This window comes from Acomys russatus, chromosome 18 (assembly GCF_903995435.1).
Source record: "Acomys russatus chromosome 18, mAcoRus1.1, whole genome shotgun sequence".
In the NCBI taxonomy this organism is placed as follows: Eukaryota; Metazoa; Chordata; class Mammalia; order Rodentia; family Muridae; genus Acomys; species Acomys russatus.
In genome coordinates, this window is record NC_067154.1 from 30799345 (window position 1) to 30871433 (window position 72089).

The 72089-nt window shown below is 34.3% G+C and overlaps 1 pseudogene; it reads right to left on the reverse strand.

Moving 5' to 3' along the window:
* Positions 1–19020: 19020 nt before the first annotated feature.
* LOC127202029 (cytochrome c oxidase subunit 6A1, mitochondrial-like) lies at positions 19021–52407 on the reverse strand (annotated as a pseudogene).
* Positions 52408–72089: the final 19682 nt, after the last annotated feature.

Genomic DNA, 72089 nt, shown 5'->3' on the forward strand with positions numbered 1-72089 from the left:
AGGATGTGGACCTAGACTTTCATCTGAGATGTAGTAGATAGGCAGCACAGTCTCCTTGTGGGTCCTACAATAGGGGAGTAGGGACTAGTTCTGACATGGACTCAGACCTCCGAAAGTTGATCACTTTCCCCCTGCAGATTGGCCTTCCCATGCCACAGAGGAAGAGTTTACAGGTAGTAGAGAGGACACTGGATAAGCTGAGGTCAGATGTTAGGGCATTAGTGCTCCCTTTCCTAATGACTAGAGGAGGGAGGGAAAGGGGATAAGGGAGGCTTTAGGATAGAGAGGTGATGAAGGAGGGGTGGGATAAGAAGGTGATGAGGGAGGGCGCTACAATCTAGATGTAAAAAATTCAAACTGCAGAACAAGCAGGTAACTTATATTGCTAATCCTACTACATTGCAATAGCTCTGAGAGTGGCTGAGATATGAATACATAGACAAGGCTTCATGTTGGTCACAGATTGCCTGTGACTTACTATTAGAGGCCATTCTTAGTATGGCATGAAAGAAGATTTGCAGATGTCTTACTTCTACTCATTCAGTGAGCAGAGAACCAGGCCTAATTTTTCTGTGCATCCCGCACACCTCATACAATTATAATTTTAGAACTGTATAATGCGTGTGAGAAATTACATATTTTCAGAAAAAAAGAACCAGACACTAGATTAGACCTGACAGGATTCATTCCTCTCAGCATGCTGGACGTTAACATTCTGCATCCTTCATGTTAGAGCCCCGGCTGCCTCGTTGCTGTTACCCATCAGAACAGGAAAGCTTCCAGGACAGTGTTGTAGAAAGCATCTGATCCCAGTTGGTCCATCATTTCAGACTGTCCCACAAAGGACTCCTATTAAGCCTGGGATTTTTCAACATTCAGAAAATGGACCACAAATCATATCCCTGGATAGCTTAACCATTTTCACCAATTTTATTTGGGCCCCATCAAAGGTATTAATCTCCCTAAATCAGCCTGAATAAACCTTAAGAGAATGACATCCCATTCCCTCTAAGGGGGGCTGGGTAGGATACTGTTTTCTCTCTTGGTCTATAGATGCTTATTTTCATCAGGAGTTGGTTATATTATTACTGGTCTTAGAGAGAGAGAAAACTAGGTTGGACACAGGGATGTCTCTCTTTTCCTTTACCTTTCTTTGTACGTAAGGAAATAGGAGCTTAAAAGGAAGAAAGGAGGATGTATGAAATGCAGAGGGCGGATAGAACAAAAGGCCGATTATTGGATGTTCTCCTGAACTCAAGGCCTTAATTGTTACTCACAAATAAGTTTATTTTTAATTCATTGGTATAGAATTTTGTGTATTGATGCAAAATAAGTGTAATTCTGATACATTGCCATAGAATTCAAATCTAAAATTATTCTTCACATACATGATGAAGCCTTCATTTTTTTTATTCCATTCTCCCGTGGATCACACTGATACTCTTTTCAATCTTCTTGGTCCCCTTCATTGATTTATCCCAGACCTCAACCCAAACAGGAATTCTCGTTGATCACAAAGGCTGCTTGGCTAGCTAAGCAAGGAGGCTAACTGCAGGTCTCTACTGCTTTCTCCACTCCTTGAAATCCAATCTCAGAGTCTCATCATCAGATCTTAGCAGGCCTTTTTGTGTGGCCTCTCTTCACTCTCTGTCCCACTTGGCAGTAAACTAAGCAAATCCTGGAAAGACACTCTGCCATTCTCTATTCTGTGGGCCCCTTACCCATATCCCATTAGTATTTCTAAGAGTCAGTTCCCAATATCTAGAAATACGTTTTATTAGAATCTCCAGTGGCCACATCTATCAGTCCAGAAGTATTTCCAAACAGACAATAAACAGCAACCCCACTCTCCTACCACAGAGGGAACAAGAAACCAAGGGAAAAAACATAAACCCAACAAAGACAGATGAGATATCTTCTGAAACCTAGATGTCTGGACACTAGCATAAAAACACAATGAATAACAGCAAAGAAAGCTCCACAGGAGCCCTGAAGCTCTCTCACAGGAATTATGAATTTAACAAAATTTCTACCAAACATTATTGGATCAGGTTTTTGGTGCAGCATATTTTCTATTCTGACACAATAACATTTTAGCCAGAATTCACACTAGATGACATTTGTTGTTAAACATTTTCACATATGCTCCACAATATTTTTTCTCATCATTCTTTCCCGATGTTCTTCAAACATTATGAGGGTATAACATATAGCAAAGACTCATTAAATATGGTGTTACAATGACTGTCTTAAATGATTAAGTTACAATATCTTTATTAGATATCAGTATTTATGGATTTTATTTGTCAACACATTTCCTTGGTCACATGGTATTAATTTCTTCTAATATGTTACATGAATCAAAGTATCTTCTATATAGTTTTCATGTAAGTAGACCTATAAGATAATATTTCTATTATTTACCATTTCATAAGAACTGACCATAATATACATTTTAGCTGGAAAAAGTGAAATAGTCCTCCCTTTTTTTCTAATGGCCTTTGTATACATATGGAATCTAATTTGTTTGAGAAGTCATGAAGAGTGAAAGAATCCTCTGTCTTATGCATGAAAATCCAGCAGTTAATAGTCATTGTGACAATGTGTGAAAACAATGAACTGTTCATTTTTTTAGCTATGGAAAAGGTAGGGATTGGAAAGAGAAGAGTGAGAACAGTCATTTCCCATAGCTGTTTTCATATAGCCCTGAATCAGGTTGTTATAGTTATACAATTTTATGTGTAGTTTTCCAATACACTTCCCTTATATTAAAATGCATGACAGTCTTGGCAACACTTTAAATATTTATATCCCTATTCCCCTGCATTCACAAAATGCAGGTAAACAGTAAAATTCTATACTACACTGGACAAAATCAGTGAACAGAAATAATTTTCTAAGTGTTTACCACATCAGATACAAAATTTTATACAGTATAGTTCTGCACTTTCTTGTGAAATACATCCAAATATTGCACTGTGAAGACAATATCAAGTCAGTACATAAAACTAGCACACCAGAAAAGTAGATGATTGACAAATGTATATAACAACATCATTCATATGCAGTCCAATCATCTTAGTGACCAAATTCATGTATATTTTGCACTCCTATGTCTCCTTGAGAGACTCAATTTTTTTCTTACAGTATTATTGTTGTTATTTAAAAATGAAATATACAGCCATATATAAAATACAATATAATTCTCTTATTTTTAGCCCTTTTAGCATCAAGATAGAAAACATGTAGGAGAGAAGATAGCTTCCATTGACAGTGAATACAGAATTTGATCTATGAAACCTAATTGCCAGGGGCTGAAATTACTTTATAGTAATAGAACTTCTTAACTGTAATAGTGGAAAATGGCCTTAAAGCAATTCACATGACTCTATTTTTGAAACATTTTATTTACCCAGTTACATTTTTTTTTATTAATTTATTCTTGTTACATCTCAATGTTTATCCCATCCCTGTATCCTCCCATTCCTCCCCCCCCCCATTTTCCCATTATTCCCCTCCCCTATGACTGTTCCTGAGGGGGATTACGTCCCCCTATATATTCTCATAGGGTATCAAGTCTCTTCTTGGCTACTTGCTGTCCTTCCTCTGAGTGCTACCAGGTCTCCCCCTCCAGGGGACATGGTCAAATGTGAGGCACCAGAGTACGTGAGAAAGTCGTATCTCACTCTCCACTCAACTGTGGAGAGTATTCTGACCATTGGCTAGATCTGGGAAGGGGTTTAAAGTTTACCTCCTGTATTGTCCTTGGCTGGTGCCTTAGTTTGAGTGGGACCCCTGGGCCCAAATCTGCCTATCATATTGTTCTACTTGTAGATTTCAAGGACCCTCTGGATCCTTTTATTTTGCTGTTCTCCCATGCGTCTCTCATTTAGAGTCCCAATATACCCAGTTACATTTAAGAAGCCAACTGATATATGTTAATTAGAGGTGGGTCTTCTGAAAGTCCAATAAGATTTGACAAGTTCATTTGGCTTTCATACATTTGTAATCAAATATTACCCCAAATTTTTAGAAGACACACTATGGATCCCTTAGTTGTTTTATTATAATAGTTATTTTTATAGTTGTTTATAAGCATCCTTTAATTAAAATACTCATGTTATTACTAGTAATATGTACAAATATTAGCCATAAAATATTAATGTCCAAAAGATAAGGCTTTTGATAGCATCAATGTATGGACTATTTTTTTATTTCTAAGGTCTTTATATTCTTTATGTTTTCCCGTTCTTCTCCTCTTAAAAAGTCATACATACATAAATTATTTTTGAAAATTTCTGGCAATTTCTAACATCTTCACTGTGTAGGCCTGATATTGTAAAATTTGAAGCAAACAATATAAATTAAAACATAAATTCAGCAACCCTGAATGCCAGAAAAGTTCTTAATATCTACTTAATCCAGTATTTTGGAAATATGTGTTTAATTTTTTATTCTGCTTCAGTTTGAGTTAATTTACCCAATTAATTTTTCAGTTATATGATTTTTTTTTGTCCTCAAAAAGTTTACTTTTTTCTTTTATTAGCTTTTCTTTGTATTCAGTGAGGTGCCCTGTTCAGTGAAGTGATGACATATTTGTTTATTTTTTCTATGAATTTACAGTCCTCTTTAATGCTATAGCATTTTGTGATGCTGTGTTATTCTAAAGAAATCCATTGCCTTTGTAATGGCAAAACTGCATTTTTTCTGATGATATAACCTAGAAGTACTTATTCGAACGGTAGATGTTGTTTTTCTGTTGATCTTTGTGATATTTTCTAAGAATAGAACCATTTTGTGAAGTGTATTGATCGAGTTCAAGTGAGATCACCGAATAAGTCGTGATGCAGCCCTGCACTTCATATTTTGTAATTTTTGCAATGAATGTACTGACCAATTTCAAGGTTTAGAAGAAAAGAACCAGAAACAATGCTGCATTTGTTTAGAGATGTGCAGAATGTGTTAGATAAACCAATCAATACCTAATTACAAGTCTGCAGCGTTCTCTGTTTTAATGCTTGGGCTTTCATGGAGATAAACCACCTGCTGTGTGACCTGATGGATTTGTTCTGACAGCACTTTTAAAGGACTGCTCAAAACCTGGCAATGACTGCATTCTTTCAAGAGAAATAATTTTCCAAGAGACTTATTTCCACACATGTCCGAATAAATGTAAAAAATCCAGTGGAGTGCATCTGAAAACAAATTTGCGCTGCTCCAAATCATTGATTCTATTTAAGAATGAATGAAAAGCAGTATATAAAACAGCATCTTTGCTACTATAATTAAAAGAGAAAACTAAGTATTTGGATTACAATGTGAATTCTATCAGTGACCACATGTGGGATATTTATTGAGTTGAAAAACCAGTACAACCATTAAAACTGCTCAAACATATTGCTGTCTGTACACACAGCATAGAGATCTTTAATACTTCTAATTGGTTCCGTAAAATAATTAATTTTTATTCATCCTATATTAATCTGACATTCTAATATACACCCTGCAAGTCTCCATGTGAAATTCTGCATAGAACTCATGTAATCATAATCTCCAGGCCTTGAAGTATATGAAAGCAACACTGCATGAAGAACAGCCCATTTTCAACACCTTCTGTTGTCTTGAAATTCCAAAACTTAATATTGTAGCTAATAAAGACTTAAGGAATGATAATTTTTCTTTTAGACTGCTTTAAGTATTCTTATTTAGTTGGGTTAAAAGGTATGTGTATTTTAACAATGGTTGTCATGGTTTTTTAACATCACTGTTTAATATTATTGTAAGTTCTTGGTAATATACTATATGTTAACATTAGAGACTTAATTGTGAAGATAACGTTTTTCAAAATCATAATTTCATCGACTTTAGTACTTCTTCATTTTAACCATTTTGGTTCCTGCCTTTTATATGGGTAATATTAGACTCCTTAAGAAGGACTGTAATTACCAGAACGTAAGTTTTTCTAATATTTGTTTTTAAAATAAAATTTAATTGTATTATATTACCATGAATTTCTTCAAAAATTTCAAGTTTATATAAAATGTTTTAAAATTCTTTTTCTTTTTAAAACTGTTTATGTTTGTTTTTAAACATATATATATTATTGCACATAGGCAAAATAAACTACATACAGCAGGAAGAATCACAAAACAACCATGAATTATATAAATGTTACATTCATAATGATTTGACTGTTTGTATTTGGCAAACTTGAACAAACATCTTTCCTATCTTGTTCAGTCTAAATTTCTGAATGGAGATTAGCATCTATCATATCTCATCTCTATTAACTTAAAATATCTATCTTGATCTAAAAACGCCGTAACCCCTAACCTACTAAGCTTAACTGAAAGACTAACTATCTTGTCTTCAAACCCATCAGAGACTTGAGAAGGGATAAAACTTAAGCACTTGAGTGACTCGGAGTACATGTTAGCAGCTTCCAATACGAAAAAAGACTGAGACAGTTTACTTCCTAAGCACTCATTATAACGTCGAACTCATCCAACACACACTGTAACATTAGAGCATCATCTTCAGCCTTCTGGCCCAATATATCTGACAGACATATTTGCGAGGCAGGTACTATTGAGGACGTGTTTACCCTGTTTTGGCAGAGTTGGCCATCGACTCTGTGTGCATCTAAACTTGCCTATTTTTAGATAGAATTCTGTCTGTGAAGGAAACAAAGAAATTTTTCCCAGTGCCTGGTTTGCCACATTTGAAGCCATTCCATAAGAAGGTTCTTTGAGGTTCATCATCTTCTTTGAGGCAGGCGGGGTGTTGCCAAGGAGTTAGCTTGTCTTTTTGTTAAAGAATCTTACACTAATAAAAACATCTTTAAAATTCATATTTCTAGGTTTATGAGGGTTTTGAAGACTTTATTTAACTATTTTTACATCATATATCTATTGAATCATATCTATTAGACCTAGACTATATATCCTTGTAATACAATTAGACTAGTTTTTGACATGAGCCTGATTTGCATCGATATATAAAATTCAGTACCATTGAATTAAAAAATAATCTCATTTCTGAGTAACAATTAGGGCCCTGAGATGAGGAGTAGACTCAATAATTAGTATAGAATACAATGGTTTTATGAAGTCTTTTTATACACGCTTGTTTTTGCAGTTTCCTTATTCAAGCCCTCTCCTTAGTCTTCTCTGTCTTGCCACTTTCTTGTACACCACCTACTTCTTCTGCGTTCAGTTCACATGAACTCCACTATGCTCTCTGCTAATTTCTTCTCCCTTCTACCACCTCTCCTTCATGTCTTTCTAATAAAATACCTATACACATGTATAAAAACCATTTGCTACTAAATTCTTCATATGACAGAGATCGTGCAATATTCATGTTTCTAAGTCTTACATATTTCAGTTACCATACTGTTCTCTGGATCCATTGATTTTTCAATCAACATTCAGTCTTCCATGATGGTTTCTAAGGCTTGCATGCAGGAATTGGGCTGAAGATAGGTCTGGGCCAAACCACTCCACATTTTTTACTGGCTGTAGGTCCCTGAAATGGTCTCTACCTGTTGCAAAGGAAAGTTTTCTTAATGAGGGATGAGGACTTGATTTCTCTGTTGATATAGTCACAAATTTTTAGAGGTTACTCTGATTTAATAAAGTGGCAGTTTCTGGCTCTCCTCAAAGATCTGTGGCTTCTCCAGCCCTGAGTTCTTGGCTAGATTTCCAGTATCAGGCACGGTTTCTCTATTTTTCAGTGGTATCTTAAGTTCAATTATGCTTCTTTCACTTACCATTTTAGACTTTCTGGCCATAAGCTATGAGAAATAAATGTTTATTTTTATAATCTATACAGTTTATTCTGTGTTATTGTAGCAGAAGAAATGGAACAAAACAGAAGTAAAGCAGTTTTAATAAAACTTCAGCTTTAAATCTCAATTTATGAATCAAATATAATGAAAATTAAATATAAAACTAAGAGATGAAATTTCTTCATTTTAAATAAAATCAACCACTTTCTTAGGGCAAAGAGAAGAGTATATCTACCTAAAGGACATGGAAAGTGAAAGGGAGGAGTGGGAGGAGTGGAGGGAGAGGAAAGTGTGGTCAAGATGAAATGTATAAGAAAAGAAAAAAATAAAATAAAAAAATGAAAATCTAGGAATTTTCATTTATTTAAATAAAATGTTATTATTTTTTGTTAAATTTCTCATTATAAGTATATAAAAATTAGGAAAATTAGTAGTTTTTAATTTTTGTCAAAATCTTGTCAAAAATAAAATTACTGAAACAATACTGCTCAAGTTTATCCATATTAGTTCACTGGAATTGTATTAATGTTCTTTGTTCCTGATTGATTTATTCTTGAAAAATTCATTTCCAGACATAAATCGATATTAGCATATAGATAGAAATGAATATTATGTCAATAGTGATTGACAAAGTTGATATATTGTGGCTGCCTCATTTTATATTAGTTTTACCTTTTTGTCTTAGAAGCAGAAAATGTAAAATACTGCTTCAATTTTCCAATCCATTTAAAATAAAAAGAAAGTAATAAGCTAGTGAGAAATAATAAAGGCTTTTCAGTTCGTATGTGATTGACATTTGGCTAAAATGTGTTTCTGCGGTAAAGACAGTCTAGCATCAGTAAAACTGTGTTGAGTCACTTGGTAACTTTAAAGACCTTTTGCCTCTACAAATACTCAAATGTAAAAACTGTGACTACAATATAATAGCTATACTTTGGTGTGTGTATTTCCACTAACATGACATTGTTCTTATCTATAAAATATATTTAGAATGAAATTAGATACTTAAAAATTATAACTTAATTTTCTAAAGCATTTCTCAGGTTGGAAAATTGGTTATAAAGCTTTGGACTTCAATATATGATAAGCAAAGAATGTTTATATATGCACAAGTAAAGTGAAATAATAAATACATAACATACACTGAAATTCTAATGCAATGTTAGGTAATGAAAAATTAATCATAAAAGTTTTTTAAAAGTAAAATAAAAGGAAAAGGGAATTATTACGTGAACCGGAAACAAACAAAAAAAATATTTACAGAAGTATGCCAGGATCAAGTCAACAATATTAGAATTCATAGTCACATACACAGTCACTAACATAGACATACATGCACATGTATGCTTATGAGAAATTTGGGTATGCGCATATGAAAAAAGTACAGAAAATTAAGATTTGGCAAATGTGTTTAAGTTTTTCTTTAATGATAATTTATATAAAATTGAAACAAAGAGTATTAAAAATCATAAACTATCTCAAGATGTTTTGTTAAGAATGCATAAAATTATAATAATTTTATAAATACCAATTATACTGTATGAATTATTGATAATGGAAGTGATGTTTAAAATAAAAGATAAACTAAATCAATATTCATGTTTTTAAGATTAATCACATTTTTTATTGTTGTATCTCTATATTTATATGTGTGTAGATGTATGTCGGTGACACACACGCCAATAGATGCCACCAAAATATCTCGGACTCTAGTCATAAAAGTTTGTAAGTCATCAGAAATAGGTTCAAGAAGCAACGGTTCCCTTAAAAAGCAGAGAATGCTATTAACTGCTGACCAGTCTCCCAGATGCCAGAAGTAACATTCAAATTTAGTGTTTTTGCAATGTTGGATATAATCTTGATTAATTGACTCCAAACTATGGAGATGAATGCTAGTTTCATAATCTAGGATGATGACAAATCTCTCTACTTAGTACCATAGTATGTACCTCACAATGCTCTAAAAACAAATAATGGCTCCTTATTCAAGTCTCCTCTGTGTCTCTTTTTCTCCTTGAACAATTTCAAAGCATCTGTTCTGTGATCTCATTTTTTTCCAGGCTCCAGCTCCATGGGGTTTCTTGTACCTTTGTAAGTCATTGCATAACCCAGCACTCAGGATGTGATCGATGTTAGCAGCCACTGTCCCTGACAGATGCTGTTTCCCACTAGTAATTTGTCATCTATCATAGACATGAAACATTCAACCATTTCTTGATGATTTAGTATCCCAAATCCTGTGTTCTAGAGCTTAGTTTGGAGCAGGAAAACTGTAACATGTTTTTGAATAGATGTAACAATCTCCATTATTTCCTCAATATAAGAATACTCTAAAGGAAATACTGTTTAGGCCATTTTGTATTATATTTTTGCCAACTAAAAACAAATTAGCATTCTGGTTTCTATTTTTACATATTATAGTAGAAAAGAGTATTAAACATAAAATACTTTTAGACTATGCTACACATATCTACGTGAATTTGACAAATAAATTGCAATATGCAAGTTCTAGCATTGTACAAAATATAAATTATACTTACAACTTTAGCCAATTCCATTATATCATTTTTAAGTACATACTAATAATATTTAAAAACCCAATACTCTTAATGTTGACAAATGGCCAAAAGTACGGATTTAATATAGCTTATACTAGAAATTTTAATGGAATGACTGGGTGGATTATAAAACAAGATGAAAGGACAAATTCAAAGTTTTGAGGAAATTCAATGTTATCTCTTGCTAGCAAAGATATTATTTTCCCAGGTTGTTGTATTTAAAATTTGTTTTTACTTTAAGAATTTAACAATCAGCTGTATAAAATTGTTCAGTTAACAGAAATAGGCCAGATATTTTATATATAATGTATATCATCAAAAGTTCAAAAAACAGAATAACAAATGTAAATAAGTTAAGACAAACATTATTACTTTACAAGATACTCTTCAGAAAATATTTTTATCTTTATTTTCAACGTTTAATTTATAGTTTTAAGGATACTCTTCTAGCCTTAGTAAATATAGAAATCACCAGAGTACCTTGTTAAAGAAGGTGACTAGGAATAACACTAAGGGTGTTGATTTAGTAGCTTGAAAAGATTTCCACATAATTAGCATCTCTAGCAAATTCACAAATTACTATGACTATTTCACACTGGTGAACCCATATTCAGAGCTGCTGCTCTAAAATCCACATATTAGAAGTACATGGCTACAAAGGTTTCCTGGAATAGCTCCTTTGGCCGGGGAACTAGGTGTAACATGCTTGTCTCTGATCATGCTATTTTCTGAATAATACTCGTTAGCGGGAGCTAGTATATTAAAAACAAACAGAGCCAATCATTCCATGTTTCTCCCCTTTCCCTTTATCATGGAAGAATTGTTTATATTGATTTCTGGACAACCCTTGAGATCTTTTCTATACATGTTAATTCTTCTAAGCTACACGATTAGTTATAACTTTTAAGACAAGAATATTAAAATTCAAGTCATCTGTAAGCAGTAGAAGCTCTGAGGCCCTTTACAGCTCATGAGTATATGAGGTGAGATGTTTGGAATCCTCTCAGGAATAGATTGTTCTGATGCTTTTTTTTATTTTTTTAAATTTTATTTTATTAATTTATTCATAGTACATCTCAATGGTTATCCCATCCCTTGTATCCTCCCATTCTTCCCTCCCACCCATTTTCCACTTATTCCTTTCACCTATGACTGTGCCTGAGGGGGACCTCCTCCCCCTTTGTATGCTCATAAGGTATCAAGTCTCTTCTTGGTAGACTGCTATCCTTCCTCTGAGTGCCACCAGGTCTCCTCATCCAGCAGACGTGGTCAAATATGAGGCACCAGAGCCATACTCCACTCTCCACTCAACTGTGGAGAATTTCGGTCCATTGGCTAAATCTGGGTAGGAGTTTACAAGTTATGATTTCATGCAATTGCTCGATACTAGGTAGCCAGTGTGGTGCTGACCTCCTGATTTGGTGTAACTCATATATCTCATATTCACAGAAATTTTACAAAATCAATATCTACCTGTAATCTGCATCTTCTTAAATCTCCCTAGATCTAGCCTTTAATAGATCTGTATGTTTTCAATGTGCAATCCTGGTTTTGATATTATAAATAATTTTGATTTTATTTTCATGTTTACTTATGTTTCATGTGAAAAAAAAGAATATTATCTACCCATGGATTCATTATAAATCCTGAAAAATAAATAGAAGCACCACACATCAAAAGAACAAAAATGCAAAACACCAGTTTTTTAAAAGAAAGCACACCTGGCTATCTTGATTGTCCAAGTGGTTCAAAATTGTGTTCATAAAGTTGTGGAATTTGTAAAACACCAGAAAGTATAAAATGTAATTTATTTAATTCTATTTTAACTTCTTAATATTACCTAGTACATACAAATGACTGAAGACACAAATACCAGTTATGGTAGATGTAATTGCTGATTTTGGTACTGATCTCATTTACTAGAGAATTTTATGTAAACTTAAGTTTTAGATTTACTCTAAGATTCTCAGTCTAATAATTGGAAGAAAATATACTAGAAATGCTCATTTAATAGAATGAAAGCACATACATCTTTAACATGTTTAGCCTAGGAATGCTCATGACTTGAAATTAAACTCATTGTATTATTTTATTAAGTTTATTGACTTCTATTTTAACTCACAACTCAACTACTACATCTTGTATGAGATCTTCTCTTTACCTCCAATTAATTTCTTTTTTGTTGTTGTTGTTCTCTTAAGACTATTTAATGCTGTGCTTAAGTGCTTATCTAACTGCATATATATATATATATATATATATATATATAATTATATATGTAATTATTCTTTGACGTTTGTTAGTGAGAAATCTGTAAGACATGCTAAAGGAAGGTCTAGAATTTAGCAGCACAGGCTGTTGTTGTAGAAGACCAGAGTTTAGTTGTCAGCACTCAGATATGGCATCTTACAACTTACTGTAGCTCTAGGTCCAAGAGATGTAAAGCCCTCTTGATTCACTGGTCTCTTCACTCACATGCCACAAAACACATAAGGGCAATATAATTTTTTAAAATATATTTTATTAATTTATTCATATTACATCTCAGTTGTTATCCCATCCCTCATATCCTCCCATTCCTCCCTCCATCCCATTTTCCCTTACTCCTCTCCCCTATGACTGTGACTGAGGGGGACCTCCTACCCCTGTATATGCTCATAGGGTATCAAGTCTCTAGAAATGATCATAATGAGTGAGTTAACCCAGAAGCAGAAAGACTCAAATGGTATATACTCACTTATATCTGGACACTAGTCCAAGGGGCATGTCCCATGAAAGTCTTCACTTACCAGGAAACTGAGACAGAGGGGAGAAAATCCTATTGGGACTCTATATGAGAGAAACATGGGGGAATGGGGAAATAGAAGGATCCAAAGGGTCCTAGAAACCTACAAGAAGAACCTTATGAAGGGCTGATCTTGGCTCAGGGGTCCTGTTCAAACTATGGCACCAGCCAAGGACAATACATGCAGTAAATTTCGAACCCCTACCCAGGTCTACCCAATGGACAGGACATTCTTCCCAGTTGAGTGGAGAGTGGGGTCTGACTTTCAGAGGAAGGATAGAGGGCAATATAATTAAAATAAATATAGATTATTTAAAATATTCTAAAAATTAATAAGATGTTTTACTCATCCTCCCCTAAATCTAAAAAATGATCTCCAGCAAATATAAATAGGAAAAAGGTATACAATGGCTTATTAGTCACTGTATAATGCAATTGTATAAAATAATTTGTAGCAATGCAGTTAACTAGTAAATTAGTAACATTAAGTAAGAATCTCCTTAAATAGGACTTTATTATTCTGATAATGATATGTTTATTTTCTAACAGGAAAACATGTTGCTGTGATAAACTTTGGTTTTTTTCTAACTACTTACTGGCCTACAACCATAGTTCAATTTAGTAAGCAATTTAGAAATTCCATCAATTTTTACAAAAAAAAAATCTTTAAAATATAAGAGATCAGTCGCATTAGCATTTATATTTTTGGGCAAGTAATCTAGATTATTAAGATATAAGTACTGGGTAAAGTTCCAAATAGATAAAAATAAGTGGAAGCAATTATATGTACAGCTGACATCCATCATATGCCACCAGTATGTCATAGGTCAACCAGAAGCTAACAGCTTTTTTTTCAGGAAGTGATCATTAATCACAGGAAGAAGCAGTTATATAAACAGACTACCACCTACCCGGTATCCTACCAACTATTACCGTATGGTAACATGGTCATGGTAGAAAGCTGTTTATGTATCAAAACTGATGGTTGAGGATGGTTTATATTTTAGGCACAGTCATGTCATTGAAAACTCAGAAAAGCTATCATTTATAGTGAATAACATATAAAGAAAAGAAAACTGAAGCAATACACAAAGTTGCAATGCAGAAATAGGAAGAAATACATGGGGAGAAGCATGGTGGCCAGTTAGGTTTTCTCGACAGTTCTGAGTTAGTAAAAGGAAACAGAGGATTATAGGGTGAAAAGAAAAGTAGAAGTAAATAAAGAGGAACCCTTTGGGGCATTAGGAGATCGTGGCACCTAAAATGAAAAAGAATAATTAGTTCAAGGTAGAAGTTACACAATAAATCTTCACAGGAAATACATTTGCTAAAACTTAAATTTAGGAGATTCTTAGAATAATCATAACTGTTCATCATCAAAAAGCATAGACAAAGTATATGACTGCTAACCTGTGTGTTTAGAAAGAATATTTCTGGTGCTAGATAAGGTGTTTAATTGTAAGTCAAGAAAGATAGCATTATTATTTAGAATTTTATTTTGGAGAATCCAAACATCACAATTTGCGCTCTGATTCTTAAGGAGTCTGAATAAAAGATGCAAGGTGTTACAAATATTTTAGACAATGGAATATTTTATGAAAATTGATGTTATAATTGCGAAATGATATGACATATAAGATAAATAAAAATGTGTCATAAAATGATGTGTTACAGTTCTGGATAAAGTCTTCTTTGCATTAAAAACACAGTGCATAAATTTGATAGGGAAAAGTGTTTGTAGGAAGACATATGAGGCAGTGGTATAGGAAGAAAATGATAGATTTAATCTAATCGTATTATGCTACTGATGTGAAATTCTTACACAGTAAATAAAAACTATACTGCTTCATATATAATTTCTATTTCATTTTAGGTTTCAGATTAAAACAAAATTAGTAAAAAGATGTTTAAAAAAATCTGGCAATATAGTATATTCTGCATGCCCTGTTATTTGTTTCTTTTTTTCCCTCAGGGTGTACAGACATGTTCATGTTCAATGAAATTTGCAGATATTTATTTTAATACCATAAATAATATTAATGGACATGGAACACAAACTAATATTGGCACAGCAAGCCAATCTTTTTTCCCATGCTCCTTTACCATCCTGGCCTTACAATTAGCTTTCTTCAACAGTTAGCTTCAACTTTCCACAAAGTCACTTGAAACATTATCCTTCTCATGCTTGCTGTATGAGATATTGCTCAATAATCCAACCTCTCCTGCATTCAGGTAACTGACATTTCAGAAGGAGAGAGTTTTTAGAGTCATCACTAAAGTAGTTGGATGTGCACTTTGCTTCCTCCCGTTCACTCTCGCCATCTTGTTGCTCCAACTTCATTCATGCATTGCAGGCTTTGCTATTCTATGTAGTGCACCTTCTTCTCTGAAAATGAGTCAGTCAGTAAGAAAAGTGCTCAATGTGAGGAGCTACATCCTTTGCAGGTACCCCTGTCACTGCCCAATTAATAGGCAGTCTTCCAAGTCTTTATACTTTAATGGTCATGCCTTCTTCTTTAACTTTGAAATACTGAAACCTCTTCCCTTTGACAAGACCTTCTAGGATGAGGGAGGAAGAGACCATCAAAACTTAGTTATGTTTGATAAATCTTTGATGTGCCCAACTTATGGCCATTTTTAAGTTTAATATGTGACAATTGCATTCACCCAATTGATTTATATAGTTCTTCACTGTTAAATTATATTCTCTCTGCTCATAAACAATGAAGGATTTCCTCAATTTTCCCAAGAAAGGAAAACGATCAGGCTCTTCTATCACTTACAAGTAGTTGATATGCTAACTGAAACATTACTATAATATTTATACAATATATTCTGTGTGTTTCTTATGTGTATATGGCTATGTATATTTAATTCTTATTTAATTAATCTCATATTATTTCTGTTTGTGTTGATCATCTGACGTGAAATATATTTTTTCCACACATGTATTTTTCCTCAACTCTTTCCTTAAAATTTGATTGAGATTTTTAAAATGGTTATTCTACAACTGTTAGTCAATAAAGTATATTGCTTGTAATGTCTCTAATATAACTAACAATGTATTATTTTGAGCTTAATGAATCTGTTTTAAAAGTCTATATCTGTGTCTGATCCTGGTAATATTCATTTTATTTTGAATAATTTGATGAAATGACATTGTGTGACACAATTATAGATGTGTTTTTCCTTACACTTGCTTAAAAAAAAATAACAAGTCAGGTGACAAACAGGGAGCCCAATACTTTTACTATTTTAGAAACTATAGTTGTCCTGGCTGTTTCTTTTTTTCTTTAATATGCTGTTGTAGGTAATTTCTCTAATTCATCATAGTGACATCTGATTCATAATTGGGGAAAATCACTTTTTGAAATTGCTTCCCTGTAACTTTAGTTTTATTCTTTTGAAAACAGAAAGGAAACTTAAAGGTGATGGATCATAGGTTTTATGATTCTTGTTATTTAGATAATTTCAGCTATTTTTATCCCAAAGTCCAGATTTATTAAGTCCTATATGTTGTAATTCTGGTGGAGTTTTACAATGACCCTCAAAATACCAAGTAAATTTAGTTGTTTTTTTTTTTTTTTTTACAAAATAAAGCCAGTACTCTTGATTACTTTATGTTTATTTAGAATGAGAAAGTTTTATATTTTTCATTATCTAACTGATTATTATAGTAGGCATTTTCCTCATAAGATTAATATAAGCTTCATATCAAAGGCAGTAAATAACTCTTTTGTACCTGAAATATACCCCTTATTGAAAGTATAAATTAAATGCAAATATATGTGGTTTATGAGAATATATTATATTATATATGGTTTTAAAATAAGATATAATCCTAAAGACCATCACAAGACATGACGATATTGTAATTTATGAGTTTCTGACATTTCAGGCTTAGCTATAGCTGCATAGAAATTTCATACTTACCCAAATGACAGTTTATTTCTTACGTTTTTATTATTGAGAAGCACATATTCATTCACCTGATTTTAAATAGTCTGTCTCTCTTTTCAGCCTTGTTTATTGCCAATCTTGGTGTACTCCTCATAGGGTATTATGTGTACATGGAAAAGGTAAATGATTTATTATGCATTCAATCTTTTGCAATACTTATTTTTTCTAAAGGGAAAACATAAAGGTTTCTTGTATGTTGGGGACAGTAGGCCATATGGCCAATGTTCAGCCATCTTGTCCAAGTCTGCACTTTTAAGTTTCTGTTTTTCCCAGAGCTTGCCTTTTACCAGAAATCAATTGACCCTGTTATGGTTTAACAGTTAGACTAGACAAAGATAGAGCAAGATATCCTGTGTGGCTGAACGTTATGACCCTGCCTGAAATTCCCCATCTTGAGATAGCCTGCAGCTGGTTTGCCATAGCACTATGATTCTGTCTCCTGCCTTATAAAAACTGCTGCCTGAAAAATAAAAGTTTGAGAGCTTGATCAATATTCAGACTTACTCTCCTTCTTTGTGTCTTGTGTTTTGTCCATCATTCAGGTGATTCTTCTCCCGAGCTTTAGTCAAAGCCCCTCTGGTCAGGGCACTTGTATACCACTCAGAAGATGTTGAGTCAAAGCAATAAAATGGTGTTTTAAAAAATATTCTAACAAAACAAGTAGAATTTTAAAGGAATAATATTAAAATATTATTTATTCAATACAGTGATGGTGAGTAATCTTTTTGTATTTATTCCTCAATTAATTTTGAAAATATCTTATTAAGAACTAGATATAGACAAATATATTATGTATTCACTAATAAGTGGATATTAGCTGTAATGCACAGACCCAGAGAGATTAGATAAAGAGCAGGGCTTTAGGGGTTGGGGAATGCATCGATTTCTCTGGAGTGGGGAAATAAAAAAATTTTTCAGGTGGACCGGAAGAGGGTAGAAGACTAGAAGGGACAATCTTTACTTATCTTTTTTTCCCAGGCTCCAGCAAGCACTCCCCACTGTCAAGGCTGCATTTGCAATGCAGGGCTTTCCCACTGTCCACATACAATCTATGAGTCTGGAAGGCAAAATTTGTTTCCATGTATGCAAGAAAGCAAAATAACAAGCAAGGCTGGAGACAGAGTTTATGCTTGCTTTGCTTCATTGTGTTGTACCAACTACTGAGCTTCTGGAATAAATGGCAATAAAACAAGAGTATTGTGGTTGGGCGCTCACACCTTACAGTCATTGTCTATTTTTTCTTTTTGTTTGGATGCATATTGTAGTATCTTTAAAGCAAAAAAAAAAAAAAAAAAAAAAGAATTATAAGACCTATGATCCATTCCATTTAAATTTTATGTGAATAGACAAGGCACTGAAATAAGTATAGCAGAAGCCTGAGGAATTCTTTTTTTTTTTTTTTTTTCCTTTCTTGTTTTCTTTTTTCTCCCTTTCTTTTTTCCTTTCATTCTTTCTTTCTTCCTTTTTACCAGACACTTAAGTTAGAACAAACAGAGCTGGCAAAAAGATTCTATGAGTCAGAGAGAATGGAGAACACCAGGAGAACATGGCACACTGCACTAACTAAGCAGAGCTCGTAAGGGCTCACAGAGACAGAAGCTACTGTGATTTCATTGAAAATTGTATTATGACTTTGGCATGAGATTTTTCTTTTTCCATGTGTTAATTAGTTCTTTTTGTATTGTTGAAAATATTTTGTATGTTCCTACCATTTAGCTTGATTTTTTTAAAGTTTAAGTTATTTATTTAAGCCATCTCCTCTTTCAAGCAAAGAGATAGAAGATCAATGTAATGGTCACTATTTGATACAATTTGATACAAAGAAAAATGAGCTTAGCATCCAATGAGCTTTCATGGTCCTCATGCAGAATAATGGTCCAAACCGCTGCTGTGGTCTCTTGTTGCCTGAGGGAATGTCGAGGTTTTCTTCATTCATCTTCTTAACTAGTTAGAAGTGGATTCATGTGAGGGTTGTGGAAGAGGGTATGGTTATCAGCTCTCCAATGGGAAGGGCTTGGTCCTGATGTCGAGGTGGGGGATAGGCAACGATCTTGGGACTCTTGTTCTCTGTGTCTCGACTTCAGGAAAATGTTGAACATGCTCACTCCCAACCCGGGCAACGCCACGAATTAGATGAGGACCCTGTATGTGCAAGCTGAACCCTCCCTTCCATGGGTGCCACTAGACATGGGCTGCTCCACATGTGGGATGGCTCAGCTCAGTAGCCCAGACATCTGAGACCCATATATGAGACCCAGACATCTGTCCCCATCTTGGAAATCTTAGCTTGATTTGTTTTCCTGATGTAAACCCAATGGTTCAATTCCTCTCCTTTATCAAAAATCCTGTTAGTGTATCTGCTACATATGATCCATTCTTTTAAGAATATTTTCCACTGTTTTTAATTTTGCATATTAAATATTTTCATTTGCAGAATCATTTCAGCTTTGTTTATCTTTAGTTTTTTTCCTTGTTAAGATCTATTTTTGTATTCTGAATTGATTCACTTTTTTCATTTAGCTGCTTATGCTTTCTTGGAGTTTACTGGGGAAATTATTCATGTCCTCTTTGAATTTGTTTATGAGTCACATTCGGGCCCTTTATTAGATCTTTAAACATACTATGAGAACAAACCAGGAAAATATGTTATGGCAAGGTCGGAAAGCCCATATTCCTCCTGCCTGGATGCCTGGATGCCTGGATACAGTTCTGAGTGGTAAAATTTTGGTCTAGGTACAGAACCCACAGAGTCACTTATCTTCTTAGGCCTGATTCCCAGCAGCTACTAGATGTGTGTCTAGGAGAAAAGAGGCCAAAGGACCACTTAACCTGCCAGGGCCAGGTGCTGGCATGGCAGGGTATATGTGCCTCAGAGGCAGAATGCCATGATCCATTGCCTAAATGTTCTTGGGCTTGACTTGATAGGGAAGTTTATGCTGGAGGCAATGTGTTTGAGAACACTTTATCTATCTGCTTTGGGCATTGGTTGAAAGAGGAGCCCTGTGCCAGAGACAGTGGCCAAAACACCATATCCTTGCCTGTCCACTACGGGAGCTGTATAGAGTAGACAGGCTGTTTGAGGACTCACCTCCTATCTGTGCTAGATGTTGGGTAATTCTTCATTGAATATTACCTATTGCCATCCTTAATCAATCTCAAGATGATGTTGAGTTTAACAATCAATACCAAGTTAGCTTTGGATAAATTTGGAGTTTTAATGAAAGTCTACAATTAAAATGCATCAAAGCAGTTTATTGAGATCAATAAAAGGATACATGTATTGGTAATGTTGCAATATTTTTGTAATTAACCTTAATATAAAGTCAGATTTTTAAAAAGGTAATGAGATATTTGCTAGATTAATTAGGACTAAAGCAGGGAATGACATAGTTCATATAAATTTAGCATATGACAAATGGCACAGCACATGGTCTTTTAATGCACTATTAAATTGCAACTGTCTTGGGTAAAAGAAATATACATAAAGACTGTCAGGAGAACCTAAAGTAATATATCATCCTCTCATAAATAATAGTTACCTGTCACCATGGAACTGCTTTGTGTGCAGTAATTCAAGTTAAAGTGTAGCATTTCTGTTGCTGATCTACTCATACTATTTCAGTATATGTTTTACTGAATACAGTTTGAGAAACACTTAAGCTACTACTTATTCCTGAAATAAAATACAAATATTAAACATGAGCGTCTTATTGGTATGTATTGAAAAACACATATTTCTAATTTAAAGAATTCAACCTGTAACTGAATTTGCTATCTAGAAGGCATGGTATAAATTTAAGTTTAATGAAAATTCTTTTATTTTAGTTAATGTAATCATATTTTGTTAATAGACTGCAATAAACATGTTTAATGGACATTCATTTTTAACCTTTTCAATTATCTTTATATGAAACATACTTTATTGTTTTGTAAGTTAAAACAGGATATGATACTTTCTATATTCCTAATGATTCAATAATATTCATCCTATAAGTTATCAGATGAAATTCTGGTTTATGTCAAGCTCATTTCTATACATTTCTAATACTAAATATATTTGTAACATGGTATATGATTAACTCCTCATATTCTATGTTGGCGCTGTTTCTTAGCAACTAGAATTTCTTATATGATCCAACAATCCTATACAAGACAGAAAAAGGGTTAAAGGGAAACAAGAGTAACCCTTCTGATATCTGTTCCACAGGTGGATACCAAGGTATCTCTGGCCTGCACACTTGTCTGGCCTGTAAGCCGGTCTCTCCCCAAATCCACGTGCAATCCTGCTCCAAAAACTGCAGCCTTCTCCTCTCTCCTCCACCTTCATCTCTCTTGTGTGTGGGTGTGCAATGGCTCCACTGATGTTCGATTAGAAACACAGTAGCCTGGCTGGAGTCCTCTGGTCCACTTCCTGAATCTCAGACCCAGGATGCCTCCATTCAGTCTATCACAATTTATCAGTGGTGTTTCCAAGGGGCAAAGCCCACCAAGACTGCTTTCACCTGGGACAAAGTTTACAATCTTTCCTACAACTCTATGGTGGGAAAATTGGTGACAATTATCAGGGAAACAAAGGGTATGAATTTCTGAATCTAAAGATTTCTGTAATGCATTTATAATATATATTATTGGTTATTTCAACTTGAATTCCATTGAAGAGTGAGTTCAATTTTGTTTTTTTAAAATATTTTTATTTTTTATATATACATTATATTATTATTATATATATTATATATATAATATGTTATATTATATACAATAAACTACCACAGCAAAAAGAAACTTGACATAATCAGGAATCATATAAATGTTACATTCTTAGTGTTTTGGCTATTTGTATTTGGCAACCTTGAAAAATTATCTGATCTCATCATTATCCAATTGAAACATCTTAACTCCTAAACAAATAAGTTTAATTGTAAAACTAAACTATCTAGTCTTCAACCACATCAGAGGCTTGAGATGGAATAAAATTGATTACCTGAGTATACAGGGAGAGCATTTTAGTACCTTTCCAAATGAGAAGATGACAGACAGTTTGCTACATGTATAGTCACACAAAATTTTCTATAAAGTAGGAGCATCATCTTCAGCCTTCTGACCCAATATATCTGACAGACATATTTGTGAAGCAGGAACTACTGAGAATTTGCTTATCCTGTCATCTCAGAGTTTGGCCATTGACTCTGCCTGCATCCAAGCCTGCCCTTTTTTGGACAGAATTCCGGCTGTGGTAGAAATGAGGATATTTTGTCCAGCGGCTTGTTTGCCACATTGGAAGCCATGTCCTTAAGGAGATTCTTTAATGTTCATCATCCTCTTTGAGGTAGGTTGGGTATTGACAGGAATTAACCTTTCTCATTGTCAATGAATCTTAAAATAATCAAAACATTTTTAACTGCCATATTCAGTGTGTCTCTGAGGTTTTTGAAGACCTTATCTATTTTTCTATAGAAACATATCTATTTGTTGTACCTAAGATGTATATTCTTGTGATAAAAATAGACTAGTAATTTATATGACCATTATTTTATCAACTATAAATAACTTGTATAACTTATTTATCCTAAACAGTCTGCAATATCACTTTCAAAGTATTGGAAGTAAATCTTGTTTTATAATTGAATTATAATGGGTAAAATACCTCATATTAGAGTAGAAATTATATATATAGTGTGTGTGTGTGTGTGTGTGTGTGTGTGTGTATGAAGAATAAACTTACACTTGAAGTCTATACCACCATATCAAGAATTAAACTTATTTTTTTTATATTTACAAATTTCTATACCAATGAATTAAAAATAACCTTGTGAGTGATGATTGAGGCATTAAGTTGAGGAGTAGATTCACTAATCTTTTTGTTCTATATTCCCTATATATTTCTATATCCCCCCTTCTTTCTTTGCAATTCCTATCTCCAAACATAAGAATGGAAGATAAAGAAAAACAGAGACATCCTTGAGTTCCACCTTTTCTCTCTAAATAAGACAAATAATAACTTGTAACCAACTCCCATTTAAATAATCTCTCTATAGCCCGAGATCAACCAAAAACCTACCCGCCTCCCTAAAGGAAATGGGGTGTCATTGTCTTAAGATTTCTTCTGGCTGATATATAGGGGCCCAAATAAAATTGGGGAAACAGTTAAACAGGCTAGGAATAGCATTTGTGGCCCAGTTTCTAAATGTTGAGAAATTACAGGATTATTTAGAGTCTTTTATGGGATAGTCTGAAATGCTAGGCCAATTGGGATTGGAGGCTTTCTTTAAAGGTCTCCTAGGAGCTGTCTTGTTCTGAAGAGGAACAGCAACTGAAGCACTTGGTGCTGGAGCATGAAGGATGCAGGATGTAAGTGTCCAATGTGCTGAGAGGAATGAATTCTGTCAGGTGTGATCCAATGTCACTGTTTAGTTCTTTTGTTCTGAAAACATATACTTTATCACAAGCATGATACAGTCCTAAAACTATAAATGTATAAAGTGCGTGTGTGATGCACAGAACAATTAATGCTAGTTTTCTGCTCTTTGATTAGAAAAAAAAAGTCTTCTGTAAATCTTCATTAATGCCATTTGAAGAATGGCATCTAATAATAATTCACAAGGAAACACAAAATCAATATCTACACTGTGGTATATTAATGAAGGTAGAATATTTATCACTGAACAGATACTTTAATTATATATTAATGTGGTCAATGAAGAAAGTGTCTATATCTCTACTTTGAGAGCCATGTCTGGAATATTTGGGGGTGAGAAAGATCCAGATAATTAGAATAATGATAAACACATAGCATTAGAAGACATTATTTAGTTATTATAATAAACATCATAATCAAAGAAGTCCCAAAATAACAGAGAGGTAAGTACAGGATTAAATATGGCATCCAAGGAACTAAGGATAAAAACAGATGAGTTATCATATCATTATTGAATAATGCTGAACTTGAATACTTCCCACATATTTTGTTTACTATCAATTTATGTATTGATATTAAAATAGGCACAAATAAACAAAATGAGCCATAAAAATATATTTGGCTTCTAAGATGTGATAAATCCATATAAGAGTTCCTAGATACAAAATGCCTTGATAAATAATGAAGTATCTTTGAATAATCATTCTGTGTTTTATACAAAACTGTTATTAAAATATATCACAGAATTGCATCATAGAAGAAAATGATATATCAATTCAGCAATGAATAATTCAAAATAAATAATAATACTTTAAGATTTAGAATTTTGCTTGGACAATTTGAATGTAACCAGCTTAATCTTTTCACTAGTATAGTATAATAAACATTTTCTATGATGACTTTCTATTTTTTCAATATTTTACTATGTGCATATAAAGAAATCATTGGCAGAATCAAATGTTATTCATGGTTGATTCCATAGGACAAATAGCAAATGTGATTTAAAAATACAATTCTATAATTGACTGTTGAATAAATTTGTATCACTTAAAAAGAGTATCTAAGAAAAAGAGGAAAGACTGTTTAGCAAAATTAAATAAATCATGTGATTCTGTGTGTGTGTGTGTGTGTGTGTGTGTGTGTGAAATTCAGTGAAATTTGCTATTGTTTAGGAATGTAAACAGAAACCACAGAAGCAACCATCATCAGCCAAATAGAATACATGGAAGAGAAGTTCTCAGACATTGAAAATATGAAAGAAGAAATCGATACATTGGTCAAAGATAATGTTAAATCTAAAAAACTCCTGACCCTCCAAAACAATTACAGGAAAACTGGAATACTGTAAAAATACCAAATCTAAGAATAATAGAAATAAAAGGAAGAGAAGCATCACATCTCAAAGGCCAAAAAATATTTTCACCATATTTACTAACCAAGGGGAAGAAATAACTATACTGGTCCAAGATGTGAACAGAACAACTAATAGACTCACACAAAAAAGAAAACCCCACCACCACATAATAATCAAAGCACTAAACATATGTAACAAAGAAAGAATACTAAACTTTTCAAGGGAAAAAGAACAACTGACCTATAAAAGCAGACCTATTTTAATTGATGTCTCTTAAAAGCCTATTTTTTTTTTTTCTGAAAGGAAACAGAAGAGTGTATCTGGGGTAGAGGGGAGGTTCTGTGAACCTGGGGTTATGGATACAGGGAGCTGGAGCTGGAGGGAGGAAAAATTGTGGGGGGGGGATTATTGTAAGATAAAAGAATCAGTTTTCAATTAAAAAGAAAAGAATCACAACAACAAAGAATTTTACTTGACTTCTTAATGGAGACTCCAAAAACCAAAAGGGTTGAGACACATGTGCTGTAGACTGTAGAGATCACAGATACCTGTTGTATACCTGCAGCTTATATCTCCTGATGAAGAAAAATCCTAAGCCCCAGGGTGTTCTTTACACCATATGAATAAATATGCCAAGAAGGTTTAAAATGTTCAGGACTTAGGCCATAGTTAGGCAGACTCCCAACTATCTCACCTAAGTTAGCCTGTCTACCTTGCCTTGCCCAGACACATGGCCAGCTATTCTCGCAGGTCTGGAAACACATCTATCTTCCTCCATTTTCCAGGTGAAAGGGCTTTTTTTTCCCTTCTCAAAGTTCCCTTCTCCCTACCATGAAGTCCCTCCTTGTGATTCTTGTCCTTCTCCCCAGCTAATTGGCCAATCAGATTTTATTGACAGCTGGTATAGGCACAAAGATATTCCTCTACAATTCCATGGGACTTGCATGAGTCTGCACCAGGTCCATTGCATATGTGTTATTACTGGTAGTTTTGTTTTTGTGAGAGTCCAATAGTGGAAGAGGATATATCTCTGACCCTATTGCCTGCTCTGGGGAATTTTTATGGGGGGGTTGTTTTCTTTAGGCTAAATATGAGGGCTTTTGCCTTGTCTTATTGAATCTTGTTTTTTCATGTTTGATGAGAGTGTAATTTGGAGGCTTGATCTTTTTAGAAAGAAAATGGAGGAGAGGTGGATCTGTGGGAGGCAGAAGGTGTGGCGAGAGCTGGGAGATGTGGAGGGACCAGAAACTCTGATCAGAATGTGTTTTATAAAAGAAGAATCTATTTTCACTTTAAGAAGGGAAAATCACAAAAATTTAGGAATACAATGAATCATGTACATGTAAAATATAATCTTTATTTGGTACACAAATTCCACAACCAAAGTTTTTCATTTATTAGAAAACTCTAATATATAAAATATTTAATGTGTATGTGTAAAGAAAATTTATGAGAAAAATTATACTCTACAAATATTATATATATAATGCTTAAAGGATTTTCCATGCTTATATATTATATTATAAAATATATATATTTAAAATTCTCAAAATATTTTGATAAGGATAATTAATAAAAACATTTCTTAGTATCATGATATTTTTTTGTCTTGAAATCTTCTAGCTATTACATTATAATTAAAATCAAGAGTAATAGTTTTATAAAATTAAAGTTGGAGTACCTTTTTCCAAGGACATTGTTTTGAGTACTGTCAGTTTGCAATCAACATGGACTAAAGGCACCTTGTTACAGGAATAAAATATAACAAAATAATCTAAATGTCACACTATGAAATTTAATAGGATGTTCTTTTGTGTATGTACACACACGTGTATTGTGTGTGTGCAAGGGTGAATATATGGTTGTATTCTTCATAGTATGCTATACAGAATGCTAATGCTAATATGAAATTTTGGCACTATATTCTGGTGAGTTCCTAAGTTTCGACTGGTTTATGGAAATACAGTTTCATAATTTTTAACCACATAGTTTTGTAATTTTTTCCCAAGTCTTCCATACTGGGTTATATTACTCAAACCCATGTAGCTTGATTTATGGAAGAGCCAATGTTTCCAGGCTCACAGGTTTTTAAGAGACTTCTATTGATAACACCAGTGTGCTCATTAGCAGATTCTACTACAGCCTTCATTTGTTTTGTGAAGTGTATCTCATCAGAACATAAATTTCTTGGATAACAATATATCCTTACTCTATTTCTGTTTCTCTCTATATATACATGTGTGTGTTAATAAATATATGTATATATACATACGTATGTAAAGGGATACAAATATGAAATATTTCATATATATTAATATTTCAATATATCCATATAAAGCACATATATTTACAATACCATACTTTGTTTATTTTTGCAGCATATGTATTATATTATTCTTACCTTTAGCTATAACACACTTCAGCTTTATCATTTTAGTCTAAAAATATATAATGGATAATGCTATTTTTAGACAGACAGAGGCAAGGATAGGAATATTAAACAAAAATAGTTCTAGGAAAAAGGGACATAAGATTCCGTCATTCATAATTTTTATAAAAACATAACTAACTAGGCAGACTAGACAACAACACAGTAGATTTTCATTTTCCATTTGTAAGTTTTTGCTAATTGTAGAGAACTCATTATATTTAGTTCTAAAAATATAATTATTTTGCACATTTTGCTGTTTACATATTTCATTGTGGTGCTGTCCACAACGGAATAGCCATTTGAGGTTCATGAAAAGTATTCCCTGCAATAATAAGAAGAGGTTCATTTCATCAACATTGTTATCTCTGGCATAGAATAACACATTTTCTGTTCCTTCAAATATCTGACAGGAGAGTGAATTTTCCGAGGTTTAAAATTAAAAGTATTATGTTCTCATATCTCTTTTGGGTAATCATGGAAGCTGTCACAAGGGACTCATGGCTTCATTCCACAAAAATCTTATCAAGGTTGCACAGCTTTCTGCTTTTTGAGACACCATTGCTGTTAAACAATGAACACATTAAAATCACATTTAATTGTAATAGAATGTCAAAAATGATAGCATACTTTTATGTCTCTGTTTTAAAATTTAGTTTGTCATCTCTGTCATGCCATTTTTGTACTTCTAATATCAATTTACAAAAGCATTCAATGGTCTAGATTATTTTTACATAATAAATCACATCTCTGTATTTGAATAGAAAAGCTTAAAAACAAATGAACACCTCTGAAGAATTAGGACACTAATTATATTGTGGGCCCTCTAATATCTGGTTTTAAATAATAATGTTTTACTATCTTCTTATCATTAAACATGAAAGCTAGACTATTGTAATATTTATAATTACTCCCAGGTCTTCATAAATAGCTTTGGATCCAGGTTTTGGGTTGTGTCACTACTTTTCATATTAGGTGTCACAACTTGCACCTAATGCGATGAGCATTCACACTTAGTTCCCTACTCATTTAATGCAGTCACTTTTTTAAAAACTGAATCAAGTTGTAGAGAAAACATGAAACTCTGTCACATATCTCTCATCTCATTTCTTGTTCCTTTTTTTCTCTTCATTGTAGCTTGTATTTTGTCTAATCTTTCTCTTTTATATAAATGGTTATTCAAAAAACATATTCAAATACTAGTCCTTCTAAACATTTTTAGGACTGAATGTGAAAAATTACTTTTATATTTGAACTTACCCTTCAAACAGGCCACGAGCTAGAAGTGTGGTAAGTGCTAGTTATAAGCCTGCATACGTTGTTGCTTCACCCAGTTTGTCAATGAGGGGTCCCTGAAACAAATGCCATTTGGTGTTTGAATGACCTGTGACACATCTGTATTGAGGTGATATCATCCTTAAATTTTAATTTGTTCTACTTATTCGTATTTGATTGAACATTACTCCAATGCATAAGTAATTCTTTTCCTGAATATTTCAATGACAACCATGTATTCTTGATATTTTTTAAAAAGTTTTTTTTATTATAATTTATGCACACTACATCCTAATTGTTATCCAGCAGTGGTAATCTTCCTGTTTCCATCCTCCCACCCTCTTCTGTCCTTTTCCCTTCCCTTAGACTTCTGATGGGGGGAGCTCCAATTCCACAATCTGGCCATAGACTATCAGGTCTTACTTACTACCATGATAGCCTGCACCCCCTTCCTCTGTGTGCCTTCAAGGCCCTCCTGCTGAGGGGCAGTGATCAAATACTGGGTACCAAAGTATATGTCAGAGGTTCAGAGGCAGTTCCCCTTCCACTCCCATCCCCATCTCTGAAGTGGAGAATTAGCTACATCTGAAATGGGTCTAGGTTATCTGCATGCATTGTCCTTGGAAGGTGCATCAGTTTGTACATACCCACTTGTGTCCAGATCCTCCTGCCTGAAGGTCTCCCTGTGGAACTCCTGACCCCTCTGTGTCCTTCCATTCCCCAATCTTTGATACAACTCTCAGCACTCCTCCTAGATCCTTTTTAGAATCCCAGTATCTCTCCTTATCCCCCCCGGCTGGTTTTCTCAGAGGACATAAATGTTGGCCTAAAAGCGACCTATAAGTGAGTAGGGATGATGCATATCTTTCTGGATATGGGTTACCTCATTCAGCATGGTATTTTCTAGTTCCATCCATTTTCCGGAAGATATCAAGATTTCCTCATTTTTAATAGCTAAATAATATTCCATGGTGTAAATGTACCACAGTTTCTTTATCCATTCTTTGGTTGAGGGACATCTATATTGTTTCCAGATCCTGGCTATTACAAATAAATGTGCTCTGAACATAGTTTAGCAAATGTTATTGTAGTGTGGTGAGCATCCTTCAGGTATTTGGGACTAGATAACATGATTTATTTGGAGAGAAGAAAGATCAGTTCCTTCTCTGTTACACTTAGGGCAGTCTTCAAAAGAGAGATTCTAATGAAGCATCTTGTTGATATATTTCTAACATTCTGAATTCTAATGTAGTTTTATTAAGAATGTCTTCTATACATATAAATTTAACACATACACGCACATACCCATGTGCAAAAATTCACACTAATTTCTAGAGCATTTTTAGTAATTTATTCAAAGATATGTATATTATAATTAAAAATATATAGTTATACATAATTTAAGTTTAGATAGATGTTTTAAGTTGATAAAGATGATAGATATTGATTTACATTCAGAATTTTATACACACCAAGATTTAGAAAATATGTTTTTTTTAAGGTTTCCAAATACAAGTATCCAAAACATTATGAATGTAACATTTATACAATTCCTGATTCTTTTGTGGTTTTTCTAGTTGTAGGCAGTTTATTGTATATATGTGTAATAATGTAAATGTATATGTAAAAATATAAATCAATAAATAAAAAGAAGAGGTTATAAATTTGAGAGGGGTTGAGAATGGACATAGGAGTTGTTGGAAGGTGAAGAAGGATGCTACAAATATTAGCATCTTTTGGAGGAGTTGAGGAACAGAGGGAACTGGAGGAGTCAGGAACTCCACAAGAAGACCAATGGAGCCAATGAATTTGGGTGGAGGGGAGGGCTGCTGCAGAGACTGATGTACAAAGCAAGGACCATTCATGGTGAAGACCTAGACACTCTACTCAGATATAGTAGACAGGCAGCACAGTCTCCTTGTTGGGTCCCATAATATGGGGAGTAGGGACTATTTCTGACATGGACTCTGGTCCCCACATGTTGATCACTTCCCCCTGGCTGGGTGGCCTTCTGAGGCCACAGAAGAAGAGGACACAGGCTGTTCACATGATACTTAATAGGCTGAGGCTGATGTTAGTGGAGGAGGGCTCTCCTTTTCTGAGGAATAGAGGAGGGAGAGGGTATGAAGGAGTGAGGGTAAGATCCAGAGGAGAGGAAGGAAGGGGCTATAATTGGAGTGTAAAGTGAACAAATAAGAAGATAAGAGAAAGAATTCATTACTTATTTGCTGAAATGTAAAATAAGAGTAAATTAACTTGCAATGTATTCAGAAATTGGTAACGTTATATTGGTAGGCTTTAATAACTTTTTAATTGGAAAAAAAATGAAATTTTCTCTTTGTGTACAAGAAATGTATTTTTTTCAATTGGAGACATGTTTAGGAGCTTCACACTATCACGGAAAGTATTATATGCTATGTTTTTTAAAAACCAGGAATGGCCTACATAGCCTCTTAGATTTGAATGCTTAGTCACAACAGAGTGACACTATTAGGAGATGTAGCCTTGTTTGAATAGTTGTTGTCCCATTTGAGGAAATATGTCACTGGGGGTAGGCTTTGAGGTTTCAAATGCATGAGTTACTCCAAGTATCTCTTTCTCTCTTTGTTCTCTGCCAACACAGATGTAAAACTTCTGTTTTCTTTTTCAGCATCATCGCTACCCAGGTGCTGTCATATCCCTCCCATGACGATAATGATCTAAACCTTTAAAGCTGTAGGCCAGCCCTAATGAAATGTTTTCCTTTGGAAAAGTTGTTGTGGTAATGTTGTTGCTTCATATTAACAGTACTCCTAGCTAAGACACATGCTCTTCTGAAGTTTTATCTGTGAAGCACATTAACAACTGACAAAGACAGCAGCGCTAAAGTATTACCTTGTCTGTGTGGCACAATGTGTATAACAACCAAAGTGTAGGAAAGGCATGCCACTATGTAGCATCCCCAAATCATATACTCTTTGTTTATATACATAATATATGTATCTATGTCTTTTGCCAAGAAAATTGAAAAAAAATCTCAGGAGATACTGAAAGTTATGCTTGCCAAATGCATAGAAGCCTAAGGCTAGAATACTTGAAGATTTATATGAATAAATATTACAAGCTGCCTTTGGCATTATTCATTGTGGAACTGTAGGCCGTTTGCTTGCTTGTGAGGTTGCTAGTAGTACACTGAAGAGCTCAAAAAGAAAAGATCCAGGAGAATAACAACAGTTATATTTTACACAATAATTTCAGTGACATATAATTTTATTTCCTTTAAAATTTTTTATTATTTTGTATGTAAGAATGTTTTGTTTCCATTTATGTACACGTAGCATGTACATGCAGTGCCTGCTGAAGGCAGAGGAAGACAACAGAACTCCTTCTTGGGAGTAGAGTAGCAGAGGGATGAGAGAACAGTGTGATGATAGGAATCAAATGTCAGTTCTGTGGAAAAAAGCAGTAGCAGTGAATGCTCTTTATTGCTGAGCCATCTTTTTGGTCCCTATTTTTATTTTCTTAACATAAATATATCATATTAGGTTTGGTGCTATTTCCCCTGGCATTTCTTAATCAATGTGCCAATCACAGGCCACAGGCAAACTTTAAATTTTCTATTTACATTGTTCATATGCTTCAAGCTTCCATCTACTATATATAAATATGTATTTATTTTCTTAACTTTTTAACAGTCATTTTATACACCTAATGACCATTGTGGTTATGATTGCTTTTGTTTTCGTTTATATTTTTTGTTTCATTCAGATGATTTTTAAAAACCCTCTTAACAAGGTTTACAAATTGAGTCATGTTTATGGGGCTGATGAAATGAATCAGTGGTCAAAGAGCAGCTGCTTTTGAAGAGGAATCTGGGTTGATTCTCGGCACCTGCATGGTGGCTCGCAATCATCCATAATTCCAGTTACAAGATTTAAAATCTCTCTTCTGTCCTATGAAGTCACCAGACATCAGATTCACAAGTGTTACTGAAACAGGTGTGCTGGCAAAGTACCCATGAACATAAAATTAATTAAATATAAAAATTGACCCATTAAAGTCTCCACTTACCAGAGGATTGGGATAGATGTGAGGATATCATACTGGGACTCTAGGTAAGAGAAATACAGGAGATGTGGAGATAGAGGGATCCAGAGGGTCTTTGAAACCTACAAGAATAACAGTGTAATGGGTGGAACAGGGCCCAGGGGGGTCTGCTCAAACTATTGCACTAACCAAGGACAGTACAAGTAATAAAAATCAAACCCCTACTCTGATTCGCCAATGGAAAGGACATTCTCCACAGTTATGTGGAGAGTGGGAAATAACTCAGACATGAATGCTGGTGCTCCATATTTGACCACCTACCTTTGGTGGGGAGGCCTGGTGGCACTCAAAGAAAGAATAAGCAGGCTACCAAGATGAGACTTGATAACCTACAATCATAAAGTTGGGGAGGAGGCCCCCCTCAGTCATAGACCCAAGGGAGGGGAATAGGGTGAAAGTGGGAGGGAGGGCGGAATGGGAGGATACAAGTTATAGGGTAACAATTGAGTTGTAATCTGAATAAATTAATTAAATAAAAACATTTAAAAATTGAATTTACCTTGTTTTGGTAATTATTAGAAATATAAGAACCTTATCAAAAATTTACATGCATTTTAGAACAGACTATAGTATATATGACTATATCTGTACATGAAACAGAACTGAAAATTGATACAACAAGCCCAGGACTTGTCTCTAACCCGATAATATTAGCTCTTAATAGAATTTCCAGTGTTTTTTTTATCTTCTAAGGCGCTCATGATCAAAACACTAATCACACACTGGATCGATTGATTAATAGATTAACAAAAATTCCATCATACATTATCCTCAGATCCTTTCACTACCTGTACAGAGATTTGCTTTTCTTGAAAGTCTGAACTAATAATAGAAATTTTTTTGTGCTTTAAACTCAGCATTCAAAGACATAAGTTATAAACTAACTGCATGTACAATTAACCCAAATGGTAAAATTTTATAAATTTCAATTATAATGACTTAAATATTATATCTTGAAATGAGAATATCAATAAATACTATTAAAATAATGTATTGGACTTTAAGTGGTATTTCAAATATTCATTTTGAAATATTGCTCTGGGAAACATAAGAGGTCAAGTCATTTTCCAAAGGTTATTTGAATCTGTGCTTTGGGAACTTTTTGTTAACAAATTGAAACTGTTTAATCTAAAACATGTCTTTCAGGTAATTCATATTTCATAAGCTTTAAAAAATTTAAAGCAAATATTCACAATTATATCCTGGGAAGGAAAAGCTGTTATTGAGATCTTTTATGAAATGTAAAATGTACATATTTAATTAAACATGCGTTATTTTTAACACACTGAGTAATGACCATGAGTAGTAATGAGCTTGATGACAGCCCAGTAAGGCCGGGTGGAGCTCACCTCCCTGCAGACACGTTAGGTTGAGTAGCTTTTCACATATGAAACTACCTTCCTAGAGCAAAGGAGGCACACAGAGATGTAGGGTCTGGCTTTAGCATCATAAAAAAGGACACCAGGATAAAGACGGACAAGAAAATAAGTGCCAGTGTCAGCTTTCTCCAGCTGATGATCTTCAAAACAGAGACTTAAAAAAAAAAAAAAACAAAACAAAAAAAAACAAACGCTCCCTTTGGGAAGGGATAAGAAATTGAGTACAACCATTAAACTAGAAACTCAGTATCAAAAGATTGGTTCTGTAATCAGTTCTAGTCAAGGCCCCGCAGCCTAGGGCCAATGGATTGAGCTATGCTTTATCAATATGGCTAACTGATCTTTCTTAAAACCCCTTCTTGCAACAAAGGCGTGGAAAGGACCTGGACTCTCTTCTTATATATAGAAACTAGATTGCACGCACTAGTTTGCCTTATAATTTAGTGTTAGTTATAACCAATACCAGAAAGAAACAGCTTCACATGTGGAGTCTCCACATAAACCCCATACTGAGGAAGAGATCAGTGTAGAATTCATTTGAGCCTTTCTCTATATCATGGGCAGCCTTTGAAGTGGACCGGAGAGAAATCCTACTTGAGTACACATAAGTCCTTGAATCTCCAAGAATTAAAAATGACTATACTTATTTTTTATATTTTTTATTAATATATTTATATTACATCTCAATGATTATCCCATCCCTTGTATCCTGCCATTCCTCCCTTCCTTCCATTTTCCCCTTACTCCCCTATACTTATTTTCTGCACCTATATTATCACTAATGACAGTATTGTGTTATTTTCAAGTTTGTAGACATTTTCTTAATAGTAGCTGATATAATTGTGCCCCTTTGACCTAGCTTCATACTAGTTGCTTAAAAAAAAGTGACCAAAGCAACCTGAGAAGGAAAGTAGTTTGGTTTACAGATCCACATCACAGACCATCACGGATAAAAAGAATTCAGGAAGTTCTCAAGTAGGAAAAAGCAGATGAGACATGGAGGAAAGCAATGTAGGGTCTTAGGGTCAAGGTTTTCTGTTTGTTTGTTTGTTGTTGGGTTTATTGTTTGTTTTGTTTTGTTTTACCATCAGTATGCAGGGTTTCTGTTGCCCACTGTAAGCTGAGCTATCCCACATCAATCATTAATCAGGACCCACGCACCCTCAAGACTTGCCCATGGAAACTCTGATTGAGGTAATTTTTCAATCAAGATTTCTTCCTCCCAATTCACTCTAGTTTGTGTCAAGTTGTCAAAAACAAATCAACACAGAAGGTAAGCAGTTTAGTATGCTCTATTTGAACTTGACAGTGTGATATTCAGTTCTCTGAATTTTCCTCTTAGTTGATTGCTTTAGTTTCTTGGCTTTCTAAAAGAGTGAGAGTGGCAGTGATTTTGCAGACTTCAGCGTTTGTTATTGCTATTGTGGATGCTGTTAGTACAATTGATGCTCACACAGTTTCCCTATCCAGAATTAGAATTCAATATTTATTTAGTACTTAACATGGCTTACTTATAGATACCTAAAATGATAACTATAAATACTGTTTCATTTATCTTTCACTGTTGACACTTGATTGATTAAAAGTATAAGTTTATATAAGCTTTTTATTTTCAGTTCACACTGGAGTTATGGAACAGGTTATACACCTTTTATCTGCATCCTTTATTTCTTGAGAGTTTTCATTTGTAAATTGCTTTCTATTTTATTATAGTGAAAAAAAACTTCAAAGAAATAGGACCTCTACAGCAGCAATGTTTTTATGAATCTTCTTTTTTTTTTTCTGGTGTAACTTTTTAAAATTTTTATTAATTTATTCTTGTTACATCTCAGTGGTTATTCCATCCCTTGTATCCTCCCATTCTTCCATCCCTCCCATTTTCCCCTTATTCCCCTCCCCTATGACTGTTCCTGAGGGGGATTTCTTCCCCCTGTATATGCTCATAGGGTATCAAGTCTCTTCTTGGTAACCTGCTATCCTTCCTCTGAGTGCCACCAACATTCTCCACAGTTGAGTGGAAAGTGGGATAAGACTTTCTCATGTACTCTGGTACCTCATATTTGACCATGTCTCCTGGACGGGGAGACCTGGTGGCACTTAGAGGAAGGATAGCAGGTTACCAAGAAGAGACTTGATACCCTATGAATCTTCTTAAGTGAAGTTAATTTTTAAATATTTAAACACCAATCCTGGGAATGTTAACTGTCATTTTTTTTGGGGGGAATTTAAAATCTAGGAGTTGGTTTCTAAAATCATAATTCACAAAATAAAAATTTTCCTTTAGGATCTCATGTTTAATATCATATTCACTTATTCACTGCATATTAAAATCTGTCATGCTTTTGCATAATCTGATGTGTGTGTTTATATGCTTATGTGAGTGTTTATGTGTGTGTGTTTGTGTGTGTGTTACTCTCATGGAAGTGGATACATATCATTTATTAGAATTCACATAATACTGAATCACTACTTGTCTATTTTGTGTAACTCTTATCAAAGGGCCAGAGAGAAAAACAAATGTACAAATTTTATGATTATTATCTTTAAAAGTCTTGTCATCAACAGGCTGAATTGTTATGCCAAAAGGGAACTATTTGGCACAGGGCCAGAATGTCTACTTATATTGCATGTTGGTATACTAGGATGTTACATGTTAAAACCAAACAGACCCAAATCTACCAACAGGTAGATTCATTGGCTGAAGTGGTTCTACATTCTTACACTTTACCTGTTCTATGTAGAACAAGGAGTTTATTTTCTGGCTTTAAGAGCAAACTATTTCTATACAAAACCACTCAGGAATCAGGTACTTTAAAATGCAGAAAAAAAGAGGACCTCAGATGAAAAATGTCTAGTTACCATTTTCATAGTAACTCTGATGTCAGCCATTACAAGTCTATTGGCCTTTCTGTTTCTACAAATAACTATCAGTTCTTTCGTCTTTATTGTTTTAACTAGATGTATGGATTCCCATTTGTATGCCATTAAGCTGAGAGTTATTAGAACCTAAGATATATACTCAACCACAGAGTAAAGGATTTAATTCAGGATATAACTCAAAGGGAGAATGTGTATGATAAAGTTATACTTTAAGTTTAAATTACTGTACTATAGAGATCTATAAAATAGAAGTGCCTCTAACTTGTAAGCCCTATTTGTCAAAATACAGACAATTTCCTGAAATGCTGAAGAGTGTTGTTCATGAAAGATAATGAGTTACATGTTTTTTACTTCAATAAACAAGGTTAATTTCCCCAACTGCACAGGATGAGTGTGATCATACATATATGGGAAGTACATAGACAGGAAGTATGTCAGGATATATAAATGCCCCCTAGTTGGACAAAGGTGGCACATGTATAGCCTTGTGGATTTTGCCTTTAAAAACACCCAGTTAACCTACTTCAGTGTGATTCTCTGGGAATCCAGTGAATGGACCTGGACAATATTAACTAAAATTTGATTTAATTAGAAAAAAAGGTTAGTTATGTTAATCTTCACCATCATCATAATAACGTGGGTTCAGAGATAAAGATTTCCATTTTTAAAATTATTGGTGACTTCTGTTGAATCTATATTTTAGTGACTTATAGCAAACTATCACTAACTTTCAGCATTGTATACTTGGAGTTATAATAACTTAATCTTTTTAATGTGCTAAAGTATACAAATAAGGTTTTCACACTGGTGAATATTTATTATTTCAGCTTGAAGACCTGGTCTTTAATTTTTTATTATTGTCACTGTATTTAGAATTTTTTAATTTAATAAATTTCTGAACATGTAAATAACATGCATCTTCAAATAATATACACATAAGCAAAATAGTAATGATAGAGAAATCATAATTATCATAAAATTTTACTCAAAGGTCATAATAAAAAATTTTATTTCTAACTTGAACATGGTGTCTACAACTTTGCAATCAAGTGCTTTATCACTGAAATTTCTCTACACCTTTTATCAATAAATAAAATTTCAAGATGCCAAACAGAATGAATGTGCCAGTGATATAATTAATGGTAATTTAACAGTGCTTATAGTATTGATTGAGTCTATTCAACTGAAATACCAACAAGAAAATTGACATGAAAACACACACAAACACGCATACAATTATGAAATCTATACTGAGAGGAGTAACAATGTCCACAGTGTGGAAGTGAAGAGCAAGAAATAGACATCAGTAGAGGATAAAATCATTACCTAGAACTCTGAAAGAAAAAGCTTAAAACTGATAACATTAATTCAGAAAATAAAAAGAAACAGGTCACTGTCAAAAACTTAACAATGAACAGAAGAAAATTCCCAGAGATTAATAAAATAGTTAATGTATTCTTTATCAATTTTCAGAAGTGACAGTTACTGTTTTCTCTAGAAAAAAATTCAAGGCTGTAGTCAGAAGGTGAGAAATGCGGACCCTCTGGTCAGACACAGGTCTAGGGGAGGCAAATGCAGTAAAAGAGGGAGAGAAGGTGGAAACAGGAAGATAACAGCAAGAGGATTACAAAGGAGATGTAATGTAAATCAATTATAATAAAATATGTTAAAAAATCAATAGTATCGTAAGCATCCAAGCAGAAAACATAAGCTTGGAAGGGGCTCATATAGACCGAACTAGCAACCAAAAAAACATGTACAAACAATTTCTAGGCCCCCTACACATAAGAAACTGATGGGCTGCTTTGTCCTTAAGTGGGTCCCTAACAATTGGAGCAGGTGCTCTCCCTGACTTGGACTCAGTTGTCTTTCTCTAAATCCTGTGTCTCTAACAGCGCTGCTTTGCCTTTCCTCAGGAAAAGAGAAGGCACTTAGTCTTGAGGCAACTGGATGTACCAGGATGGGTTGGTACCTCCGCGGGAGACAGTATGGGGGAACTGCGTGGGGCCATGAGACCTGTGGGAGAGGAGGGATTGCAGTTGTGATTCGAATGTAAAACAAACAAACAAACAAACAAATAAATAAAAGAAAAAAGGTGTGCTGGGCTTGATTTACACCTTTTCTGTTCTTTATAGTAAAAATCAAGCTAAGGAAATAATTGCCCCTTAACAAGGCAGAGACAACGCTCAGTGAAGCATACTGTTAATATGTCTATGAAGTTAGAAAGTATGTACTCTATGAGCTCAAACAAAGGATATTTTTAAGAATAATTATGAAAAATATTAAAAATATTGCTTCAAGAGCTACCACAAATGATCGAAACATTAGGAAAATATAGACAGCCAAGAGACAGTTTAATACATAGTAAAGTATGTATTGTCTTTTAAATAATTTTTAAATTTTATTTTTGTGTGTCTGTCAAGTCTCTCTTTGTGTCTCTGTGTAGGAGAGGGAGAGAGAGAGAGAGAGAGAGAGAGAGAGAGAGAGAGATTGCATATCTGCATGTCTGTGTGTCTGTGTGTCTGTGGCAGGCGGCATAAAGTGACAGATTCTCTGCAAATGTAGATACAAGCAGGTGTGAAATATCTAAAGTAAATGTGGGGAACTGAATTCAGGTTCTCTCAAAGACCAGGAAGCCTCTGAACTTCAGATCTATCTTGGCTGCTTAGATTTATTACATATTTTTTATTTATGTGATGTAAAGACATTGAAATTAGAACAGACTTGAATAAATGCAAGTATACAAAATGAAATGTATGCACATATAATGAGATGGCTATTGAAATAAGTAATATATACATCCATTGTTTTAAGTATAAGTAAAATAGGTAAGAACAAAGAGAGTTTACATTAAGAAATCCACAAGGGTTTGACAAACAATAGAACCATTCACTAGAATAAAGGCATTCATAAAGTTCTAAAGAAGCTCAGGGAATCCCAATGGAATTTTGAAAAGAGAAAAATTAAGTGAGTCATAAATGAGTAAGTTAGATTAGTAATATTAATTTTAGCAAGTATTTCTGTTTATTATATATAGTTTATTATAAACAGAAATTAAATACCAGCTGGACTATTATGGTAAATATAAAAATACAAAGAAAATCATGTAGAATCTGAACATAATATGTATGAATAAATAGGAATGGTAGTTAGATATGCACAAGGAAAAATTAACATTTAATTTATAGATTAGTTCATTTTTTAAACTCATGAAATATAAAAGCAAAGATATTCATAAAGCTATTAAAATAAATAAAATCCAAAGTGCCACTTACATTAGGCTTATGCTTTCTTTTTGAAATGATAAATTATAAACAAAATTTTTAAATTGTTATTTGCTATACTTGGTGTTATACTTGTGAGAATGAATTATGCACAGTTACTGATACATATTAAATGAACTATATTGCTACTTTTTGCTAGAAATAAATTAGGATAAAACCTTATGGGTACGATTATTAGACATGATCAATAGTTCTCATTTTTTAAATTACATTTCTTTTTAAACATATACATTTATATTATTACACATGAATAAAATAAACTATATACATCAGGAAGAACCATGAGACAATCAGGAGTTATATAAATGTTACATTTCTTTTTTAAAATGTGCTCTTTTAGTGATGGAATGATGGGTCACTATCTAGGATTAATTTTTGTTCTTAAAAGGTACCAATTTCTGTTCCCATCATCCAAAGTCAAGCATGTCTCAAGCTCCTACTACTTCAGCTTTATGGGAGATGTTATCCTTTTCTTGCTTCCATGGGTACCTGTACTCATGTGCTCATACCCATGCACAAAGAGACATGCGCATAAATAAAAAGTAAAATTAATCTGAAAATAAACGTAAGAGGAAATGTGTTAGAATAACCAACCTGGTAAAATGACATCTATTGAAAGGCTTCGTGAAACATCTAGCTAAAAAATACCTAGTAAAAGATCATCCTAGAGAGAACAAAGAATAAGTGATGTTTAGTTCAAAAAATGGGACAGAAGGAAAGAAGAGAGGGGGAGCAACGGGGGAGGGAGAGAGGAAGAGAGAGAGAATGAAGGAAAATATTCAGGGCTTTTTTCTTTTCTTATTTCATTAATAATTGTTCACTTTATATCCCGATTGTAGCCCCTTCCCTTGTTGACTCCTGGTCCCACTGTTCCTCTCTCTTCTTGCATCTCCTTTCCCTAATCCTCAGAAAACCCCGAGAACAACAAGAACAACAACCCATCGCAGCACGTCAATTCCCATCAGGACTGAGTGCAACCTCTTCTCCGCTGTGGCTTCCAGGGGGAAGTGATCAAAAGCAAGCAACAGTATTCATGTCAGAGACAGCCCCTGCTCCCTTTAATAGGAGACCTTCATGAAGACAGAGCTGCCCATCAGCTACATCTGTGTACGGGACCTAAGTCCAGTCTATGCATGGTCCTTGGTTTGAGCTTCAGTCTCCAGAAAATCTTCCGGGCCCTGGTTAGTTGGCCCTGTTGGTCTCATTGTGGAGCCCTTCTCACCTTTAAGTCTTTCTATCCTTCTGCCGCTCGTCCACAAGACTCCCTGATTCTCTTCTCATAAAATATATCCTGATTATAATGTGTGCTCCTATCCACCTCCAAATTCCTCCCCACTTCCTCTTCCCTGTAGATCTATAAAGGAATTTCAATCCAGTAGCATTGCTACTCTGGTAATGGATCACATCAAAAACCCAGGAAGTTTCCACTTCACTAGTTTTTTTCCACCACCCTACAAAGGCTCCCAATTCAACCCATCTAGTCTTACAATCTTTACCTCTACACTATATCCCCACAATATGATCCCTACTCCTCCTGTCTTCACTCACCTGTAAACTCGTTTTATTTCCCAGGGAGGTACATGTGTACCCATTTAGGTACCTCGTCTTTACCTAACTTGGTTATCATTTACTTAATGAGTAATATATACTAATAAGTGAATATATACCTATACATAATTCTGGGTTTGACTTGCTTAGCTTAGTATAATTTTTTCTAGTTCTGTCTACTTACCTGCAAATTTCATAATGCATTTTTAACAGCTGAGTAATATTCCACTATGTAAATGTACCACATTTTTATATTCATTCTTCTGTTGAGCGACATCTAGGTTGTTTCTGGTTTTAGGCTATTATGAATAAAGCTGCAATGAACATGGTTATTAAACATTCTTGATGTAGGATGAAGAATCTTTTGAGTATGCTTCCAAGTATTGTATAGTTCCATCTTGAAGTAAACTGACTACCACTTTTCTGAGAAACTACCTATATAATTCCATAGAGTCTATACAGGCTTGTAGTTTCATTAGCAATGGCGGAATATTCCTCTTGCGCCACATCCTTGCCAGTATGAGCTACCACTTGGGTTATACGTCTTAGTCATTCTGAGAGGTGTAAGATGGAACATCAAAGTTGTTTTGATCTGCATTTTGATCTGATGGCTAAGGATGTTGAACATTCCTTCAAGTGTTTTTCAGACATCTGACTTGCTTCTATTGAGGATTCTCTGTTTAGATTTGTACATTTTAATTGGGTTATTTGTGGGCTTAATTTCTACTCTCTTTTGCTCTTTATATGTTTTAGATATTAGTCAGCATTTCACTATTTTTATTATTTGACAATTTCATACTTGCATTTATTGTACCGTAAATACTCTCTTTGTCTCATTTCTCCTCTTGTACCTGTCAACATTTCTCCCATCTCCACCAGTCTTTCACAGATTCATGCCCTTTATTTGAATTTATCATTAACTTATTTTAACCAGGACCATGTATGTTACAGTAAAATTAAAACTATCTTCCAAAGCTTGATCTAGTTAATCAATGGGTACACAGTCAATGGTAATGACTTACATTTTTATTGAAACTATGGACAGCAAAAGCTTTCCTTTGAGAGATCAGCCTCAGGATCAATTGCAAACATCTACATCTACTCTGAGACTATGATTAGGATATCTGTGTTTTGTCCAGATGTGTTTGTTACATTCCCATCATTGTGATTACCTTGACCAAGGAATTTATAAAACAAAGTGCTAATTTTTTAGCTCATAGTTCTAGAATGATACTGTGACACATCATGTTCATTTTAAGGATGGCAACAAGGCACAGTGCTGGAGCACTTGCTGAGTCCTTACATCTTGATGCAGGAGAGAGAGAGAGAGAGAGAGAGAGAGAGAGAGAGAGAGAGAGAGAGAGAGAGAGAGAGAGAGAGAGAGAACGTGCTAATTGGGAATGGTGTGATACATTGAAAACTTAAAGGATCCAGCTACATACCTCCTCAAATAAGGCTAAATTTCCTAACGCCAAATAGTTTTACCAACTGGGAATCAAACCTCTTGAGACCGTTTGCCTTTAAACCACCACATTTCCCTCCTGTTGGTTGAGGCTATAAAGTAAAACACATTTAGTCTGACATTATTTATCCGAATAGTCTCTCACAATTGTAAGCAGTTTAAGAGTCCAAAGTCATTTTTATGACTCACAGCAATCTGTTAACTGTAACTCCCTGTAAAGGCAAATGCAAAATGCATTCTCCCAACATACAATGGCACAGAATAGGTATTAAAATAACAAAAAATAATGGGGGGGGGTATTATAAGAAAATACTAGACAAAATCAAGACTGTTGAAACCCAGGGTAAAGTTCATATCCTATAGTAACAAGTCTGATCTTATGCAAAAATTAACCTTTTGCATTTGCTGACTGTAGCAAACTAGTCTCTTTTGTGCTAATTCTACATTTGGCCTGTGGCTCTCCTTTGGTGGAGGTTAGTCTGATTGCTACCCAAATGAGCAGACCCATTTACCCCAAAATGTTTGTAATCTTCCATGAAACCTTGTTCTTATTTCACCAATTAAAAAATCCAACACAAGGCAAATGGGATAGGCATGGCTAAAGTTTGTGTGTTTTGGGAGAGAAACCAGAAGAGAAGAGAAAGGGGCCAGTGCCATTGGTTAGATGGAAGAAGATGCACATGGCCAGCATAGAGGGAGGATTTGGCCCAAATGGAGAACACTAGCAAGTATTTCGCATTATGCATGGGAAGTAGCACCATAGAAATTATTTGAGGCATATGCCATGGGAATGAGGCAGGGTATGGAATACCTGCCCCAATATGGGAGCTAGTTTAGGGGATTAATATCTCCCTTGCGCAGCTTAACTAAGGCTATTTTAAAATATAACAGGTGTCTGTGTTTCATTGATTGCTAGCAGGTTAGAAAATACTGCCATAATAATAATTATAGGCCTAAAAATAAACATTATTGGTCCATACTTATAAATTAACTACACCAGGTATAAGCCCAGGAGTTATATGGCTGAGTTTTTAGATAGCACTATTCCCAATTTTCTGAAAAAACACCAGATTGAGTTCCAAAGTGGTTGTACAAGTTTGCGCTTCCACCAGCAATGAAGGAGTTTTCCCCTTTCTCCAGATTCTCACCAGCATGTGCTATTACTTGAATCTTTTATCCTATCCATTCTGGTAGGTCTAGGATGGAATCTCAGAGTCATTTTGATTTGCATTTCTCTTCTGACTAAGGATGTTGAGGATTTCTTTAAGTGTCTCTCAGTCATTTGATATTCCTCTGTTCAGAATCCTGCTTAGCCAGGCTACCAAGAAGAGACTTGATACCCTATGAGCGTATACAGGGGGAGGAGGTCCCCTTCAGTCACAGACTTAGGGGAGGAGAGTAAGGGGAAAATGAGAGGGATGGAGCAATGGAAGGATACAATTGAGATGTAATATGAATAAATTAATAAAATACACTAAAAAAGGATCCTGCTTAGCTTTGTACCCCATTTGTAATTGAGTTATTTCTTTTGGTAGCAGGTTACCAAGAAGAGACTTGATACCCTATGAGCATATACAGGGGGAGGAAATCTCCCTCAGGAACAGTCATAGGGGAGAGGAATAAGGAGAAAATGGGAGGGAGGGAAGAATGGGAGGATACAAGGGATGGGATAACCTTTGAGATGTAACAAGAATAAATTAATAAAAAATTAAAAAAATAATAAAAAATAATAAATTAAAATCTGAAAAATAATAAAATAAAATCAGAAAAAAATAATTTCTTGAGTTCTTTATATAGCTTGGATATTAGCCCTCAGTCGCTTGTAAGGTTGGTGATAAAATCTATATTTCAGAACAATGTTACTCTATCTATTCTGGCTAAATGTGATTTCACAACACACATATTTAAATAAAAGAAAAATTATTTTAAACATTCACATATAACTTACTCTTCTTTACAACTCTAAAAGTTAATATTTAACTTATTAAGTTTATATAATTCTATGCAAATTAAATGAAATGCATGTGGTATTTCATGCTCTTCCATTTAAACCATATTAGCTCAGATTATATTATTTATATAATGATAAACAAAATATTATCCTCTTCACAAATGGAAAGTTTGATATTCTTCCTGTTAAAATAAGCATAGTCACACACCCCTTTATCATGTTCACTTCAAAATTCCTGGACATGTGAGAATTTCTACAAATCATTTTAGTATTAACTGAAGGTTTTTTGTTTTTTTTTCAGACAAAGCCAAATTAAGTTAGAGAAAAGTTTCTGTTTTCTCATTGAATTAAATGCAGAGTGCTCATGTATATGCACAAACACTGGCATTCAGCAGAGCCCTCATTACTATGCTGAGAAGTGTTGATTCAAATTAGAGCTACATGTTAGACAAGGGCTTGCATAAGCTAAGGCTTGTTAAAACAATGTTAATGAGACCCCATTGTACTGAACAGCCTCACTTTCCAGATCCTTCATATTTGTTCACATGAGGCCTGGGAAGATGCTGAACTGATTAAGTCAGAAATAGGACACAAAACTCTTTAGAAAGTCACTAGGGTGAAAAGAATTAGAAGAAAAAATAACTTAGACAAAAAGCCACATACAGTATACTTTAGGTTAAAATCCTAGTTGGATAACTTTACCTGTACATCACAAACAATGTCAAGGATACATTTAAAATCTGGGCAAGCAATAGAAGCCTTAGATGGGTAATCTAACTATTTTCCTTAATTGCATTTTATGGTATAATATAGACAGATATTTTAATGTTTTTCTTTACATTTTGCTTCTTCAATAATATCCTTCATCAATAAATTCCACCATAAAATTATTTGAGAATTTTGTACTGGTAAAGAATGAAATGCAATATTATGCTGTCCCACTTCTACCGCACTCTGTGCCCCAAGCAGCCCCGCCTCCAAACTTCATGTCTTTATTATTTTAATAACCCACTAATTTCAAGTAGTGCTGACCACATCTGAACCATTCGCTGGAGCAGGAGTCATATTCTCAAAGAAGGATTATCTTTCCTTTAACAGCAATTAGCTCCCAATACTGAGGAGTGAGCCTGGGTTCATCTTCAACTCACAATACTTTTAGGTAGCTTTGTCTTCTGTGAGTTTTATTGTGAGTCCATAAGTACAATACCTATGTGAAATCCAGAAGACCACTAACTTTAGAAACCCCTTTATGTGATCCCAAATACAATTAGTTACTGGGGAAACAAAGCACTCTTAATAAAAGAAAATTAACAGTCTTTTCTTGGACATTACACTAATTATTATACATATGTGAGATAACCATACCAAAGAATAGATGGAAAAGTGCAGAATCCTCTTAGGAAATGTGCTGTGATTTTGTATATGCATATGACATACATATCAGTGCAATCGTGATGTATTTCATCATGGTACAGTTATTGGAAATTTAACTTTGACCTAAAATTTAATAATATTTCTAAAAAATTGGTAGATATCAGACATTTTAAATTTTGTATATAGTTTTAAATTATTTTTATTTCATATTATTTAGTGTTTGCCTGAATATGTAACATGCACAATGTCAGTGTGTGGCTCATGGAGACCAGCAGTGGGTGTAAAATATCCTGTATTCTGCAAATACAGTTATTGGAAACTGTATGACATATTGGTGATAGAAACTGAACCTTGCACCTCTGCTGAGGAATCATCTGTCCAGCCTGAGAGGCTGTATTCTTAGTCAGCCCATTTGGGGATTTATCCCCATATGTATACTGGTTGTCAGTCACTTGTGAGTGCTTAAGTAATCAGGCTAGTGAAGTGTTGAAAGAAAAACTAACAAAATGAAATAGAAAAGTAACTTTGCAGATAAAAAAGATTATAATAAAAACTATGTTCTCCAGATATCACTTCTTTGCTATTCTTGCAAAAAAAAAAAAAAAAAAAAAAAAAAAAGGTGATACAAATGTATCTTTCAAGTCATTAACAGTTTATATTATGTGACTTTGCAACAATATAATCAGTTTCTGAATTTGAAGAAAAGGGATGGATTAAATAAAACAGTGTAGCATTGAGAAAATAAATTAAATGTCTATTTATTTTGTCCTATTATTTGCTATTAAAGTTTTGAGACCCTATCAGTAATAGATAGCTAGGAAACACAGAATTCTAGTTTCTCAGTGGACAGCCCAACTCTACTTACCGAACATATTTTTCCCAATACTGGACTGTTGGAGTACATACTATTATAGAAAAACTAAATTATTAATAACACAATTTATAGTTTGTGCTACCCAAGATTTCTGAATTGCTAGAGTTCTTAGTTTTAAAACACATCTCTCCTTCTCTCTGACTTAAATCATGCTTCTCCCTGTAGTCTTCTTGGAAGAAGTGGGGTGTGCAACTTTTCCTCCTCATTAGGATTCTCAAGGTTTTCCAGTTAGAAAATAAGTATCACCTCCCATTATTATTTCTCATTACGCCCCAGTTATTTATTTATTTATTTATTTATTTATTTGGTTTTTGAGAGAGGGTTTCTTTGTATAGCCTTGGCCATCCTGGACTCACTTTGTAGACCAGGCTGGCCTCTAACTCACAGCGATCCGCCTGCCCTGCCTCCCGAGTGCTGGGATTAAAGGCGTGCTCACCCACGCCCGGCTCACCCCAGTTAATTTTGTGACAGTTGTAACATTTTAGTGACATCAGCACATCAAAGTTTACCTAGTTCTATTTCAACAGCTGATAGGTATTTTTGCTAAGGTACAATGCATGTCGGCTTTATTCATCACTGTCTATCTAAGACAGTGACAAAACAGGTATTTAGTGACTGCTTTTAGAAAAAGAGATCCAGAACAGAAATAAAATAATTGAATGGCATGATTTTCATAGGTATATTAAGACTTAACTATATAGAAACTCTGTCAAATAACAAAATTCCAAAGCAAGACACTAAATACCTCTCATCTCCAAGTGTAGCACCAAAAGGTCAGCAAATTTGTCAGGAAAGCTTTTTGATGACAGCTGTCATTAGCACTTCAGTACACAGTAAGCTGTAGTTACAAAGGTACTCCTGGGGAATGGAAGGCACTTTTAACCCAAAAGCTTACTGGCAGAAGTATTCTAACATGTCAGGTCCACTTACAAATATAGGAAGAAGACAAATGGAAGATAGGTAGACAATGAAAAAGTTGATTTGATAATAGATTTTGAAATGTATCAATTAAAATTCTGAGTTAACTTTCATAGAAAACTGGATCCTCACTGGGCAATGCATATGATAATCAAAAGCAATCTATGGCTCTAAAGTGTAGTTTTATATGAAGAATGCACAAAGAAACATGCTGAAAACTATTTAAAATCAAATATTGGGAAAATCCTACTTACTTTTCTCTTTATTATCACTGATAATGTACATAATGGCTAGTAAAATCTTGCTTTTAACAAGGTTAGGCACATGTTTTATAGCTTAAAATTTCCTGTAGTCAAGTAATGTTTTGGGTTGCAATAGAATGGAGCAAGCTAATGATTAGTCACTTAGGGGCATTGTTTATAGTGGGTGGGCCTAGCCATTAGACATTAAATGACTAGTCAAAGGTATGCAACTGAAAGGTATTCTATGGTTGAGTAATGCTCAGAAAAGTCTACACAGTAACTGACTTCTTCACAAAACTTACACGGAAGGTTCTAAGGAAAAAAAAATCAAATTTTATTCTCATAAATTTTGCAGAAAATAAAAACTGAATGATAGACTGCAAAAAGCATTTAGAAATTCATTGACTATATTGTTGTTTTAAATTAATATAGGGTTATGTGTGCCAACATGACACACATCATGAATTGACTTGGCATTTTGTTAATTATAACTTATTAAGATTACATCCTAATTGTTATCCACTAGTTTGTATCTTCCCATTCCATTCCCACCCTCGTTCCCTCTTCTATCTTATTCCTTCCCCTAGACCTCAGACAGAAGAGGACCTCTTTCCCCACCATATCACCATAGATTATCAAGTCTCATCTGGGTAGTCTGCATCCCCTTACTCTGAGTGCCAGCAAGTTGCCTCTCCACCACAGGCCAGTGATCAAGTCAGGGGCACCAGAGATCATGTCAGGGACAGTTCTCACTCCCCTCAAAACCTTGGTGAATGAACATTGGGTTGTTGATGGCCACATGTCTCTCAGGTGAGAAGATACCAGTTTTATCACTAGCTGTTGATTATTTCCGAGTTTGTATTCACAAACACTGCTGTAATTCAAGAGTCAGAATTTAGCTATGCAAACTGTTTTCCTAAACTGATATCATGCTTCACTAAAATTATGGCACCTAATGATGTTTATATTGTTTTAATGATTCTTTGACAACAAGACAGGTTAACTATGGTAATACCCAGCCTACCTCAAAGATGATGATGAGCATCAATGAACCTCCTCATGGAGATGACTTCAAATATGGGACACCAGCCACTGAGAAAAATGTCCACATTCCAACCACTGACAGAATTCTCCCTAAAACTTGGATGCAGGCAGAGCTGATGGCCAACGTTTGCCAAAACAGGGCAATCAAGTCCTAAATAGATCCTGCCTCAAAAATATGTCTGTCAGATATACTGGGCCAGAAGTCTGAAGATGATGCTCCAGCGTTTTAGAGAGCTATGGATGACTGTTCAGGCAGCAAACTGTCTCTGTCTTTTTATTATTATTATTAAATTAGGAAGCTGCTAGGCTGTATTTTCTGTTTATTCAGGTAATTCATATTACTCCTTCTCAAGTCTCTGATGGGGTTGAAGACCAAATAGTTAAGTTTCACAATTAAGCCTAGTTGTTAATTGGCTAAGATGTCTTTAAGTCTAGATAGATATTTTAAATTGATGAGATGAGATATGATTGCTATTGAATTACATTCAGAAAATTAGATTCACAGAGATAGGAAAATGTTTTCTTCAAGGCTACCAAACACAAAAAATCAAAACACTGTGAATGTAACATGAATGTAATTCCTGAATGTTCTGTGGTTCTTTTGCTATATGTAGTTTATATTATATAGGTGTAATAATATAAATGTATATGTAAAATTAATTTTAAAAAAGAAAAAATAAGTCCTAGAACAATGTTATATTTTCATTTTTGTGCTGTCATAAAATAGTGCAATTAAAAAGTTCCCAGAGAAGAAAGGGTGGATTTGGTTTAATGTTCCAACCAGAGCAAGGTTATTTATTGTAGGAGTGTGAAGGCAGAATTTCAAGCAACTGTTTACACTACATTGAAAGTCAAGAGAAATAGAAATAGGTGTTTTATGTATAATTTTAAAAATAAAGATAATATGATTCTTTATGGCCTTTTCAATCCCTTTTTATGTTAATTTTACCTACTTTATCCCCAGACCACTGTATTAACCTCTGCCCTTTTTCCTACATCTTCTATTATTTTACCTGTACACTGATATTTTCTTCTCTAGTCTTGCCAACATAGCTCCTTTTTTCTTCAATAAATATATAGAATATTTAGAGTTTTTCAAGTTAATTTTGTTGAATTTACCTTTGGTAAAAATTGAGAACTTCATTGTTTCACAGTTGTATAACAGACAGACAGACAGACAGACACACACACACACACACACACACACACACACACACACACACTCACACACACACCCCACTGCATAGTGGTGAGAAAAAGATCAGAAAGCAAGCAAAATTTACAGTTTATGTAGGTCTTTTTTCTCTTTGTTTAGATTTCTTTTTTTTTCTTTTTTTTTTTTTTTTTTTTTTTTTTTTTTTTTTTTTTTTTTTTTTTTTTTTTTTTTTCAGCAGGTTTTGATTAAGCTACAGAATAATTTGTTAAAATGCTGCCTCCTCCCCCCTATAGCCACCCTCAAAAAATCAAAATCAGGTTTCTCCTCATAATAATAAGGACAGTTTCAGAGGCCCAACATTTTCCACTTTTTAAAAAACAAAATGAAACATAATAAGATAGAACAAAGACCATTGCATCAAAGTTGGATAAGGGAAACTAACACAAGGAAAAAAGCATAAAGAGAAGACACAAGAATATGAGATCTACTGTTTGACATAATTGGGAGTTTCTTAAAAATAGTAAACTCAAACTTCAGCAGACGATGAAATGCCAACCCACATGTGCCCTGTGCATGCTGGTTCAGTGACTCTCACATGATATAAACCTATTCAGTTGATATAGAGGGCTTTGTTTTCCAGATACCCTCTATCCTCTCTGGCTCTTACACTTTTATCACCTCCTCTAAGCTGGGGTCTCCTGAGTTATGAAGGAAGTGATTTGATGGAGAAATCCCAACTCTTTCTTTGAATAATATCTGATTATTGGTTTCAGTATTTGATCTCCTTTGCCGCAGTAGAAATTTTCTCGGATGATGGTTGTAAGGACGGGATCTGTGAGTATAGCAGAATATCATTAGGAGTCATTTTATTGTTATGTTGCTTAAAACCAGTAATATTTGGTCTTCCTCTAGCTCCGTGAGGTTTCTGGCCTCAGCTATGTTCACTCAAGCATTGATGAGTAGACCATCCATATATTTTCTGGTGTGGGGCTTAACTTGAGCCAGACATTGTTTGGTTAATTCTTCAAGCTTTGCGTCACTATTATCCTATCATATTTTGTAGCAGGACAGATTTTAAAGCAAAGGTTTTGTGGCTGAGTTGGTGTTTATATTACTCTTTTTTTTTTTTAATCCTACAAACTACATTCCCATACTAACGACACTAAAAGGTCAGGATGTCAGTTATATATAGGTTTGACTACTCGGTGTTCAAGTTATGTATGTGTTGTCTTCAGCAATGGGGCATTGATGACTATTCAAGGAAGAGCAACCTGTTACATTGGCAAGTGCCTGGGTTGTTTGGGGATTTCACCAACAACTGAATAGGATGTAACCCATTGCCAGTACTGGGAACTTCATTTGGTGACATAAGATGAGCAATTGGGACTCCGTTTCCGAAATTATTTGATTACTTCATTTGGATCATCTTCATATATCTTAGTGAGTTTCCACCACATTAGGTTTGTGTACCACTCCTTAAATGTACCTCTGTTCTAGCTGACTTTTTCCTCATTTCCTCCATCAAGTCCATTTCTTCATGTTCTGTTCCTGCCTGGTCCTCCTGTTTCTGCTTCCTCTGGGTCTCATATCCCCTCATAAAATCTATTCTGTTTTCCTGTCCCAGGGAGATGAGTGTATCCCCCATGTTATGAATGGAGTATTTTTTAAATGATTCCATTTGTGAAAAAATGTTGAAGTTTTCAGAATCTTTTCAAGAATAGGGTCATGCTAATTTCTATAAAGAGATTGATAATGTTATCTAGTGTTGCCCACCTTATATCCATTATATTCCTGTTCTGTGTATTATTGCTTAAGTTAAGGCTTCAGTCACCGTACTGAATAAGATCAGAAAGCAAAGGCACACTTATTTCATTTCTAGTCCTAGAGGAAATATTTCTAGTTTTTACACGTTTATTGGAATGTTGATTGTAGTGTATATACAGGCCACTCACTCTTCTGAGATGTTCTCACTATGCTATTCAGCTCTTCAGGCTTTTTATCTCAAGTGAAGTTCATATTTGCTGCTAAACAAATGACCTGGCTTAGATGCAAGACCCTCACTTTGGAATGAGATAAGCAGTTTCAGAAATTTTTCTTGACTTTCACACACAAGCTTTGGTCCTCTCTGCCCATACACATTTACACACACACACACACACACACACACACACACTCACTCACTCACTCCTAAACAGAAGAATGTTCATGGTAATTTTTCAATTTGTAATAAAATAATTAAAGGGAAATGACTTTTACATTTTTGCTTGAGAACTGGAGAGATGGAGTATACCTACACCTGGAAAATACGTTTACCAAATTAATTATAGGAAAATACATGTTATTAGAAAATATTCAGTAAGGAAACATGGAGGTTACCTTTTCCTAATATGAGAATGATGTAAGCAGATAATTGAAAAAATAATGTTATTTAATCATGAACAAAGTTAATTACAATTTCCATGGTTTCAGTAATTACACCTCTTCTCTCACTCTACTTACCCTTTGGTTCCATACCATTGTGTCTGCTCTTATCACTAGGAATCCTAAATAAGAAGTATCTTCTGGAATAAATAAATATCAACTTTATTAATAACTTGGGAGGCAGATCCTACTATTTACTCAATATTTTAAGTAAGAAAACAGGATTTCAGAAATGTAATGAAACATCCTTGAGAAGAAATAGATATTACATGACAGTAATTGAATATGATTTAAAGTTTTACTCTCTTGAGACTCACAAATCACCCATTAACCAGTATTTTCTATTGCAAGAATTCCTTCAAAGATGTGAGCTGCATTTCACTGTTTATTGCCTTCATCCAAACTTGTTCTGGTAATACAGAGATCATAGTGCACTCCAGAGAAGAGAGTATTCATTTTTCAATGCAACAAGTCAGGCGGAGGTGGCTTCTAAGCTAGAGTTAACACTTTATCTTAATTTTATCGTAGAAGTAAGTACATGTGCTATAATGTTATAGTAACTTATAAACTTGATACTGATATTCATGATAATTTTGTGTACTGAATATTTCGGTATGGAAGATTCAGCAAAAATTTTTAAATGTACTTTTGCTTTGCTTATAGAGATTTGGAGTAAACATGGGGATGAAATTATTTTTCTCACTAGTTTGTATATCTGGAGTCAACAAAAATCATTTGTTCTACTTCTTAATGTTAACAGAACAGGTCAACTTTTTGGATAATAGGAGTTGTTCTTGTTGTAGTATAAATTAGTTTATATCTTTAAAAATGGTACAATGAAAGTTCTTCGATCTTTAAATTTTCTGTTCTATTTAAAATTATTGATTATTTTTCTTGTCTGGAAATTTTTGTTTTATTAAGAGTTCACAGCTTTCTTAATTTCTCAAGAATAACTATAATGCACTTAATATGAAAAAGAATCTACCAGTGAAATACTTCTTTTGAGTGTTATAGTGTAGAACTAAGGTAAAGGGAAATAAAATTTAAATAAAATGTATTCAAGAAGATTTAAGATGAACTTTAAATCACTGTTGCGTACAAGCAATCTTTTTGCTTATTGGTCACTGAATGTTGACACAAATGGTAGTGTGTGTAGTCATACTAGTGGGGAGTACCTCACTTCCTTTTTTCTTTGAAATGAAAAAAAAAGGTAGCTTTTTAATTTACAGAGCTTTAAAGCTAAACTTTATTAACTTAATTAAACACAATTGAAAATTTAAACATAGTTGAAAAATAAAAATAAATGTACATTTAATCCCTACTCAGTCCTGTTTCAAAGGAAAACCAAACAGGTACATGCTGCTAAAATTACCCTTCTGTGTTTCAAATAGAATTGAAATTTTACAATTTTAACTAATTTAAACTAATATACAGGGACTAGGTAAATACTAAGAGACATAATCTTAAATTTACAGTGTGTTACACTGCGGTACAGGGTGGCACACATCTCTATTCCTGGCACCAAAGGCAAAAAAACAAAAGGCCTATGAGTTGAAGATCATCTTGAGATATAAAAGCACTAGTGCTGTATAGATAAGTTACAAAGTGACACTGGAAGATAGATGACGTGTTATCCCATGCCCATAAACATACCGGTTGCATCCTCAGCATCCCCACCCCTCTTGCTAAATACAAATTTTATGAACACATTTTCCATGTGGGTAAAGGAAGTGCTGAGGAAAAAGAATTTTCAAATTGAGATTGGAGGTGCAATGGATAACTACAGTGAAACAGTGTTTGAGGACACAAAATCATGGTAACCCATAAATTCACCGTGGGTGTCAGAGGATGCCCAAGACCTTATCAAGTAAGACAAAATTCTGGATTAGAGAGGGAAGGTGATCACCAACAACCACTTCTAACTGAGGACCTGTTGTCAGTAGCTTCTGCAAGAGTTTTTGTTTGTTTGTTTTTTTGTTTTCGCTTTTTTTTTTTAATAGTCAGGCTGCTGATAGGTTGGCCACATTTCAGTGATTTTCAACAGTTTTGGCTATGTATACATCACTTTTTGAATCTGATGGGTTTAAAACAAGAAGCAAAACAATAAATAAATAAAAAAAATATGAAAATGATAATACGAAGTTGAGTGTGTAATGAGTGAAATATTTATGAGCAAAATACATTGTATGATATTAAAGAACTAAGCAAAAATAAGAGAAATATTGGATTCCTGAAACCATGAATCAGAGCCTCTGGGGAAAAGTTGTATATGTTTCTAATCATCCAAACTTGACTACTGAAAGAAAGGTAGTTAACACACAGTGACACTGAGACAGCAGAGAACAGATCAAAATCTTGGTATACCTAGTCAGTGGGAAATAGAAAAATCTTCCATTCCCAGTATAAAGAACTGTCCATATTTCTATGAGAAGAAAGAATAATCATCTCTAAACTGAACAACAAATTTTATAAAGGAAATGTGCTTTCATGAGAGACCTTACTTAAATCAGCTGTAAGTAATAAGAAGCGTGCTGTCGTTGGCATGTGTTGACTAATCAGCCAAGCTCAAACTTTCAGAATCAATGAAATCACCTGCGGTACCTGTTAATAATTGACTTTCTTAAGCTCTACTCCGTGCCCACAGAATTAGAGTCTCCTAGGGTGCTGAGCATCTGTATTTTTAGCCAGAAGTCATGCAGGTGATCTTTATAATTAGTGAAGTTTGATAACATTGGTATACAGCAACAGGCTCCAGTCTCTGGGAAATTACATGAACTATGTCAAGGCAGTCTGTCTACTAGACCTGTGCAACTGAGAACTTTATTACTGTTTTTTTTTCTGTCTGTCCTTTATTAATATCTCCCAGAGTTATGTTTATAAAGTATTTGTTATTTGAAATCCTCCCTGCTGATCCAAACTCCTCTTCTGAAGAAGATAATATTCCAAACTAAGAGTTGCTTCCAAAAATGAAGAATGTTGCTTGGAGAATTAAAACATGGTGTAGAGAATTGACTATGTTTCACACACCTAGAAAGGATAATTTTCCCTTTTCTTTTTATTCAGATAACTGGTGTCTCATTGTGCTCTTGTTGTACATGGGAACAAAGGAGAATAAATAAGTAAAGAAACTGAGTGTTTCCCAACTTCATACTTATGCCTCTTCAAGAATTTAGAATTCTTAGCCAAAGAAATAAATAAAATGAAACAATGTACAACCGTAATCCAAAACTGAAGTTTTAAGTTTTAAAAACATCTTTAATGAATGTTTCCAGAGAAAGTTTAAGTCTTGTTAAGGATATTTCTGTATTCCTTCCTCCCTCTTTTCTTATTTAACATATTCTCATTTATATATTTTCATTCATTTATATGTTTACACACATATATGGTAAATGCATCAATGAATAATAAATGGTATATAGATTTTTTATGAGTGTATGTTTATTAGATATAGATACATAGATGATAGGTAGATAAATAAACAAATAGATATAGATAGATGATATATTGATAGATGACAGATAAATAGACAGATGGATGGATATACAGATGATAGATAGTTTACATATTGAAGTTTACCTTTGTGAAAATGTATAATGCTTTTGAAGGTCAGGCTTCAAAATCAAGAAGAACAGATCAGAAAAGTAACATGAAAGTTTTTGTGTACTAGTTTTAGAAGATGAGTCACTGCTGACTCTCAAATAATCTGTGATGCCTCTTGAGGAATTATACCATCCAAGGAAGCCCATAAATGTCACCCTACAAGTGGGCCACTGCCTAATGGAACTTATAATTCTTATTGTACGTTTCCCTTTGGAGCATTGATGCATTTTTAAAATGTGCTGTTAAGAGTGGATTGTAGTTTTTTGTTTGTCATTACAGCACCAGAAAATGAAACAGTGGTTCGGCTATGCAGCCCTAGGGATTTCAGCACTAAAAACAAAACACACACTAAAAACTGCAAAAGTGCTTTCCATTGGGATGCTATTTTTGGTATTATGTATTGAGTTTTAAAGCAATGATGAAATGCTATACTTTGTGTTGGAAAAAGAAGAGATGAGGGAAAGGCTCAATATATTTCCTTAAGAATTAAAGAAAATATACACTTTTTTTTTTTTTTTTTTTTTTTTAAGAAACGGGTGTTGAAATTTTATTAAGACATTTCACTTTTTAATTTTATTTATTTAGTTATTCCTTTTACATCTCAATTATAGCCCCAACCTTCCTGTCCCCACCCTGGTCCCACCATTACTCTCTCTTCTCCCTATCCCCCCTTTGAAAGGGGAGGCCTTCCTCTAACCCACGCCAGCATATCAAGTCATCTAGTCCCATCAGGACTGACGACATCTTCCAAGGTGGCCTGACAAAGGGCCCTTCCAGGGGAAAGTGATCAAGAAGTATGCAACAGAGTCCCTGTCGGGGACAGATGCTTCTCCCTCTGCTAGAGGACCAACATGAAGACCAAGCTGCCCATTGGCTGGGTATGTGTAGGGGTCATAAGTACATTCATGGTCCTTGATTGGTACACCAGTCCCAATAAGACCTCTAGTCCCAGGTTAATTGGCTCTGTTGGTCTTCTTGTATAGCTAATATTTCCTTTGGGTCCTTCTATTATTCACTCAACTCTTCCAGAAGACTACCTGTACTTTGCCAAAAAAAAAAAATAGTTTGTTTATCCCATCATCTATTTCAATCCATTGCTAGGTAGAACCTCTTACCGTCTAGAAGCATAGAAGAGTGTCCGTAGTAGTGGCAGGGGTTGGCTTTCCCATGGGGTAGGTCTCAGGTTGGGACAGGCATTGCTTGGACAGTCCTTCCATCTCTTCTTTATCTTTCTCACTGCCCATCTTGAAGGCACGGTAAGTTTTGGGCCTAAGATTTTGTGCATGGTTTAGTGTTTCCTCCCTGCACTAGGAGTCCTGTCTAGTTAGAGGTAAGCCTCTGAAGTCTCCATGAACCACACTACTAGGGGTCTCAGCTACAGTCACCCCCGTTTAAGCCTACCTTGTCTTAGGTCTCCAACTCATCTCAGAGATGCCTCTGCTCAAGGCTTCTGTTTTCACTGCAAGCCATCTGTCCTTTTGCCCCAGCTCTCTGAACATCTGAATCCCACCCTAAGTTCTCTTTGCACTTTCTCTCCTATCCTGTTTCATCTCTTCAACTACTTCTGCTGTCTATTATACTTCCCCTTCTGCATGAGATTCAAGGGTCCTCTCTTGGACCCTCCTTCACAGACCCAAAGCCATTTTCACTTTTTTATATTAGTGATTTGAAACTAGTAGTCATTACTATAATAAAAAATAGTGCCCTAGAACTTTATCAATCATTTGATTTCATGACAAATGTTACAATCTGTCATTTTAGTTTGTGATTATAAGTACAAGCCATGACTTAATATAAATATGGTGAAGTTATAATAGTTATGTATCATGGATACAAGGCAGCAGAAATTAAAAATAAAAAATGTAGCTTTTGACCATTAGGTTGTGTGCCCACCTCCAAAGCCATAGATTACAATAGTCTCTTTGTGAAATACTGGCTTTTCATCTCAGATGCAAAGTTTACACCCTCAAGTAGTGTAGTCATTAGCAAGGTTTTACTACCCCGTAGCACACCTTCTCTAAGAGCCATCATCCCTCCTCAAGTGCTACCATTAAAATGCATTACTGAGAAAAGAAAGTGCTAGAGTTAAAATGTCAGTTTTTTTGGTTTGGTTTGTTTGTTTGTTTTTGAGACAGGGTTTCTCTGTGTAACCATCCTGGCTGTCCTGGACTAACCTTGTAGACCAGGATGGCTTGAACTCACAAAGATCCTCCTGCCTCTGCCTCCACAGTGCTGGGAATAAAGGTGTATGACACCACACCTGGACCAATAAGTGCCAGATTTGAAAGCACAATGTCCTTGAAGTATTCCATAATACTCCAAGTTATTTATTGTTTTCTCTCTACAACATTTTTGTATCACCTTATGGACAAATATTTTGTAACTGATCACTTACTCACAGGATTCTCAGAGTTTTAGACTTTGGTGGTGTGTAAAACAGGGTCCAATTATATAGCTCAAGTTGGAGCCAGATCATTTCTCCCATGACTGTGGTCTTAAAATTTCGGGAATTACAGATCTAAGGAGTCATGGCTTGGAATTATAGTGAGTTTATTATTGAATTTTTAGCTTATTTTATATATATTTAAATGGGTCAAAGTTTTAATCCAGAGTGAAATCTCTCACTGAATATTCATGTGTTACTGTTTGCTCACAGGAACTTTTAAACCCTAGGAGTAACTGGAATTTGAAGCAAGAGTTAAGGTGTCTTCCTTTGTACACTCACACCCCGAACTAGTGTTTCATAGTAAGATGGTATATTCACCAACCCAGGGTCTGTGTCTCTGTGTTCACATCTACTTACTAATTTTTATTCTAGAAATATTTTTCTCAACAATTTATTTATATGAGTTGGCACATATGGGAAAATCTAAACCAACCAAAACTGTATTATTAATACTTACAGTCTGATTAGCTGTCCCTTCTTGGCGATATGGAAGGGTCTGTGGTTATATTTCTGTGCATGCCTTTTCATCAAGGAAGAAAATATGCATAGAAGAACAGGAAATCAAAGAACAAAGTCAGTGGAATGTATTTTCTGTCCGATATCATAGTGCTACCCTCCCTAAGCTGGGACAACTTGAAACCTTTTCCCTTTACAACTGTTTTCTTTAATATTAACTCTGCTCTCACATGGCTTAAATTGTACTGGAGATTCAATGCCTACTCCATGAACATGCTCCATTTTACAGTATCTAGCTGTTTCCTACTGTTGTGTTGATTTCTACTTTTACCTATCTGGTCTTTTCAATTTGCCTCCCATCTTGAATTTTTATCCCAATTTTGTTCATTGTATTCATGATCAGACCTACGAATACTACCTATGCTGAATTAGTATGCATTTCACTTCTTGCTCAGTTTCAGCAGAGACATGGAATTGTGCCCTAATGGGTGTTTCTACTACAGTGTCCTTGTTACAAACTCCATAATGCATGATTCTGTTCTAGTTTTACTGTGCTATCACAGCATCATAGAAAGGATCAAAGCTTTATCCTTCATATGACTAAACAAAATATTCAATAACCTTCATAGTGGAGGATTCAATCTTGTCTTCCTCAACTATGCTTCCTCGAATTTTAGAGGCTGAGTGGGACATATGTTGAGGGGTACTAAAAAAGCACTTAGAACACTGAAGGCAATGACACTTAATAGGAAGAATGCTATTAATAGAATGCTGGTGTTTTATGCACTTTCAAACATAAATCTTATTTCTTAACACATGACAATGGGTGCAACTTGTTTATACCAGTATTCCTATTTATTGTCATAATTTATATTTGACAAAATGAAATAGGTACATGAGGAGGAATTTTAATTCAGAAGATGGCTGCTCTGGCAAGAGACCGTATCTAAAGACCTTCTATGTTTGTGTGATTCAGCTGGAAAACAAACATGCCTTCAGTCCAGGACATAAAGGCAAGCAGATTTGAACTGAAGGCCAGCCTAGTATAGAGCATATATCAGGTAAAGACAATCGTAGATCCAGGTGTGATAATAACAATGAAGGTAAAATTAGTTTGTAGAAGGAAGCACCCGTGTTTGAAAGTGAGTGGCAGAAAAAGTAATAAAGAATTGACAGAATATGATACCACCACCTCTCACAAGAACAGGGAGGAAAGGAAACAACTTACGGGGCAATGGAGAGAGAGAGGGAGAGAGAGAGAGAGAGAGAGAGAGAGAGAGAGAGAGAGAGAGAGAGAGAGAGAGAGAGAGAAGGAGGGAGAGAGGGAGGGAGCAAGGGAGGGAGAGAGAGAGAGACAGACAGACAGACAGAGACACACAGACACAGACATAGACACAAACAGACAGAGACAGACAGAGAAAGAGAGAGACAGAGAGAGTTTTCAGGGTAGTAATAGAGACAGGTTACAGAGAGAGAGAATTCAGGTGAAGAATGAAATGAACAAGAGAATAAGAAGGAACCGGGAGATTAGAGCAGGTTATTGGAGTTAGTTTGAGGCCAAGAAGAGCAATTCAGTAGTCGAGATAGAAGATGGAGTAAATAAATTAGCTTCAAGAAGAGTTTAAGCCAGAATATCTGAGTTGAACCAGCCAGGTTTGAGCTCAGAAATAACAAGAAATAGTGAGCTTATTACATACCAAGTCTAAGAGGCTGAAAACATTCTAGGCCTAGGTTCGATTGTACAGAGGTTAGAAGCTTCCGGGACTAGGCCTAGGTTAGCAGAAGGAGGCAGTAAGAGTCTGAGACAACAATTGAAACAGGTGAAGCAAAGTTCCTTGTAACAGGTGCACACAACAACAGTTTACTAAACTTCTTAGATGTGATTTACTCCTCTGTGACTTTAAATTATATAAAATACAGTAATATACAAAATCATTCTCAATATATTAAATCAAAGTATACACATTAAATATTGACAATTTAAGGTAAAATCGTTTACATAATTATTAAAGATAGTCTGTCCAGTGAATTATATTCTAGTAATCATAATGTGATAAATTGGTTTCAAATTAGAAGTAATGAGTAAATGTAAGTTAATATTAGTAGTAAACTAGTTAGCTTAAGAACATAAATCCACCAATAACTTCTGCGAACTTGCAACAGCACCATTTCTTCCTGTCTACATGCTGACAGTAAACTAAAACAAATAACCATCACTATGTTGTCAACAGCATGCTGGTGTGTCTTAAAATTTCCTCTAGATGAAAAAAGTTCCTCACTTTAAACAGATTCACCTAGATTTCACAATATTAACAAAACGATGACACTTTCTTAGCCTGAAAGTTACACACCATCCCATTCTTCAGAGTCCATTACAGTCTGAAACCTTATGAATACTCTTTGCTGACAATATTTCTTTTCACTAGGATGTATAGGAAAGTAATACAGTTTTAGTTTTACCTTAAAAATGCATACAGGTAAGAGCTACAACTTTGAGTCACAGTAATAGAAGAAGAAAACATAGGAATAAATTAGTGAAAACCAAACTGAAGAATTTTATGATTATGATCAACTCAAAGAGAAAATGTGTCTACTAAGATTAAGTAGAATATAATAAAATATAAGAAATAAATTATATAAAATGCAAGATTATTTATTAAGGCTGTGCTTGACTTAGGAGGCTATACTCCAAAATAGTTGGTAAAACTATACATAAAATATTTATAAGGTTTTAATGTAGGGTGTATGACAGTTTATACAACATTATTTGTGCATCTCTTAATTTTATAATACAATTTAAGGTTGTGGCAAAAGCTGAATCTTAACTATATTGTTGTTTTAATTCCTTCATGGAAACCACTAAGGCAAAATCCCACGGTGGGGAACATTGGCCTTAAATTCAAATAAAGATAGCAAAGAAGTATAAGTTGCTGTCTTAAATTCAAACGCCTTCACTCTGATAACTGAAACTTCTTTGAGACCAATATAGTAACCAATATAGGAACTATTTCTAGTCAAGGAAATTTATATTGTCAGATTTTTCTAGCCTGTAGCTTTTCAATATCAATTATTACTACCACCCAACCCTCCACATAATATATCTGTTTTAGTTGTTGAAGCTGACTGACGTATTTAATTTAAAGCCCATAACACCACTGTATAATTAACCCCAACCTGTGAAATCTTATTAATTTATTCAAACCAATAATGAGTCACTATAATGCGATGTGATTTATTAAACCACATCTATCCATGCCTTTTATATCCTTACCCCATTGTTTTGTAACCCATAATATTCGTGACATTATTGTTGGAATTAATTTAAGATAAGTCCTTCATGTTTATATATAAAACCACTGTCAAGTGAGCTGTCCGTAGCCTTCATCTGTATTTCCTTGTACTATTTATGCAGTAGCTAGTAACAATACAAGACCATGTTCGTCTTCACAGCATAGTTTATCCTACTTAATCCTATTTGAAGCTGCAATGGTTTAGTGCATAGTGAAAGTTTCACTCTTCTCTATCTTATCTTCCCCACAGATACTTCATCAATATTACCATTATATCTTAATTTGGGCACATGTTCTCATTTTGCTTTTATTCACTCATATTTCTTTATCTTCATGGACTGGTATTTTTAGTTTTACATATGGCAGACTCCTATTAATCCATCAAAATCCAAATAAAATACTGTGTTTCTTCAAATATACCAAAGTCCTTTAGATATGTATTTTCTCCAATATATCATTCATGACTAAACCACTGTTCAATAGTTGTCACAAACCATCTTTATTTCCATTATTTATGAATCACATTGCAGCCTGAACAAAGCTCCTCTTCTCCTCTCTACCCAGGCCCACCTTGCGCACTCCTGGCGTTCTTCCCTCAGTTTCTCTTCAGAAAGGGAGGTACCTTATGGATAACAACCCACTCTGACACCTACAGCTGCATCAGGACTAAGGATATCCTGCCCAGTGAGGCCAAACAAGGCATCGCAGCTAAGAGAAAGGGATCCAAATGCAGACAACAGAGTCAGAGACAGCCCCTACTCCAACTGTTAGGAGACCCACAAGAAGAACAAGCTGCACATCTATCTGCTACATGCATGTAGAGGTACTAGGTCCAGCCCATGCATGCTCTTTGGTTGGTGCTTTCATCTCTCTGAGCTCCCATAGGCTCAGGTCAGTTTACTCTGTAGATCTTATGGAGTCCTTGACTTCTCCGACTCCTTCAAAATTTCTCGCCACTCTTTTACAAATTTCCAGAGTTGGGCCTGTTTGGCTGTGGGTCTTTGCATCTGTTTGTATCAGTTACTGGATGAAGCCTCTTAGAAGGCAGTTATACTAGGTTCCTGTATGCAAGCACAGCATAGTATCATTAATAGTGTCAGGGGTTGGCTGTCTCCATGGGGTGGGTCTCAATTTGGGCCAGTCATTAGTTAATCATTCCCTCCATCTCTGCTCCATCATTATGGGTACACTTCTTGCCCACTCACACAGATTTCTGTTCCCTCTCTCTGTACTCCTCCCATGTCCCCACCCTTGCTCTTTCCATACCTGATCTCTATCCCCATTGCCCTCCCTAACCACTCTTCCAACCAGTTCCTTCCCTTCATCTACTTCAGATGTCAATTGTATTTCTCCTTCTGAGTGAGATTCAAGCATCCTTCCTTGTGCCCTCCTTGTTACAAATCATCTTAACCAGGATTGCTTATGCATGCTTCAGAAAGCTGAGGTAAAAGGATTGCGAGTTCAAGGCCAGCCTTGCCTACAGCAAGACCTTATATCCTAAAACAAAAGAAGAAACATATTTTGTCTTCTTTCATTTTGCTTCACTATATCTTTTAAGGAATTATCCCTAAGATCCTTTATTTATTATTCAGTATCTTTGTTGTTATTTTCTTTTTTTAAAGCTGGTAAGTAGAAAATTATTTTGTTCAAACAATATTTATTTCTCTAACTTGGTTTTCAGTCATATGTACTTGTGCATAACTGTGATAATGAAAGTTGATAGATATAGTTTCTCTTTTCTCTATTAATGGGGACAGCAATGTTAAAATGCTTTATAATTAATTATTAAAATGTTCAAAATATGGCAATTTAGACATATGTCATGATGGTGACTAAATATTTTTGGTATTGAAAATTATCAGAGTAGGACCCAATTGATTATAAAACTTGACATTGAAATCAATCACCTAGTGAATTCACATGTTATAATTAGTGAGAAGTTAACAATTTATTCATGGAAATGCAAAGAGATCTAAGAACAGGTCAACAAGCTTACAAGAAGAAGTTGGTAAAAAAAAATCAATTTTTTTTGTCTATGTTATCCCAATTTTTCTCTGTGGTTATTTTATTGGACTTATTTAACATTCCTCAATTCACAAATCATTAGCATTCTTGTAAATTTTTCTCAAGAAAAGGACATGAATGAATTGAATTCATTGCCAGTTTCCTTTCTAAATTTATCTATAACGACCAATTTCAAACTGAAAATAAGAATTTTATACAAAAAAATCTAAAACAACATTTATTACTAAGTGCATTTTGTATTCAGCTCATCAAAACTTTCTTTCATAAGTATACCCCTTGATGCCCAAACAATATTATGATGACTAAATACTCTCAAGGATATTAATATCTTAACATGAGCTATAATCATGACTTTTCCCATCAAGCACACAGACCTTTAACCCATGTCTTATTTGCCATGGCACATTTACCCAATATAGCATAATAAGTATAGGACTTAGGAGCTTGTGTGATTGGAGTCATCTGTGAATGGGTTATCTATTTTGAGCGTGTTGTAGTTAGTTGTTATAATTATGGAATTTAAAAGCTTAGATATATTTGATTTAGCAAGTTGTAGTATCTTTATTAATATTTAATAATGATAGTTGAAATTCATACAAATTTTTATTACAAGATAGAAAGACTGTATGCTAAACAATTATTGTATTTTTATTTTATTGATAAATTATTATTTTAATATATAACACTAAAGAAATGTCAGAAAAATATCTGAATCAAGTTATTTAATATAAAATGTATCTTCTTTGAGTAATACTGTTTTAAATATAATGTACATGAATTTTTGTATATATTTCTAATTTGACAAATCAAAAAATAAATTATTTATAAACTTTTCCAGCTAAAATGAGAAATCTAAAGTTCAATATCTTAGTAATTCATGACCAATTGCTCTTATGGGTTATAGAAAATGGGGCTAACTTTAAGTATTAAACCTTGAATATATAAAAAATAAATGAAATAGGTAAGTAATAGGTTTTCTTCTTTAAAATATATTAATTTTGTGGCATGTGTTCAACAGATATTTGCCTTCATCATTTAAACTGATTTTGTGTTTTAATATAAATGCTTTCTGATCACAATTTATCTTCACCATTTACAGCATATAGTATTAAAAGTTTTAGATTAAAAGAGACAGTAAAAAAAGTCTGTGATGTATTTATTTATTTCTGTGATAATTTTCCATTAAATAAATGTATGCAATCTTCTCTGCAAAGTAGTAAAAATTTACATATCTAGGGGAGGGGAATATGGTGAAAAAGGAAGGGAGAGTGAAAGGAAGATACAAGTGAGTGGATAAAAATTGGGATGTAATGTGAATACATTATTTTAAAAAGTTGTAAAAATTAAAAAAAAAAATTTTTGTGTTTTCCATTTTTCATTACATATCATAGACTTAAAAATTTATACATCTGACAGATTTGTGTGTTCTTTGCTTTATTTAAAATAATTGATGTTCTTTGATACTGTGAGTTATTTATTTGCCTGAAGTATAGAAATCAGAAAACTGGGAAAGAAGACACCAGGGAACCATTCATCAGGGAACATATAGAACTGATGTTCTGCTGGGATTCCACAAGTCCTATGTATGTATGTAGTATCTTTTAGGATTCCATGAATTATTGTGATATCACTTCTTCTAGTGCTTTGCTTTAAGTTCTTAATTTAGGTCTCTACACAGACTATGTCACCGGGAATCATCTTGGTATTTATTTGACCAGCTTTCACAGTCATGACCTACAGAATTCTATGGGAGACAGTGAGCACAATGGGTGGTGTGTGTATAAGTGTAAATAATGCTGGCTAGTGGTAGAACAACTTTGACACTAAGTAAGGTCTTTCAGATTGGGCGACAATAACTGTTATTTATTTTTATAAAGTTTGAGCAATCAAGATTCTTTTTGAGAGTATAATTTTTATTTTAAGTTTAGACTGTATGCAATATGAAATGAATGATATTTAGCCCATGATTTTCATATTCTAATAATAAAGATTAATGTTTTTACCATTTATGCTTTGCCTTATTATCCAAAGACCCTAGGCTTTTGTTATGTTATTTGCTTATTACCTTGTTTATACATACAACTGGAGTAAAATTCCTATAAGAAATAGCTCAAAAGGATTTTTAAAATAGAAATATTTTCAAAATAGGTGCAATTTTCAGTGAACTGTCATAAAGCGTCACCATAACTTGTTGCAATTTCATATACATTCTTAAAATAATTAAATGAAAATGCTTAAAATAAAATTGAATTATCTCTTTATTAGTAAATTCCTTCTGTTGTGACATATATGAAAAGTGTACAATGGAATAACTATATCAAGTAATTTTTACTTTAAATATTTACATTAATACCTGAATTATGAATTTCTGTATTTAAGCATTTTATTTTTGTGCATGTATATTATCTAATAGTAATAATTTAATTTTATCACTTAAAAAAAGCTAAAAAAAGATCATGAGATATAGTCATAATTTCATTAATTTTATGTTATTAAATTTTATTTTCTGTCTTTGGAAATATCCTTTTAATAAAAATCAAAATAACATTTGATATACATAAACTCTTATATTACAATCATAATTTAATATTTTATAGTGTTTGTATGTGTGTTCCTGTGTGTGTGTGTATACAAGTATGTGTCACAAACATGGTGTCAATAAAATAACACATTTTAGGAATAAGTTCTTGTCTTTAACAAGTGAGTATCAGAGATAAAATTAGTTTATTGCTCTTGCCTGCAAAACTTTTATACACTGAGATATGCTACTGGGTTAATACTGTATTCTTAACAAAACATGAGAACACACTCTTTCCAATATTTCCCCTCACTTATTTAAATATTTATGCTTGCTCATCTCTGAACCACCGTTATAAAGAGAAAGCTTCAAAACTAAGTACAAAAAAGTAAAAACCTGCTTTAATTTATGCTTTAGAAGTAGCCATCAATAAGACAACAGTTTGGAACAACTTTGCAGAAAAGAATACACACCGCTGAGCCTTTTTCATTCTGGTTTCCTTGTTTTTCACAAGAACACCTTAAAGGAGTTCAAACCATTTAAATCATGAAAAATATGTAACTTCCTCAGAAAATTCTGAGTTGCCATTCAGAGTCAAGCAAGCATTTGATTGTATGTGGTCTTTATAGCATTTTAATTTTAAGGTATTTTTTTGCACCATGGAGTTAGAGCTGAACGCATTCTTTCTACACTGCTGTCCTGGAAGCTGTCCTGTTCTGCTGGGTAATAGCAACTGAGGTGCCTGGGGCTGGATCATGGAGGATGTAGGATGTCACCATCCAGCATGTTGAGAGGAATGAATTCTGTCAGGTCTGATCCAGTGTCCGTGTCCGGTTCTTCTGTTCTGAAAACATATACTTTCTCACAAGCGTTATATAGCTTTAAAATTATAATTTTATGAGGTGTGAGGCATGCATAAAGGACTTAAGGCTAGTTCTCTGCTCTTTGTACGAGCAGAAGTAAGACAACTGAAAATCTTCATTCTCGCCACAGGAAGAGTGGGATCTACTAGTAAGTCACAGGGATTCTGTGATCAACAGAAAGCCTTGTCTATGTCATTCTCGGAGCTATTCCCATGTAGTGAGATTAGCAATATAAATTACCAGTTTGTTCTTCAATTTTAATTCTTTATATCCCAATTGCAGCCACCTCCCTCACCCCCTCTTCCCGCCTCCCCAATTCCTCAGAAATTGGGAGTCCTCCTTCCCTAACATCTGACCTCAGCCTATCCAGTGTCATCTGTACTACCTGTGTCCTCTTTCACTATGGCTTGGCAAGGTTTTCTTGCCAGGGGGGAGTGATCAATATTAAGAAGGTTAAGTCCTTGTCAGACATAGTCCCTACGCGACTTATTGTGGACCCACAAAGAGACTAAGCAGCCTATCTTCTACATCTGAGTTGAGGGTCTATGTCCACATCATACATGGACCTTGTTTGGTGCATCATTCTCTGTATTATAATGTGATTATCCTGAGTTAAGTGGGTCTAGGTTACCTCACTCACAATGATTGTCTCTAGTTCCATTCCATTTGCCTGTAAATTTCTATATTTCCTTGTTTTTGATAGCAGGACTGTATTCAATCGTGTTAGTGATCCGTACTTTCTTTATACATTCTTCAGTTGGCTATTAAGAACAAGGCTGCTATGAACATAGTTGAGCAAATGTCCTTGTTGTATGGTGGACCCTCGTTAGGGTATATGTCCACAAGTGGTATGGCTGGGTCTTGAGTTAGACTTATTCCCAATTTCCTGTGATAGTGCCAGATCAATTCCTAAGTGGTTGTACAATTTTGCACTCCCACCAACAATGGTGAAGTGTTCCCCTTTCTCTAAATCTTCAACAGCATGAGCTGTCACTTTAATTTTGATTTTAGCCATTGGGCTATGTGTAAGATGGACTCTCAGAATTGTTTGGATTTCCCTGGTGACTAGGGATGTTGAGAATTTCCTTAAGTGTTTCTCAGTCAGTTGATACTCCTCTGTTGAGAAATCTTTGTCTAGCTCTGCACCCCAATTTTTAATTGGGATATTTGGCTTGGTACTGTTTAATTTCTTGAATTATTTATATATTTTGTATATTAGCTATTTGTCAGATGTAGGGTTGGCAAAGGTTGTCTCCCAGTCTGTAAGCTGTCATTTTATTCTGTTGAATGTTTCATTTGCATTACAGAAGCTTTTAAGTTTCATTTGGTCCCATTTACTAATTTTTCATCTTAGAGCTTGAGCTATTGGTGTTCTGTTCAGGAAGTTGTCCCCTGTGCCAATGAGTTCAAGACTCTTCCTCTTACTTTTACTTCTACTAGATTTAGGGTGTCCAGTTTTAAGTTGAGGTCTTTATCCACTTGGATTTTAGTTTTGTGCACTTTGATAGATATGGATCAATTTGTATTTTTCTACATGTAGCCATCCAGTTAGACCAGCACCATTTATTGAAGATGCTATCTTTTCTCCATTGTATGGCTTCTTTGTAAAAAAACAAACAAACAAACAAACAAACAAGCAAGCAAAAACAAGTGTCCATACATGTGTGCATTTATTTCTGGGTCTTCAATTTGATTCCATTGATCAACCAGCCTATTTCTATGCCAGTACCATGCAATTTCTATTACTGTTGCTCCGTAGTACATCTTGAGAAGGCCTTTTATTGGACAGGATTGTTTTAGCTATTCTTGGTTTTTTTTGTTTTTCTATATGAAGTTGAGAATTGATCCTTCATTGTCTGTAAAGAATTGTCTTTGAATTTTGATGGGAATGACATGGTATCTATAAATTGCCTTTAGTAAGATGAACATTTTCACTATATTGATCTGGATTCACCAAAATGGGAGATATTTCCATTTTCTAAAATCTTCAATTTCTTTCTTTAGACACTTGAAGGTTTTTTTTCATATAAGATTTTCACTTCTTGGTTAGAGTTATACTTAGATACTTTGCATTATTTGTGGCTATTTTGAGGGGTGTAGTTTCTTTTCTTTCTTTCTCAGCCTGTTTGTCATTTGTATACAGCAGGGATACTGATTTTTTTAGTTGATTTTGTATACAGCCATTTTGTTGAAGGTGTTTATCAGCAGCAGAAGTTTCTTGGTAGAATTTTTAGGGTCACATATGTATATTAATATGTCATCCACAAATAGTGATAGTTTGAGTTCTTCCTTTGCTATTTGTTTGCAACTTGATGTCCTTTAGTTGTCTTATTGCTCTAGCTAGGGCTTCAAATATTATATTGAAGATATATGGAGAGAGTGGACAGCCTTGTGTTTTTTCTGATTACAATGGAATTGATTGAAGTTTCTCTCCATATAGATTGATATTGGCTATAGGCTTACTGTGTATTGACTTTATTATGTTAAGGTATGTGTCTTGAATCCCTGCTCTCTCCAAGAATTTAAACCTGACTGCCTGTTGGATTTTGTTAAATGCTTTTTTTGGCATCTAAGGAGATGATCATATGTTTATTTTTTCTTTCAGCTTACTTATATGATGTATTTCATTGATATATTTTCATATATTGAACCATCCCTGTATGCCTGGAATGAAGCCTACTTGGTCATGGTGAATTATATTTTTGATGTGTTCTTGTATTTGGTTTGTGAGTATTTTATTGAGTATTTTTGTGTCAATGTTCATAAAATAAATTGGTCTGAAATTCTCTTTTTGAGTCTTTCTGTAATTTAGGTATTAAGGTAACTATGACTTCATAGAATGAGTTTGGTAATGTTTCTTTTGTTTCTATTTTGTGGGCTAGTTTAAAGGGAATTGGTATCAGCTCTTCTTTGAAAGTCTGGTAGAATTTTGTACTGAATACACCAGGCCCTGGGTTTTTGTTTTCTATTTTTTTTTTTGTTTGTTTTTTGTTTTTTTTTTTTTTTTAATTGGGAGGCTTTTGATGACTGTCTCAATTTCTTTAGGAGGTATAGGTATATTTTAAATTAATTAATTAATTGTTGGCATATACCTTTATATTATTACACCTAAATAGATATATTAGATACAGCAAGAAGAACCATGAAACAATCAGGGATCATACGACTGTTACATTTAAGGAATTTTGATTAATTGCATTTGGAAACCTTGTAGAAACATCATTCCTATCTTGGTGAGTCTACACTTCTGAATGAGAATCAATATCTAGCCTCTCTCATCTCTGCTAACTCAAAACTTCTATCTATATCTAAAAACATCTTAACCCCTAAACAGCTTAGGTTACTTGTAAGACTAAACTATCAGATCCTCAACCCCATTAGAGACTTGAGAAAGAATGAAAGTTAATTACCTGAGTGAACAGGAAGTGCAGGTTAGCAGCTTCCACAATGAGGAGGAAATAAAATGACAGAGACAGTTTACTGCCTGAACAGTCACCCAAAACTCTTTATAATGTTGGAGCCTCATATTCAAACTTCTGGCCCAATATAGCTGACAGACATATTTGTGAGATATGAACTATTGAGGACTTGTTTTCCCTGTCTGGCAGAGTTTGGCTGTCAACTCTGCTTGTATCCAAGTTTACCCATTTTGAGGCAAAATTCTATATGTGGCAGAAACTAGGAAGTATTGCTCAGTGGTATGTTTGC